This window comes from Lutra lutra, chromosome 4 (genome assembly GCF_902655055.1).
Source record: "Lutra lutra chromosome 4, mLutLut1.2, whole genome shotgun sequence".
Lineage (NCBI taxonomy): Eukaryota > Metazoa > Chordata > Mammalia > Carnivora > Mustelidae > Lutra > Lutra lutra.
In genome coordinates, this window is record NC_062281.1 from 110,786,442 (window position 1) to 110,847,760 (window position 61,319).

At 38.0% G+C, this 61,319-nt stretch overlaps 1 protein-coding gene across 1 annotated transcript; it reads left to right on the top strand.

Annotated features, from left to right (window-relative positions):
• The first annotated feature begins 22,330 nt into the window (after nucleotides 1–22,330).
• DPH5 (diphthamide biosynthesis 5) lies at nucleotides 22,331–60,190 on the top strand. Its single transcript, XM_047727253.1, has 8 exons — nucleotides 22,331–22,471; nucleotides 22,704–22,861; nucleotides 30,259–30,383; nucleotides 38,782–38,890; nucleotides 51,495–51,615; nucleotides 54,386–54,425; nucleotides 56,873–56,976; nucleotides 59,837–60,190. The coding sequence occupies exons 2-8, from the start codon at nucleotides 22,727–22,729 to the stop codon at nucleotides 60,043–60,045; spliced, it is 843 nt and encodes a 280-aa protein (XP_047583209.1). The 5' UTR covers nucleotides 22,331–22,471; nucleotides 22,704–22,726; the 3' UTR covers nucleotides 60,046–60,190.
• Nucleotides 60,191–61,319: the final 1,129 nt, after the last annotated feature.

Consider the following 61,319-nt stretch of genomic DNA (forward strand, 5'->3'; position numbering starts at 1 on the left):
GGCAGAGGCTTTAACCCACTGAGCCACCCAGGTGCCCCTAGACTGAAAATCTTAACCATGCTGCTCACCACCCCTTTCTCGCTGACCTCTGAAGCAGTGGGTGCTATGGAAGAAGCTTAGATCTTGGAGTCTGTTGAACTAATTTCAATTTTGGTTTCCACTACTTTCTAGCTTTGTGCCTTTGATTAAGGTCCCTGACCTTATTAAATATTAAGACGCTCATCTATAAAATGGGCCTTATCCCTATCAGTGGGATTGTGGCCAGAGGTAGCTGATACAATGAACATAAAACACAACTCACAGCAAGTTCCTAGCAAGATTTTGATTAGACAGTTAGATGCTGATCTTTTTTTCTATCTGATCTGCTATTCTTTCTTTTTTATTACACATTAAAGAAAGGTATTTTATTTATGATGTAGGTATATTGGACAGACTATGACTAGGTTACTGATAAGTTATTTTTAGATAAGTGCCTTTCCATTAAGAAAAGAAATTATTTTAGGTTCCACCACAAAACATAAAATGTCACTTTGAAAGGGGCGCCTGGGTGGTTCAGTAGGTTAAAGCCTCTGCCTTCGGCTTGGGTCATGATCCCAGGGTCCTGGGATCAAGCCCCACATTGGGCTCTCTGCTCAGCAGGGATCCTGCTTCCTCCTCTCTCTCTCTGCCTACTTCTCTGCCTTCTTGTGATCTCCGTCTGTCAAATAAATAAATAAAATCTTTTTTAAAAAAGTCACTTTGAAAAATAATGCATAATGTATATACAGAGGTATTAGTAATTGAAGTGTTAAATAAAAAAATTGCTTGGGTTAGTTCTAGGGATGTTTTCATTGTAAATTATGGGTATGTAAGGTTTTTGTTTTGCTTAGTAAATTTATATACAGTGAAATACTCAGATTTTACATGTCAAATTAGATAGGTTTTGACAAATATATACACCCATGTAACCAACAACCAATTAAGATATCACCCCAGAAGTTTCCCTAGAGCACATTTCCAGTTTAAACCTCATAGGCTCATATCACCTATGACAGTTCCTACAGATTTACTTTGCCTCTTTTAAAATTCCATATAAATGGGATCAAGCGGTATGTATTCCTTTGTGTCTGGCTTCTTTTGGTCAATGTTTCTGATATTCACCTATTCCGCTATATGTACCAGCAGTTCATTTTTGAATTGCTTATAGTGTAGTATACCATTGTATGACTGTAACGCAATTATAAAAATTCATTCTCCTTTTGATGGGCACTTGGGCTGTTTCCAGTGTGAGGCTTTGATAGATAGAACTGCTACAAAAATTCTTGTACGAGTCCTTTCGTGGGCATATGCATTCATTTCTCTTGGATAAATACTAGGAGCCGAATGGGTGGGTCATAGCATATGTGCACATTTAACCACAAACAGGCCTCCAAAGTCCCCTCACCACTTCACACTCTACTGGCAACCTAAGAGAATCCAGACGCTCCCCATTGTTGCCAATATTTGCCAACATTTTTTACTTTTAGCCATTCTAATAGGGATAAAGTGGAATCTCACTATTAACATGAGTTTTCATTTCTCTAATGACATTTTGTAACTTTTCCTGTGTTTACTAGCCATTAATAAATCTTGTGTGAAGAGTCATTCAAGGCATTTTTAATTGAGTTCTCTTATTTTTGAGTAGTAGTGTAAAATAATGAGAAATATATATGTTGGTTACTGGCCCCAATTCCTGACACAGAGCTCCTAAAACTCTTATAAAATAGGGATGCTAGGAGAGTATTTTGTTTTAACATTTAGTTAAATGTTTGACCTGGCTTCCTGGCTTCATCCCAAATGTTTGACCTGCATATATGATCTGGCTTCCTGACACAGACCTCCTAAGACCTTCGTAGTTTCTTGAATGACAGGGGCATCTAACACTGAGATCCTAAATCCCTTGGAATTTCATGAGTGATGGGAACATCTTTTGTTCTAATGAGGTGACACTTGGTGGGCTCCTGGATGGGGGACCAGAAAGATAGCCATGATTAGAAGCTTGGAACATTCAGTCCCATCCCCACCGCCCAGGTCTGGAGAGGAGACAGGGGCTGGAAATGGAGTTAATAATCAATCATGTCTATACAAGGAAGCCTACATAGAAATTCCAACAGTTCAAGCTTTGGGGAGTTTTCAGGTTGGTGAACATATCTATGTGCCAGGAGAGTAGCACACCCTAGTTCCACAGGGACAGATGTTCTTGTGCTTGGGACCTTTCTGGATCTCAACCCACGTATCTCATTATCTAGGTATACATGTGTAAACTTTATCATATCTTTCACTACACAACACACCAGTAAACATAAATGTTCCCCTGGATTCTGTGAGCTGTTCTAGCAGATGACTGAATCCAAGGAAAGAATCATGGAAATCTTCAAGTTGTAGCTAAACTGGGCAGAAGTTGTGAGTTACCTGGTATGATACTATTATTTAACAAGAAATATATTTGGCCTTCATCCACTTTTCCTGGCATATAGCTCCTAAAACCTTGTAACTTCCTATACAGTAGTCCCCTCTCTTCCATGGTTTTACTTTCCATAGTGTCAGTTTTCCGTATCCAGACCTCTCTCTGGAAGCAGATGATCCATCTTCTGACATACTGTCAGGTCAACAGTAGCCCAATGCTACATCACAGGCCTATGTCATTTACCTCACTTCATCTCATAACCCAGGCATTTTATCATTTGATAACACAAGAAGAAGGGTGAGCACAGTACAATAAAACATCTTGAGAGACAGACCACATTCACATAACTTATATTACAGTATATCGTTACAATTGTTCTATTGTTGTTGTTAGTCTCTTACTGTGCCTCATTTATAAATCAAACTTTACCACAGGTATGCATGTATAGGAAAAAACATACTACATATAAGGTTCGGTACTAACTGCAGTTTCAGGCATCCATTGGGGGTATTGGAACATTTCCCCTCCTGATGGGGGGGGGGTGTCAGGGAACTACTGTATAAGACCAAGGGGTCATCTTTTGTTATACGACTTGCCCTTTAGTCATCAGTTCCTGAAATTCACACTCTAAAGCCATAAAGGTAAAAGAATTGTCTTGTCATTCACAAGCCCCTTTCAACCACACCTGAGTTAAGGTTTAAGAGCTAACTTTGTATATCCCAAAGGATGAGGGCCAGGGCCTCTTGCCAGGAGGAACTTCCTATCTCCAGAAGAGCGGCTGGAGGTTGAACCAGTCATAGTGGCCAGTGATTTCATCAATCATGCATATGTAATGGAGCCTCCATAAAAACTCCAAAGTAGATGCTTCAGAGAGTTCCCAGGTTGGTGAATACCTGGAGATAATAAGAGGTAAAAGCCCAGACAGCGTGGAAGCTCTGTGTCCCTACTCTTGGTTGGTGCCCTATGCATCACTTCCATCTGGCCATTCCTGAGCTTTTACCTTTTTTTTTTTTTAAGATTTTATTTTATTTTTTTGACAGACAGAGATCACAAGTAGGCAGAGAAGCAGGCAGAGAGAGAGGGAGGAAGCAGACTTCCTGCTGAGCAGAGAGCCTGAAGTGGGGCTCGATCCCAGGACCCTGGGATCATGACTTGAGCAGAGGCTTAACCCACTGAGCCACCCAGGCGCCCCTGAGCTATTATTACCTTTTATGATAAACAACAATTTAGTAAGTAAAATGTTTCTCTGATTTCTGTAAGCTGCTCTAGCAAAGCAACAGAACCCAAATACAAGGTGCTGGGAACCTACCTACAGTTAGTTGGTCAGAAGCACAGTTAATAACCTGGACTTGCAATTGGCAGGTGAGCTGGGGACAGTCTTTTGAGACTGAGCCCTTAATCTGTAGGATCCGACACCATTTCCAGGTAGATAGTGTCAGAACAGAGTTAAACTATAGGACAGTCGGTGGATACCCACTGAGAACCGGAGAACTGCTTGGTGTGGGGAAAAACATACATCATACCTGGGGACCTACTGCTTGTGAATAGCCTTTAAAATGGGGGGGGGGGCAGTCTTGTGGGACTGAGCCCTTAACCTGTGGAATTAATTTGTGCTAACTCTGGTTAGTGTCAGAATTGAGTTGAATTGTAGGACACGCAGCTGCTATTGGGAGAAATGGTTCATATGGGAAAACCCCACACATCTGATGTCTGAAATAGGGTGAAAGCAGTGCAAGAGTAAAGGAGAAATAAGCAGTTTGCCTTAAAAGAAAGATTTAATTATTTATTCAAATACAAGGCAATTTTGAATATTTTCTCTCAATTCGTAACTTGAGTTTTCTTAATGATGTCTATGACCAGCAGAACTTTAAATTATGATGAAATTTCAATTTATAAATTGCTTTTAAGATATTCTTTATGCCTTTTATAATTATTTTCTTTAAAAATATTTTCTTGATTCTTCAGTTTCAAAAAGTTAACTGTTAATGAACAAGAATATATTTCAATTTTAAAGATAGTAAAGTTCAGTAAAATATTGTCTCTTACAGTTTGCACTGTTCCATTGTTTTAAGATTTAAACACAAATTCATGGGGCTCCTGGGTGGCTCAGTCATTAAGTGTCTGCCTTCGGCTCAGGTCATGATTTCAGAGTCCTGGGATCGAGCCCCTCATAGGGCTCCCTGCTCAGTAGGAAACCTGCTTCTCCCTCTCCTACTCCCCCCATTTGTGTTCCCTCTCTTGCTGTGTCTCTGTCAAATAAATAAATAAAAACACACACACACATTCAGAGTGGTCACATAGATTGTCAGAACTGAAGGAATTTAAGTTCTATTTTTTGGCCTTTATTTTACTTATTTTAAAATACTTATTCATTTAAATAATCTCTACACCCAGCATGGGGCGCAAAATCACAACCCTGAGATCAAGAGTCGCACACTCCTCTGAGTGAGCCAGCCACAGGCTCCTTCTTTTGCCTTTAAATTACTGTCTTGTCAATTATTTCAAACCTACCATTCTAACAAAAGACTGTGCTGTCCCACATGGTTTTGAGATATGAGGTACACGTGAAGAAAACTCAAATGATTTCTAGCCATTATGAATCCTGAAATTTTTTCCATAAGGAGCCAGATAGTAAATACGTGATGTTTCACAGGCCATGCATGGTCTCTATCGCAATGACTCGATTCAGCCATGCTCATGTGAAAACCACAGACTAACTGTAAACGAATAAGCATGGTCATATGCCAATAAAACTTCGCTTTGGGACGCTAAAAGTTGAATTTCACATATCCTCTTCACGCCATATAAAATTGTCCTTCTCTTGACTTTTTTCAACCATTTAAAAATGTGAAAACCATTCTTAGCTCACAGGCTGTACCAAACAGGTAGCAGGCAGATTTAGGTATGTAATTTATTGACCCCTAGTCAAGGGAATGTCTAATTGTTAATATTCCTTGCTGTCCCCCTTTGTAGAACAGGTTTGCATGTAGTTCACCTTTCGAGCAGAGATGTCTCTACAACAGAGTCTCTTAGGCTGGCCAACTTTGGTAGGCTAAGTTTGTCTCCCACCCTTGGTACCCTGCATTGTGGAAATGGGGCTCAGGGTCCGAATGCTTTCACACAAATCCCTAGGGCAAAAGGCAGCTTGAGTGCTACTGTATCTCTCTGGATCTGGATCTGCATTACTTTTGGCCTCTGAATTTTTAAAATTTCTTGCCAGCTCAGTTAAACATGTTACCCATCATTGATTGCAGTTTTGAATAGGAGGGATAGAGGATTTTGCTTCTGCAGAAACAGAGATCCTCTAATCACAAATCATTTTTATTCACACTGGCTAAAAGCACTGTGTCATTTTACCCTCTTTCCTTACTTTATAATTTTTTTAAAGTTTTGGAGGCTAAAGTCCTAGGGAGACTTTTAGATTTCTTCCTAGGAGTTATACTTCACTCCAGGCTAACATCTCTTAATAAGAGTGTCAATATTGGTACAATAAATGTAATATTGTTTGACAATATTTGGTACCTGCAAATGTAGGTAGAAACTTTAACCAAAATTTAATTACAGTTTATAAACAAATCCTGGATCTATTCTTAAGTGGCAAATAGAATTTTAAGTTAAATCAGTAAGGCATACCAACCAAATGGAAAAATAACATTTCTAAGTAATGTAGATTACTTTGTCTAGTCAATCTAACTTAAAAGGTGTAAGACCCTCGTGAGACTTCAGGGGCCATCAGTTTTATAAGGATTACTCAAGTTTCATTGTTTATATGCTCTGAACTGTCCACATTAGTGCAATTGCTGAAACATATTCTCTAAATGAAGTTGGTGTAACCTAATTCAGAAGTATATCCAGATTCTCATAAAGTAACAGATCTTGACAAATGAAAATTTATGCTGCCAATTCAGTTTTTAACTGTCATTCAATCTGTATGTGAATTCCAAATTCCTTGCCCCCCTCCTTCTTTGGTGAGAACATTAAAGTTTATTGTCTCAGCAAATTTCAATTATACAATTCAATATTATTAACTATGGTCACCATGCTGTATGTTAGATCCCTAGACTCAATCTTATACCTGAAAGTTTGTACCCTTTTATGGACTCTCTATTAGCCACCTCAATCCCCTGTCAGCCCCTGGCAACCACTATTTTAGTGTTTCTATGAGCTTTCTTCTTTTCTATTGAACACATGCAGTATTTGTCTTTCTGTCTAGCTTCTTTCACTTAATACAATGTCCTCAAGCTCTACCCATGTTGTTGCAAATGGTAGAATTTCCTTCCTTCCTGTGGCTGAATAACATTCCACTACATACGTGTGTGTATATATCACATCTTCTTTACCCATTTATCTATTGATGGACTCTTGGGTTGTTTCCATATCTTGGCTTCTGGAAATAAAGCTGCAATGACATAGAAGGACAAATACCTCTTCAATATCCTGCTTTCATTTCCTTTGGACCATGGCCCTTTCTTGATATGATTAAAACAAATTCTGGACTAACAACATAATTCAGGTTGTATACACACGTCAGTTTTGGTAGCCAGGCTTATTTTATTTTAGATGGCCTAAGGTTGTTGGATTAAGAATGTGGCTGACATTTGTCTCTGTACTGTGAGCTACCCTTTAAATCCCTGGAATTTCCCCAGTGATAGAAGTGTCTTTGTTAGTCATGGTGGGCTCCAAGAGAGTTTCTGTTAATGAGATGAATCAGGATAAGGGCTGGACAAGCCAGAAAGACCAATCATGTGATTAGAGGGTTGGGACTTTTGAGCCACATAATATCAGCTCAACCACGTGGAAGGAGAGTAAGGACAGAGAATGAATTGAACCTTGTGAACAATGATTCAATCATGCTTATGGAGTGACTCCCCAGTGAAAATTCTGGACACTGAAGCACAGATGATCTCCCCTGGTTAGCAATATTCTATATGCACAGTCATATATCAAAGTATGGGGGATTGGGGGGGAATATTCTGACTACATGGGGAGAGGACACGGAAACTTCTTATTTTGGGGGCCTTCCCAGACTTCACTCTAAGTGTATCTTCTTTTGGAAGATACATGTATCTTTTTAGATAAAATAAAACTATAATCTAAATATAGTGCTTTCCTGAAGTCTGTGAGTTGTTCTAGTGGATGATCAAGTCCTAGGGAGTCATGAGAACCTCCCAAATTTGTAACCAGCTGATCAAAAGTGAGGGTAGCCATAGGAATTCTCAAGTTTGCTGCTGGTATCTGAAATGAGGGTAGTCTTGTGAAGCACTGTACCCTTAACCCATGAAGTCTGGCCTAATTCTATCTAGATAGTTAGTATCAGAAGTTAGTTGCACTACAAAGGCTGGCTTTTCTATATTTACTGGCACATATATTCCTGAGCTACTTTCTGTCTTTAAGTTTTTTGGTTCACACAGGAGTTGTGATCATTTTTAAAGAGTAAGCCTATTTTGGATTATACAATTTCTTTAAAAGCATTGTAATGGTAGTGAATATTTCTTTTTTAAAAAATTTTATTTATTTATTTGACAGAAAGAGACACAGTGAGAGAGGGAAGTGGGGGAGTGGGAGAGGGAGAAGCAGGCTTCCTTCTGAGGAGGGAACCTGATGTGGGGCTCAATCCCAGGACCCTGGATTCATGACCGGAGATCATGACCTGTGATCATGACTGAGCCACCCAGGCGCCCCAATAGTGAATATTCTGAATATTCTGAAGTAATCAGAAATCAGACATATTTTTATCCAACAAATTTTTATTAAATATATTCCATAGGTACATTCTAGTTAGGAGGATATGAAGATAAAATATATAATTTCTGCTGCCAGGGAGCTTACAGTCTAGGGATGACTCAGATAAACCACTATAGTAGAATTAATCAGTGCTATAAAAGAAACATGAAATAATAAATACAGCATGTCAAATGAGTAGATTAAAAAGAGAAGCAAGAAGCTTGGAAGAAGTGACCTCAAGACTTAAGTATGAAAGCTGAGCAGGGACTAGTTAGGAGAAAGAAATTGGAAGGGGAAAAGAGGGTAGCATGGAAGGTGGAGAGCGGAGTGCTCCCTGGGGCTGAGACAAAGTCAAACTGTGTATAGGCAGTAAGAGTTGTGGTTAGAGAGAAACACAGGGCCAGTACCTAAGATGCTCATGTACACTGTGCAAAGAAGTTTGGATTTTATCTTGAATTTGGAGGGGAAGCATATAAGAATTTTAAGCAGGAGGATAAATTCATAAGAGATGTGTTTCAGAAAAAAAATTTTGGAGCAGTGTTATGAATGGATTATATGTCAGATGAGACTGGAATCAGTCTTGGGAAGTGATGAAGTAATTCTGGAGGAAAACAGTAAGGCCTTGGAATTAGGATAGAAAAAAGGAATTAGAACTAAGAGACATAAGAAGATAAAATTGTATTGGATTCAAATGAATTTGAAGGGATAAGCACTAGGGAGACATCAGGGTTTGGTTTTAACGGTGCTTCTTTTCACTAAAGGGAATTCTGGAAGAAAATGCATCTATGGTGGGAAAGAGTAGAGTTCAATTTTGTGCATTTTGAGAGTCTGTAGATCAACTAAGTATAGCAGACATGCAGCTGAATGGAGGAGAAGGTAGCTCGGAAGAGAAATTGCAAGTAAATATACAGATATGAGAGTCATAACTTTAAAAGTGATTTTGGAGCCACAGGAGAAAATAAGATCATTAAGTAGGAGTCTGTAAAGAAAGAGTTAAGATTAAGAAAGGAATCCCGAGAATACCAATATCTGAGGAGTAGACGGAATTAGAATACAGAGAATTCAAGAGAAAATCGTTTCTGCATCTAGTAGCAGATTGTTCTCCAGCTTAGTAACATGCAGGTCGTTAGCGACCATGGCAAGAGTAGTTTCACTGAAACAGGGATGGAAGTCAGGCAAAATGGATTAAGAAAATAGAGGGGACAAGGAATCTGAGATGCCCTCTGATAATATTTTCAATACGCCTGTGTGTGAAAGGAAGGAAAAGTATAGGGAAATAGCAAGATGGAGGCAACAATCGGAGGAAAGCTGTTCTGATTATCCTTAAGATGTATACATTCTCATACGCTAAAGGGAAAAAGCAAGCAGGGAGAGAAAAGCTGAAATTATGAGAAAGGATAACAGATGAAGCAAGGTCTCTGTGAACGTGGGAGAAGAGATTCAAAGCAATTCAGACAAAGGGTAGAGGAATATATGTTTATCAAACAAGATGAGGAATACTTTATTCTGAGTAGGGGGGAAAGAAACAATGGTAGGGAAAGCACTACAAAGAGAAAATTTAAGTTACACTCAAAGATAAATTATTTATAGGACAGAGAATTCAGGGACTATAGAATTCCAACTAATTAACCTGATAATCTTTGAAAATGATACACAAGTAACAATTTATGTACATTCTCTACAGAGGAATACCACACAAAATATCAGGGCCAAAGAATAAGAAGTATTTCCATGCCATGTTTCCTTTTCCTCAGGATGCCAGGAATTAGCTATGGAAATGAATACCTAAGTGGAGATTCCTGTTTCTGCTGAGTACCCAGAAAGCAAGACCATACTGAAGAGGGGTATTTACAACATTTTAAACTAGTAATTACTGTTCATTTTTCTATGAAAACAGTTTCATAAAAACTACCCACAAAAATTGACTGAATTCATTCTCTAACTAAAATTTTACAATAGAACTTTGGCAGTTTGCATAAAGAGAAAAAAAAAAAAGCCACACTGAAGTGATAATGTTAAGTACTGTGCTAGAATCCTCACAAGTTGAGTGACTCATTCCTGCATACCAACCTCACTGGGCACCTGATTCACATTTATGCCTCTGCAAAGTAAAATTACTTCATGTGATGGACCTTCAAGATTGCTTGCAAATTAGAAAATCAAATCCAGAATATCAAGTATCTATTTCATTCATTTAATCAAAAAAAAATAATTATGTCCCAGTTGCAAAAATGAAGAGAACACGGCCTCTGCCTTCCAGGAGTACAGACTCTATCGGTGGACCTAAAAACAATGAACTACTGGAAGAAGGTATATGCTACTACGTGTAGGAATGAGATCACGAAAAAGGCAGTGCTTCAGGTCTGAGGATCTAAGAAAGGTTTCCTGGAACACAGAATATATAAACTGACTCTTGACAATGAAGAGGAGTCTACCTGGAGGATGGCCATAGGGGTTCTCAAGAGAGTGGGAACAGCAGCAAAATGGCAACAGCAAGAAAAACCTGAGTTCTAGAAAGTGGGTTTAGCATGGCTACAGTAAAGGTATAGAATAGGAGAATGGAACAAGGATTGCTAAAATAGGAAAAATCTAAATTAGAAAGTCTGTGACTTATTCTAAGGAATTTGGACTTTTATATGTAGATATGGCAGAAGGACTGAGGAATTTTAAGGAGATTACTATGAAATTTCTTGTTAGAGAGCACACCATTGCAGTGTAAAAAATGGGTCGGAACAGTACTTGAGACAGGGAGACCAGTCAGGAGGCTACTCCATGTGCCTGTGACAAGGGACAAAAGCTAGGATTAAAGCTTGAGCAGGGGACTTGGAGAGTACTGGAAAGATTTACAAATTACTTAGGAGCCAAAACTAACAAGACATGAAGAATAATTAATTAGGGGATAAGAGAGAGCACTCTTACTGTTAGTAAGTTGCTAAGAAGCTGGCATTGTGGGTAACCTGGAAACTCTAGTCTGTAAGGACTGAAGTCCACAGCAGGGCTGTTCCACTGCAACAAGCTAGGATCCCTGGACAATACCCCATCGAAACAACCACCCCGGACTGTGACATAAATAAACTGTGGTTATCTGGTCAGCAGTCAAACATCCAGAAAGAGCTTCCATGGGTTACCTAAATATGTAAAAAGAACAGCATTAGACCAAGCTATTAGAGCAGTAACCAGTATAATTACTCTCCCCACCCCGTTCTCCCTCTGCACTACTCTTGCCTGTGATAGTATGTATCACTGTGTATTATCAACTTGTCCCTATGGAGCACAGCTGTTTACCCTGTTTTCCCCAACTTGAGTATAACCTCTAGAGGGTCAAGATAGTAACTTTCACTCCTCTGTATCCCTGAGAGTACAGAACACAGAGCCTTATGCACGAGAGGCACATCAATATTTTTTGCATCGAAGCAGGCACAATTACGGCCAATTATAGGGCTTCAAATTAGTTGTGGAAGGACTTAAGCTAAATCTTTGCATGTGATGAACACTAATGAGTGTGCAGGAATCTGTTGAAAAATGTGATCCTCCAGCAGTCAGTCAGTCTAGCTCTCAGGAGGCTTTCTGGGGGAGGGGTATAAAAATTTTGCCCAAAGATCTGCAGAAATGTGTAACAATCTCAGCTCCCTCCATGCTTATTCATTCCTGTGTCCCGCTGGTTACAAGAAGGGAGAAAAATCCCCAACTCATTCTAGTTCTGTTGAAATCTCACCATAAAATGGGGTTTTTGTTATTAATTTTGTAATAATCCAATGTGATGACAGCCGAGAAAGGCCAGATGAGAGCTCTCCTAGGACCTATTTCTTCATGGTTTTAAACATCAAACTGAATGTACAGTGTTATAAATATATAGCTGAATTTATTTTATTTTTCTGACATTTGACAAAACTTCTAAATGTAAGAAACTGGTTCCAGTTTGGATTGATGTCAGGTTCTAATCAATCCCTGCTCTCCTCTTTCCCATTTAATTGTGCTCATGGTCATCCACATTGATTTATATAATCAACACATCTCAACTTACTTTGCCATTGAGTCCATTCAAGACTGATTACCCCTCCGACATATGTCAGTACGCTTCCTTGTTGCCGGCCTCTCTCCTCTTGATTCCAGTAAGCACATCATTACTGGAGTGCTCCTGTTAAGCAGCACTTTCACCAAGACATTCTACATGTACTCAGCTTCTGTTATGAGCGAAGCACTGATACAGATGTTACAGAGAACGTAAAGACAAAACACTGCCCCTTTCCCTTAAATTCTACAGTCTAACGAGAGAAATAACCGAAGATACTAAAAGAAATCAAAGGAGGAAGGAAAAAATTTGCACCTTAGGTGAGGTGTGAAGATACTATAGATGAAGAGCTTCTAAACTACAATTTAAAGAGTGAGATTCCTGAGGGATTAAGTAGGAAAGGAATATTCCAGGTGAACAGTGGGCAGCCACTAATGCTAAGGGATGGTATCAAATAATTCAAGAAGATTATTAAACATCGGGACAGGAATCTCAGCCCATGTTGTCTGCTGAAGACCACTCTTTCAAGTGCTATTTCAGCACATAATGATAGGGCATGTATCATTGAAAACGAACAAACAAAAAGTCAAGTAGCCCCAGGGTATCTATCAAAGCAGAAACACAGCAGGTGAAAAAGTTTAAGAAACAGGCAATTGGTCACTGGGCCACCACAATCAGCTGAGCAGTTGTATGTAAGTCCCTGTGAATGGCACTTCCTAAAGTTGCCCAACCTGTTCAAAAGTACTCATTGATCCTGACAGTTTCAGACAGGTAAGTACTTAGGGTTTTGGGAGGTCTTGCTTCGCAAAAGGAAGTCATTTAAGGTGAGATGGAGCCGAGGGCAAGAAATCAAGTCTCTCTTAGAAGACTGAAATCAGTTGTATGGTTTATCTCCTGAAATAACAAGGCAGAGCTGCATGTAGTGATGAACTAGGTACAAGATAAGGAACTCGATTAATGAGAAACACAGGGAGGCCAGACAAAACAGAGATGAACAGAAAATGAATAAAAATGTTGAGTGATGCCAGTATCAAGATTAGTATGATTCCGAGTATAATTTCTATGGCCCCAGCATATTACGAAGCCATGCCCCCAAAACCGCCAATCTACCAATGGAGTTTAACTGGCCACAAACAAGATTATTAGAAACTGAAAAATGTCATCACATCATTATTCAAGAAAAAAATGTTCAAAACTACATTTTTTAAGTTATTAACACCACTTTCTTCTTTCATTACAAATAACATTTCAGCCACATTATAATTTTTAAGACCTTCAAGCATTATCTTGGAAATCCATGTTATCTGAGTACCAAATATGCTAATTGCAAAATCACTTTTTTTATGGGGAGGGAGAATGGTCCTGAAGTGCAATTTTACCTAAACACATAGAAACTGTGTAAAACCAACTGACCAGAGAAAATCTTTGTTCAGTACTAACATTAACCAATATTAACCGGTTACTAAATTGCAGGCCTTTTGACATACACTTTACTCATGTTATTATATTTAATCCTCACAAAAACCTAAAGACAGTAATATTTATAATGGCAGCTAACATTTACTGACTGATTACTAAGTACAAGACACTGTTAAAAATAGTTAATGTGGACTATTTCCTCATTTAATCCACATGACAGTCCTATGAGATAAGAACCTTTATTATCTACATTTTACACATAATGTAACTGAAAATTTGGGAACTTTCCTAAGTGCTAGTGCTAGTAAGAGAAGCCAGAACTCAAGTCCTATAGTCTGACCCCAAAGCCCAGGCTCTTGACCACAGCTTTTTCCTGCTTCTGCAATTGGTATACTTGGAATAAACAATATTTTTGACACTACTGTTAGAATCCCATCAAATATTATTTAATGAATACCACAAGAGGAATAATAGCCAGAAGCAAAGATATGATTAAAATTGATTCTATATGAGCCTGGATTCCTATAAACCATTATTTTCAGAAAATTTTTTTGAATTTTTTTAAAGGATTTTGTTTATTTGAGAGAGAGGGAGAGGGAGGAGGACCTGGGAGAGGGACAGAGGGAGAAGCAGACTCCCTGCTGAGCTGGGAGCCTGATGTGAGGCTGGAGCCAAAGGCAGTCACTTAACCAACTGACCACCCAGGCACCCCTATTTCCAGAAAATGTAATGAGTTCTGGCAGTGAGTTTAAAAAAATGCTAAAAAGACACAATGATATTCAAAGGAAAAACAGAAAATATTTATTACAAACAAACCAAAAACCAAATAAAATCAAGTAAAAATCCAAAGAAATAAGTTTAGGGTAAATCATATCCTATGCCTGCCTAGGATTTCGAAAATGCAAACCAAATCCACTCCAAGAAAATTAAATTTGTGGAAATTCTACAATTTCACATAGACAGGGGTTTAATTTTGGTTGAAAATATTTCTAGATTTATTGTGGGGAAAAAAAATCACTCTCTGTAAGTATGATAAGTGACCATACTGCTAAATTTGAATAACTCAAGGTCTATACAGTTTATTAGTATACAAATTTAATCACAACTTATATGGTTTAAAAATTATATTCTGGTTATGTTAATTTCCAGGCTTAAAGAATTATTATATTGCTCCCTCTCATATCAGATCTTTTAAAAGAAGGAAAGTAGGGAAGGAGAAGGAAGAGGAAGAGACTTACCGTTGGGGTTTAGAACAAGCAAAGCAAATGCCACAAAGTGCAAAGAGCCCAGGTTGATTCCTGAGCTAGAAGGCTTTCCATTCTAACCCACTGCTTCCACAGAAGGAAGTTCTGAATCCCTTAAGATGTGTTAGAAACCATTGTGCTTAAAGCATTCATTTTACTGATAGCAAAACCAGTTCTATTTACAGTTACTGGTAACAGACCAGAAGAAGTGGGCATCCTGACCATAGGCATTCTCTTTGTGGGTAACTATATTCTTTAAGCACATGGTCATTGTTGCACGCATATTAAGGCCCATTTAGAAAATGGGTTTAAATTAAGGTACAGATTCAGCAGTTAAGTAACACTGTGGTGCAGGACATAAATACTTCTCCTTTTAAAAAATAAATTTACTTAGGGGCACCTGGGCGGCTCAGTGGGTTAAGCCTCTGCCTTCGGCTCAGGTCATGATCTCAGGGTACTGGGATCGAGCCCCACATCGGGCTCTCTGCTCAGAGGGGAGCCTGCTTCCCTCCCTCTCTCTGCCTGTCTCTCTGCCTACTTGTGATCTCTCTCTCTGTCAAATAAATAAATAAAATCTTTAAAAAATAATAAATTTACTTAGAAATGTTTTCAATTAATACTAACTTTTTTCATCAGAACTGCAAATTAAAACCATGAGATATCACTACACACCCACCAAAATTAAAAAAACTCACAATACCAAGTGTTGGCAAGGACATGGAGAAATGAGAATCGTCAACAGTTGGCAGAAACATAAATTATACGAGTACTCTGGAAACTTGTCTGGCATTATCTACTAAAGTAAAAACACATATCCTATAACCTAGCAATTCCAATTCCTGCATAATGTCTGAAGAGAAATGAGTGTTTGTAAAGTCCAACAAAAGACAGATACGATATTCATGGATTTATTCATATTGGCCCCAAACTAAAACAGCTTAAATGTCCATCAACAATACAAATAGATAGTGATATATTCATAAATCTATTCAGCAAAGAAAAAGGATGAACTATGCAACACCAAACAACATGGATCTCACAGAAATAAAGGTGAGCTAAAGAAGCCAGACACAAAAGACGACATAAAAGATGATTCCATTCATAAGAAGAGACAAACTGATTTATGCAATTAGAAACCAACTAGTGGTTACCTTAGCAGGGGGAAGCATTTCCTGGGAGGGGACAAAGGGAACCTTCTGGGATGCTGAAAATGTTCCCTATCTTGAACTGGGTGATGGGTACATGCTTGTACACAAATGTAAGAATTCATCCAATTTTACACTTAAAATTTTGAGGACTTTACTAAATATAAGGTATATCCCATCTCCACAGCACTCTTTTGCTCAACTTTCTATGAGATTTATCCATGTTGTTTTGTACATTCTTTCTCTTTATTGCAGAGTACTGTATGAATAAACTAATTTACCACAACTATCCTTTTTATTTTTGTTGGGCATCTAAAAGTTTTTATAAAAAGACTAAATTTAGTTTTTAGATCCCAAATGAACATCTTCTTCACCCACTACATTTCATGTACTAAAATACTATTTGCATATTAGCCTTCTTACACTGTAAGTATTAACAAATTGCCAGGCAATACTTATTTGGCGCTGACCAGGTCTACAGTGCTGAACTCTGTAACAGAATGATAAAACCAAAGACAGGTTTTCTCAGAAAGAGCACTTCAGAGTATAACAATGTTTAAGATGACCTTTTGTGAATCAATAAAATATGGTATATAATGGATTGATCTTAAAAGTAATGAACTCATGTAATTATTTCATAGAACTATTGTGAATAGGGAAAAAAGAATAAGAACCAGTCCAAGTGGGATGGAGAAGGCTAATTCTCATAGTCTGATGGACTCTGTAGATAATAATAAAATAAATTTCAAGCTCTATTATTAGTCAACATTTATTGAGTCTTTACCAATTGCCAGGCACTATGCTAAGCCCTTTATATGTATTCTTTCATTTAATCCTCACAACAATCCTATGAGAGGTGGTACTATTATGTCTATTTCATAGATGAAGCAACTTGAGATTTAGAAAGGCAATAAGGAAACTACTGAGTGGAAACTCCTGGACTTAAGCCAAGGTCTTAATGACACTAAAATCTTAATTTTTTTTTTTTTTTGAGAGGGAGGGAGGAGGATGGGACAGAGGAAAAGGGAGAGAATCTCAAGCAGACTTCCCATTAAGCCTGGAGCTCTATGTGGGGCTTGATCACAACCCTGAAATCATGACCTGAGCTGAAATCAAGAGTAGGATGCTTAACTAAGCCACCCAGGCACCCCTAAAATCTTAATTTTTAACCATTAAGCAAACTTTCCCCTGCAGAGCCATTCCCTTATAAATAAAAAATTTATTTGTAATTTGTTTACATATGTACGCTGAGCATATGCCAAAACACTGTTCACATTAGTAAACCAAATGGATAAAAAAAAAAATCCTGCCTTTATGGTGTTTATATTCTAGTAGAAGTACACTGACAATAAAAATGGACACAATAAGTAGATCACCCAGCTATATTTGAAGGTGAACAGTGCTATGGGGGAAAAGAACAGATGAAGTAACTGGAAGTGCATAGTTCTTTGTTTCTTTATTTTTTCCCTGAACCCCAGCAAAACTCAACTCTGGATATGTACAGTTTTGTAGCAGGAGGTGAGTTCAGAGAAGCAGGACAGAGGTACAGTGAGTGGGGGCATGTGGCTAATATACAGCCTGGTAGGTCCTTTTTAAAAATTTTGCCTTTGAGTAAAGAGGAAACCACCCTCCTTCTCCAACTAAATCTTGGCTAGTTGCCATATGCTTCCCTGAATATATCTTAAAAGAGCACAATGTAATTGTTTAAACTTAAGAAGAGTGAAACTATGTACCCCCAATTCTACCTTTTTATCAACAGACTTTGGAGGAAGGAATCACCAAATATAACTTCTCCTAAAGCAATGCTATCTTTAATTATCACTATTTGTGAACTGATATAAAATAATGACTATCAATCAATTGAGGTCTCTAAGCTCCAAGAATATTAATCAAGATTTCCTCTAACAATGAGGCAATCTCTGGGAACATGTAGGTTAAAAGGCCAGCTTCAGAGTAAAATAATATTCTCTATTCACAATGAGGTCAGATGGAGTTTACTCAGTAGCCCTGATGTCTTCTTTTCAATAGACAAACAATGAACTGAAATAAGAAAATTGAAGGATGACTTCTTTCAGATGTAAGTTAATTATAATTTGTTCATAATATAAGGCAGTATCTCAACTGTTATCACTTTAAAATATAACTACTATATGATGTGTTTATGACAATGGAATGGAAAAGCCATCAGTATTAACTTTTTATGACTATCTACATCTTTCACATTTTATGACTATTGCCTGAAGGTCATAGATTAGATATAAGGAAGAATTTCTGACAGTGTGGGTACTAAAAGTGAGCTACTGACAAAAGTTATGAAAACATCTTAAAGATCTTTCAGGAAAAGCATAAATATTCACCCTCAGGGACAATTTGGTACTCTCCTATCTGCAAGCAGGAATATAAAGAAGAAAACTCTTTAGGCCTCATTTCTATTTGTTATTCTTTAAAATAAAAAGGCTTTCACTTCATCCTTTTTTTTTTTTTTTTGGCTCTAGAATTGCATTTCTTTATAATCATCCCCCTCTCTTCTGCTAGATGTGAGATTCAAATTTGCTATGACATTATAAATATGTATTCTAACTGCTTTCATTATCATCAAAATAATGCTACCATATTGATTAAAAACTGAAACTGTTTTAAGGAGAATTCTCAAAGCTCTGCCTAAATTAGGTGAAGAAATGATATCATTTAATCAGCTACATACTTAGCTATGTTTTGTTAATCTGTTACGTAGATGAGGGGTTTATCTTTCATGCAAAATGCAATCAATATGTCTATGTATGTCTGCAACTCTCTTGGAAATGCATCAAAAAATAAGATGGGTTGATGGCTGGGTGAATGGATAAACATGTGGTAAAGCAAATACAGCACAATGTTAACAACTACAGAACTTAAGAGGTGACTAGATGAATGTTTACTGTAAAACTGTTTCAACTTTTCTACATGTGTTTGAAATTTTTAATAATAAATGATTGCGGAAAATGCAATTATATTTGAAACTGTTTTAAATGGTAATGGAGAAATGTCCATATCACAAAGAATAATTCTGCAAAAAAGACTATGCAAGATTTTGCTGATTATATTTAATGAATTGCGGGGGATTGAGGAGGAAGATTTCCATAACACCTTTCTCTATCTCCAGAAAAGTCCCCCAAATTTACACTTCTATTGAGAAATGGAGGCAGGCAAAAAGGTTTGAGAACTCTATAGGGAAAGTAGTTTCTTTGACTGAATTCTGAAGAGCAAAAACTGAAATCCCTTCAGTATCTAAAAAAGAATATTACCTTACCTACCCAGGATAACTTTGTTTTCAATACAGATTTCCTGAAAGAACATAAACTACACCTTCTTTTCAATTAATTACTCCTTTTGGCACTGTCCTTTCCCTGTAAATCTACCTGAAATTACTCAAAGCAAATCTGACAAAAACACATAAAAAAGGAACAGTGTGTTGGAAAATTTACCTGCTTGACAGAATGCATATGAGGTATATGTGAACTGTGTCATAAATCTTTTAACATAAATAACTTTCTGAAGTGGCATGAACAAGGCATGTTTTTGTTTGACATTCTGTCAATGACTTTTGGTACTCATCTAAAACACACCACACCCTGCATCTCATAAAAATAGAAAAAAGTACATCGTAACTCAAAGAAATTGCTAAGCTACCAGTGTATATACATAATGATCTGTTTAACAAATATTTACTCAATACTATGTGCCAGACACTGTGCTAAACCTTAGGGATGAGAATATAAGATACAGGACCTAACTATGAAATTGATGGTTTGGTAAGGAAGATACACAAACAGACAATTACAAAGCACTTAAGTGATTGATAAGTATATGCACAGTATTACCCTAATTGAAAGCAGATACCTAACCTAGCACATGGATCTCTGGAAAGGCTTCCTAAACTTAGTTTTGTTTTGTTTTGTTTTTTAAGATTTTATTTGAGAGAGAGCTCACCTGTGTGCATGAGCGGGGTTGGGGCAAGTGAAGGGCAGAGGGAGAGGGGAAAAAGAGAAGCAGCCTCCCCGCTGAGCACAGAGTCCATGGGGCTCAGACATGGGGCTCGATCCCAGGACCCCAAGATCATAACCTGAGCCAGAATCAGAGGCTTAACTGACTTAAGCCATCCAGGCACCCCTAACCTTAGTCTTACAGAATGAGTAGCAGTGATCTAGGTAGGAGAGAATGGGAGAGAGTGAGTATTCTCTGCTGATATGGCAGCCTGACTAAAGTCATCACAAAGGAGAATGTTGTGAGCACAGAAGAGTACTGCTAGGGAAGAAGCTCATGATTCAGAGTGGAGAGACATGAGGCTGGAGAGAGGTAGGCAGTGGTCACTCCAGGGATGATCCTGTGGGATACGTTAAAGAACCTGGACTTTCTCTTGGCTTCAGAAAGACTTTTTTAGAAGGGAATGACATTTTCAGACTGCATCTTAGTGAGGTCTTTCTGGACTGTGAAAGAAGTATGAATGTGAAGGAGACATGGTGACCAGCTGTGGGAGTGACATGAGGACCTAAGGAAACACTGTGATAGTAGGCATGGTTTCTATTAAGAGAGGCAGATATGTCAGATTTGATGCGGGGTAACTTCCAAGTGTCTGGCTAAAGATGATAATGCCTTCCATCCGAAGCAGGTAATATAGAAGGAAAAGCCAAGCTGAAAGGGAAGATGATGGGTTCGGCTTTGGATGTGTTGAATGTGATATGCCTCTGGGTTATCTAGGTGGTTTCCAGCAGAAAGTTAAATATAGGAGGCTGAAGGGGAGGTCTGAATGGGAGGCTAAAATGTGAGTCAGCAAAATACTAGAGATAGCCAAAATTACATATTCAGAGTTTTATTTTGTTATTGCTTTCAATTTCTAACAGGTATGTACTAGTTTCTCAATATGGTTTTATTCCTTATTTCCCTAATGTCTAATGATGTTTAGCATCTTTTCAAAGCTTCTTTAGGTTAGTGTAACTCCTTTGGGGATTTATTTATCTTACTCTTTGTGAGATTCTTGTTCAAATTCTTTGCCTCTTTAAAAAGTTAAGGTGTTTTCTTATTTTTGCCTTTTGAGTGTTATTTATGTATTCTTGATACAAGTCCTTTACCAAATATATGCTTTGCAAATATTTTCTTCCCTTGTGTGTCTTCAACAATGCCTTTTGAAGGACATACGTTTAATCTCACTGAACTTCAATTTCTCAATTGTTTCTTTCCTACATCATGCTTTTGGTGTTGCACCTGAAAAGTCTTTGCCCAAGTAAAATCACATGTATTTTTTCTCTACGAAGTTTTATGGTTTTATGTTTTCCATTTACAGCCATGATCCATTTTGAATTATTTTTTGTTTTTGGTATGAAGGATGGATGGATGTAATGATACTGGATAGGCTTAGCCATGAAAACTGTATTAAATGAGAAGTGCAAAGGGTAGATGGAAACTAGGAAAAAACAAAATAAAGGCTTAAGAAACAGGCGCTGGGCAAAAAAAAGACTCAAGGCATTGTCTGAAAAGTAGCAGGAAAATTCTGAATAATCAACACTGCCTACTAAGATAAACAATGGAAATTGTCTTTTTAACTTGGATGAGGTCACTAGTGACCTTACCAAGAGCATTTACAGTCAAAACAAACCATTCCGATATCGGAACTACATCTAACCAACCACTTGATAGGAATTCCCCCTGTGGAAGCAATTGAAGTTTGAAATTCCTGAGCACTCTTAAATGTCACTTTTCTAGGCACAGGAGCATGGCGGGGGCGGGGGGAATGTCTGGGCTTCCCGACAATGTGGATGACTGAGGCATATCCCAGTCACACCCCTTGGGGCCCTCCGGAATGAGGTCTTGGGGTTGGGGGCAAACCCCAAGCATCATCGCCCCGCTGGGAAATCAGGATCACACTGATGGCCAGATTTGCTCAACTGACACCTCACCAGGGAGGCAGCTGGTTAAACAACAGCAGAATGCAAAGGCGAGGTTGGAAATATCTGCACTCGGGCAAACCCGGGCAAATTAGAAAAGTCCCTCCCACCCGCCACCCATTCGTGCGCCTGGAAGAGGAAAGGCGTACGGCGAGGGACAGCGCGGCCAACCTCGGGGCCAGCTCCTCCCGGGCGAAGAGCTCCTGCACTTACCCTGTCCTAGGATGGGGGTGTGTAAAGCCACGGGCTAAGGGGATCTCGCGTACTCCTCGTCCTTTGCCAGAGGTCATGCTGGGGGGCTCTGGATGGACTCCCTTGGCCAACTCACCTCTCCCTCCCTGCCCCAGCAGCCGGCGGGTCACGTCAGGTCCAGTTCTCCCTAATCCCCGCCCCCCACCCCCAGAGGCCGGCTTGCCCGCCCCACCAGCTAGTCGTAAAGTGCAGTAAAGGCGCATTTTGCGGCACCGTAGGTGAGGCCGGTGGCGTGCGTATTCGCTCTGCGCGAATCCGCCCGTTCGGTAGCTGGTTTTTCGGAAAGGCTGCAGTTAGCAGTTTGGGGACCCAACTACAGTTTTTAGAGGGTAACTGACTGCTCTTAGTTTGGTGTAACGAGAAAAAAGGGGGATGGGGTTCTTTAAAAACACTCATTCCAGAATCCTTATTTAAGAGGCGTGAAGTAAGGTTCTCAGACCTCGCTTGTGACTTGCCGTTCCTTCTTGTGCTATCTTGGTTTTCATTTTCATGTTCATCGCCAGATTTTACGTATCTTCCGTGTAGCTGACGCTTGTTTTTCTTGTTCACTTCGTCCTGCAGTCTTCCTCCCCCTGGACTTTGAAATGCTTTATTTGATCGGCTTGGGCCTGGGCGATGCCAAGGACATCACAGTCAAGGGCCTGGAAGTTGTAAGACGCTGCAGTCGAGTGTATCTAGAAGCCTATACTTCAATCCTGACTGTAGGGAAGGAAGCCCTGGTAGGTGGTTAAGGTTCTTCAGTTCCTCGGAAGAAAGCTAACAGCTGATTTTCATTACGCTAAGCTGAACCCAATTTTCAGGTCTACTTGTTTAAATCCTTTAAAATACATCCCTGCTCATTAAGGATCGCAGGAATGGGAATAATACAACGAAGTGACTTGGAAAATGAAAGGGTGCTTTGTCTTACTTTACAAGTCTAATTTTGTGGCTTTCTCTAATAAATAAGAAAGTTATTTTACACTCCTGGGGATAGTTATCAAAATCCCTTATTTCATGAGATAGTCAAATTTTTTTCTGAGTTGAGTGCTAATGAGGTACTAACATAGCCTTAATGAGTTGGTTATATATTCAGAAACCAAGCTGAAAGCTTCTGCCTTTGAAGTATTTCCATAGGGAATGGTAATCGCCTTTCTGTCAGTACCCTATTCAGAGAGGTCTTAACTTTAAGAAGACTGCCGGTAAGGCTAATATACATAGTCTCCTATGAGACTCTCTCTCTATATATATAGAGAGAGAGAAAGAGTGAGCCTGGAACTTAATAAATACCTTAGGATTTGTTAATGTATCATACATTTAGCTTGCTCTTGTTAAGGGCTCTACACTTTGAAGGAGGAGTTAAGTAGTTCAGGTTCATTGTCAAACTCCAAATAGAATGTAAATTAAGATGAAGAGAATGATGGATATGTTATAGGAGGAGGGAGAGGATTTTAGCTGGTCTATCAAGGCTTCTGAACAAAAAGGTGACCTGGAGAATTTCAGGTCTTCCGTTCTCTCAGATTCACAAGCCCAGAGAATTCTCGTCTCCCAAGTTACTTCAAAAATCTTAAGGAATATTAAAAAAAAAAAAAAAAAAAAAAAAAAAAAAACCTTAAGGAATTAAAGACTGCTACTTGAATTGGCCATGCACTCATGTGGAAGTTGTGTCTAATGGCCAGCTTTGATTTGTTGATTCTGATTTGTTGGGTTGGAACCAAAGTATCTCAGTTCAAGATAATAAATATTCCTCTCTTACCAGTGATCAAGGAGAACTAGAATGAACTAAAATTCATCCAAGAGAATAGAAACAGATAATAAGTTAGCATTTCTATAGAATAAGGTGTCACGGCATAGCATAGAGGAAAGTTGGACCTGACTTTGTCTTCTCTGTTACATGTTACCATGTCACCTTGGACAAGTCCTTTAGCTTTAGTTTTTTTACTTTGTGAAATGGGGATAATAATGCCTACCTCATAGGTTCTTAATGTAGTACCTGTAGCAGAAATGTTGAGAAATGGTAGTTGTTAATGGACATTTCCAGATTTCTTTAAACCTCCGTAGCTTCATTTGTGAAAATGGAGACAATAACCAATTGGAGGGTTATATAGGATTTTATTAAGATGATGTATTTGAAAGTGCTTTATAAACTTTAAGTGCTAGCTAAATGGTAATTTTGGTTGCTACAATTTTTACAAGATTTTTTTTTTTCCCCCAAAACGTATTGTTGGGGGTGGGCCCAGCCTCACATACAGGTAACTTATGTGTACTTTGTTAAGGTGCTGGACTATCTGTTCCTCCACAGTAATAAGTGCTAATATTTATAGGAGGCTTACTATGCACTGTTCTAAGTGTTTTATATGTAGAACAGGATTACCACTCTGTAACTACTGCTCACATTTTATAGGCACAGAGAAACTTGCCCAAGGTCATACAATAAGTGATAGAGACAGAATATAAGCCAAGACAGTCCTGAGTTGAGAAGCACCACTTTTAACATTTATACCATAGAATGTCTGTCTATACTCCAGGATGGATAATAGCTTTACAAAATAATGATTTCAGAGAATGTCCCGAGAGAAGGTAGGATTCAAGCAAAATGCTTTGTGTATCACAAAGTTCCATTGGTCTGCTCTTCGTAACTTCCTCCAGGTCCTTAGTTCATGTTTTTCCCTGAGCAACTGGCTGTGCAACATCAGCCACCTTTAATGACTCTTATCTGGAATAAAGTAAGGTATAAATAAATTCATGCCTTTTATTGCCTAGTAAAATCTCAGAGCCACTTTCTCTTCAGTGACTTTATTTCCTTTCATGTCTACCTTTTTTTAAAAAGAAATTGATTTTTAAAAATTGTTATGTGTTCATACCTATATTTACAATCTGGTCTCAATAACTAGATAATTATTGTGTAGCAGATAAAAAAGATTGGAAAAGTCTGTTTTCTTCATGAATATGTGCTTGCTTTTATCAATAATCACACAAAATAGTATTTTATAAATGGCATACATGGATGTTGCTGAAGAAATCTTGAATTTTGGGCACCTGGGTGGCTCAGTTGGTTAAGCGTCAGACTCTTGGTTTTAGCTCAGGTCATGATCTCGTAGGTCCTGAGATGGAACCCCAGTCATGCTTTGCACTCCATGGAGAGTCTGCTTGAAGATTCTCTCCCTCTGCCCCCTCCTAACCCTCCTGTGCTATATCTCTTTTTCTCTCTCAAATAAATAAATAAATATTTATTTTTTATGGGGTTTTTTTTGAAGATTTTATTTATTTGAGAGAGAGACTGAGCAAGAGAGAGCACAACCAGGGGAGGGGCAGAGGAAGAAGGAGGAGCAGACTCCCTGCTGAGCAGGGAGCCCCATGATGTGGGACTTAATCCCAGAACCCTGGGATCATGACCCAAGCCAAAGACAGATGCTTAACTGACTGAGCCACCTAGGCTCCCTCAAATAATTAAGTAAATCTTTAAAAAAAAGTCTGTAATTTATCTTTTCTTAAATTGAAAGCTGTTGTTTTCAAATTGCCAAATAGGTAGTATTATTTATATGTTCTGTATTATTCAAAAGTTTATTAAACTAGAGATTGTGAATCCAGGAAAGAGGTTTAGTGTATACACTTTGAATTTTGAGGCACTTTCTGTGAATGAATTATAATTTTATGTGCCATTTGGTGTAATATACCTGTAGTGCCTTATACAAAGAGGCATAAGCTATGGTCTTTGTTCTCAAGTAGTTCATGATTCATCTGTATTATACTCAGGAAAACTTAATAATGGGAGATTTAAATACAATTCATGACAACAATGGGAAGAAGAAACTGTAAAATTATATTGCTGGGAAGAACTTAGATGATCTTATTTAAGCCAGTGTTGTTTTCATGAATTACATAGAAGCTGTCTCAGATATTAAGTAATTACTGGTTATTAATTCCAATTGAAATACATATAAGAAGATCACTTTAGGTCATGGTGGTCAGAGAATACTATGGAATAGATGGTATTTGAGCTGTCTCTTAAAATAATGCATCCCAGTCTTTTTGTTTCGTTTCTTTCGTTTTCATGTCTAGATAGAAAATGCTAATATTTATACAGCTCGGTAGGGTAAATAGATGAAGCTGCTTTGGCCGAAGAGGGCTAACCTTGGGGCTGTAGCTATCATGCAGAAAGCAGAGGCGATCACTAAGCTCTGCCTGTCAGTTCCTCATTTGGTTTTTTGGTCTTTTGCCTTTTTTTTTTTTTTTAAGATTTTATTTATTTATTTGACAGAGATCATAAGTAGGCAGAGAGGCAGGCAGGGGGTGCGGGGAAGCAGTCTCTTTGCTGAGCAGAGAGCCTGATGCGGGGCTCGGTCCCAGAACCCTCAGATCATGACCTGAGCTAAAGGCAGAGGCTTAACCCACTGAGCCACCCAGGCACCCCTGTCTTTTGTTTTTTTTTTTAAGTAGGCTCTACATCCAGTGTGGGGCTTGAACTCACAAGCCCCATGACTCTGAGATCAAGAGTTGCATGCTCTACCAATTGAGCCAGCCAGCCACCCCTGTGCCTAATCTGTAGTACATGTAAAGTTTTGCAGTCAACCAAGGTTCTGTGACCTTGGGCAATCACTTAACTTTGTGTTCTTTTTCTTATTTCTTAAACAGAGATAAAAATAGGGACTGTCTCATAGATTGTTGTGAAGATTAGATGAATTCATATGCATAAGTTCTTAGAACTATGCCTGACCGAGAGTGATCTAATGTAGATGTATTAAAATTTTGTCAGTATATATAAGATTTGGTAAAGGGAAGAAAAAGAGTATTCCTTACTAAAGAAAAAAATAATTGTGAGCAAAAGCATGGAGGAGATAAGCACAATAATTCGCTATACTTGTTCTTGGGCATCACGAAAATAATTTCCTTTTCTTCCAGTATATCATTTCCCTCTCTTTTCTTCCTAATCTACTTCATCTGGATACCAGCTCACTCTGCTTCCTTGTCCTCCTATCCACCTGCTGTGGCTTGATAGTGGAGAGATAGACTTGCCACTGAGAAAACTGAGGCAATCATCTGTGACCTTTATTAACTTCCCATTTGTCCTTCCCTTAAATCTGAATCTGTCTTACCCCAAGTCTTAGAAAATGACTTGTTAGATGAGGTTCTCAGTGTGTTGAAGACAACTCTACTAGGTGTGTTTTTTCCAAACCTCTTCCTCCCTCTGAAACCTTATTCCCATCAATTATTCTTTCTTTGTTATGTTTGATATATATTAACATCCTTCTCCCCTCAGCTTGAAACCATATTCAGATTTTGTTCATTCTGAAATCTCTCCCCTTTTCAACATCTCTTCTCCATAGTTATTATTGTTTCTGTCTCTTTATCCAAAGCCCTTTGAAGAAGCAGTATACTTTTCTTGTCCCTACTTCACTCATGTCTCAGACTCCTGCAAGTTTACTTCCATTCCTCTGAAATATTTCTGTTTGTTGAACAATTCTTTAGTAGCTGAGAATGCCACAGGATAGTTTTCACTTCTTGTTTTACTTCTGACATAGTTGATCACTATTTGAAACTGGCTTTCATGACATTACTTTCTCTTGGTTTTACTTGTACTTTTCCAATTTTTTTCAGTCCCTTTCGTAAGCCCTTATTTCTCTGTTCCTTCTTTCAGTGTTAGAGTGTTTGGGGTTTTCTTTGGGTTTTGTTTTCTTGTTTAGGTATCCTACTTCTAGCCTCTACTTTTCTAGCTTATTTTCAAACTAGTTAATACCTTAAATGGCATAAAATTTAAAAGATTCAAAATGGTATATACATTGAAAGATTTCGATCCTGGTTCTCCTTCCTGGAGGCAGTTATTGCTAATTGCTTATGTATCCTTCCAGAAATACCCAAAAGCAATTTTAATTTTGAATTTTTACCCTGTCCTCCTCATAAAACCTGTCACCTTAAAGCAGGAATGAATTTTGAGTTTTGCCTTGATTTTCATGAGTGGAGAAGATTAAGGGTGATACTGTACAAAAACTGTCTAATCAGTCATTGAATAATATATAAATGTAAAATTATTTGTTAAATAATACTGCCCTTTTTTTAACGCCCCCCCCTTCCCTGACTCTTACTAGGTTCCATGCTCTTATAGCACTTAATGATGTGGTAGGTAACTCCCCACTAGACATTATAAGCCACAGGACAGGGGACACATATGTCTTATTCACCACTGTTTCCCAACATCAGGCCTAGAATTTGGTGTGGAGGTTGTGCACAAGAAATGTTCTTCGATGCGGCGCCTGGGTGGCTCAGTGGGTTAAAGCCTCTGCCTTCGACTCAGGTCATGATCTCAGGGTCCTGCGGTTGAGCCCTGCCTCAGGCTCTCTGCTCGGCTGAGAGCCTGATTCCCCGCCTCTCTCTGCCTGCCTCTCTGCCTGCTTGTGATCTCTGTCTGTCAAATAAATAAAATCTTAAAAAAAAAAAAGAAATGTTCTTCGAGTGAGTGAATGAATAAATAACCAGGTAGATAAATTAAAAAGAATGTAATACCAGGTTTCTTACTGGTTGTGCTCTTTCTTTTCTTTTTAACCTACCCCCTCCCCAGGAGGATCAGCCATTTGGTTATACTGGAGTGTTTGGGTGTGTGTGCACAGGTGTGCATATGTGGATAATTTTTTTTTAAATAAATGTGTTTCAATTAAATGATGAAATGTTTCTTAGGTAGGATAAGTGATAAATATGGAGAGATATATGATAGAAGTCTTGAGAGTGGGGTTTTTTTGTTAAATCATTTATAAAATATTGGATAGGATTTAGGATTACTGCTAGCATTAAGCTAATAGCATGTGCCTTTTGATCTTAAATGTTTGTTCAGGAAAAAATAATCATTTCCTTCAATTTTCAGTAATCATATGTGTCTTCTTAGATATATGTGAATATAAATGTTCTACCACTAATAAGTTTTCTGGGCTCAGGAAATTGAAGTAAGTTATATACAAATTCATGATTAAGAAAAGATAACATGGTAAAAGTGAAAATAAGGAGAATATTTTTCATCAAACATTATTGTCATTGGGAACTTCTAGAGCATTATCTCTGAGAAGATATGCAGAAAAAGGGAAGGGATCTTTTTTCACATTTTAGGGACCGATTCTAGTGAAGTATTAGGCAATAATTATCAGAGTTTGTACTATGACCTTTATCTTCAAATGCTTAGACATTTGTTTATTTACTCTTTTGCTTGACAGGTATTATTGAGTATAGCAATCCTTGTAATGTTTGACATCTGATATAATCCTTATAACTCAAACAGACTTCTCAGTATGTAAGAAATAGTATTTGTCTATGCATTCACTTTTACTATATTTGAATTACATAATACTCCACAGGAAATCAGTTAATAAGATTCATGACCTTGCATAATCATTTGTAACCACTACCACATGACCATTAGCACACTAGTTCACTCTCTCTACTTACATGCTGCCACTCCAGTTAAGGTCAGCCTCCTGGGTTTATTTTCTAGAGTTGAACTTAAGGGGATTGGTTCACAAAGCACTTTATCCTAGAGCCTTCCTTTATAATTAGAATTTTTTTTCTTTCCTCTGCAAGTCTGTCTTTTTAGCAGGATCTGACAGTTTTAAATTAATCTTTCCTGCAATTATATAGCAATGTTTGCTGCTTTTGTAGGTAACTAAATCTTAATTTTCTGTTTTTTCTTATTGAATTTACCTTTTATTTTAGCCAGGGTCCTGTAGGTTTTCCTATGGAAAATTTAATAAAACCTAAATTACCATGTATGTTTATAATATTTAACATATTCTGTATTATTCTGTTTCTGAAATAAAGCTCATGCATGCTTGTTCTCTGTTCATTCTACAATGTTCTGCCTGATCTATTAGACTCAAATTTAGAGGTAAATTTAAAATGCAGAAAGCCTCAGATGTTAGGTCTACCTCCTCTTGGGATATTAAGATAGCCCCAAAGACAGAGTTTAATTGCAACATGATATAGAGTGCTAGCTCACTGAGGAGTCCTATTCAATGATCTGTGTTTGGATGGTTGCCAAGATTTGCACCAGCCCCAGACAAAGATTGATAGTGTGCGTGCGTGCGTGCGTGTGTGTGTACGTACATGTGTTGAAATGGTCACCTGCTGTCTCATTTTGATATTGAACTTAAATCTGTAGGAAGAGTTTTATGGAAGAAAATTGATTCTTGCTGATAGAGAAGAAGTGGAACAAGAAGCTGATAATATTTTAAAGGATGCCGATATCAGTGATGTTGCATTCCTTGTGGTTGGTGATCCATTTGGGTAAGTCAAAGCAGGTATTTTGAGTTTTAATTTATTTGCTTTTTTAAAAAAAAATCAGTAAGAATTACTCTGTTATATTTAAAACTTTTTACTTGCCAGGTCCTAATAAAGGACTATGTTTATCTAGGTTCTAAAATTTCATTAACTTTAATTATCTTTGAGCTTAATGAAAAAAATCTGCTTGATAAGGATGTCATCATATGTATCACTTACATTGGTTAGTTAGTGTCATTTCTTTAAAGTTTGTATCATTGTTCCTGCTGTTCTTTTAGAAGATAACCTTAGGGCATCAAATAACTTTACTATATCATTATTAATAAGTGTATTATATTATCAAGAGTCATACGTACCATTTATTTTGCAGGTAAATCACAAACATCTTCTACTTTTTTCTTAGGCTTTTTCCCCCCCTTTTTTTTAATCACCTCATATTTAGCAGTATTGTCACACTTGCCTTGAATTTAAAATCTGTCCAGCTTCAAATTTCAATTTCTTATATCCGTTGGGAGCTCTTTTCTTCCCTGTTACTAAAAAGATGGGTTTCTACTTGTCTAGTTAAGCATCATCAATCTCTAATGTCAAGCCAAACATAGGAGTTCTTTGTTTCCAGCTGGTGACCCAAGATTTATGTCACAGATTTAAGGAACATAAGGACAATTAAATCACTATGAATTCGCCACCAAGGATGTTTTTCAAAAGAATGGAATTACATGTGCATGTGTCTGTCAAAAAAAAGTAATTTACATCTATGTGGTGTGCCAGAAATTGTGTTACATTATTTTTTAAATTTTTTTATTTTTTATAAACATATAATGTATTTTTAGCCCCAGGGGTAAAGGTCTGTGAATCGCCAGGTTTACACACTTCACAGCACTCGCCACAGCACACACACACCCCCACCAATGTCCATAACCCCACCACCCTCTCCCTGTGTTTCATTATTATACTTGGTTGCAAATGACATTGTGCAATCACATATTTTAAAACGTCCAAATAGTTTTAGCCTCTGACATTGTTTTCTGTAAAAGTAAGTCTTCCTCCAAATTAGCAGTACCTATTTTCCTTTTTTTTTTTTCCCCAAGATTTTTATTTATTTATTTGACAGAGAGGAAGAAAGAGAGAGCACAAGCAGAGGGAGAAGGAGAAGCAGGCTCCCCGCCGAGCAGACAGCCCAGTGTGGGGCTCCATCCTAGAACCCTGGGATCATGACCTGAGTTGAAGTCAGATGCTTAACCCACTGAGCCACCCAGGAGTGCTTTTTTTCTTTTCTTTTTTAAGCCACAAAATAGTAAAAGGTAATGAAAAAAACCTATATATTAAACGTCTTGAAACTCTTTTAGGATTTTCTTATTGCACTGGATTCTGGCCAAAGTCCCTTTTTTTTTTTTTTTTCCAAAGATTTTCTATTTACTTATTTGACAGAGAGAGAGATCACAAGTAGGCACAGAGGCAGGCAGAGAGAGAGGGGGAAGCAGGCTCCCTGCTGAGCAGAGAGCCCAATGTGGGGCTTGATCCCAGGACTCTGAGATCATGACCTGAGCTGAAGGCAAAGGCTTTAATCCACTGAGCCACCCAGGTGCCCCATATTTTATTTTTCTAATCGCTAATTTTGATTGCATTTTACAGAACTATTTTTCCATGACAATTTAGAACTTAGAAAGTATTAGCTTTTCACTAGTATGAGAAGCACTGCTTTTGAGTTTCCTTTTTTTTTTCCTTACAATTATTGGTTTGTTATATAATAAGGGATATGATAAAGGCTATAGAGGAACAACCAGATGAAGTGGTACATGAAGAGAGAAGAGTCCCAAGCATGGGAGCTTCTGTCCTAGAGTTGAAATGGGCCATCCTCCCGGCACATAGATGTGTTCACCAACCCAGATGCTCTTTGAATGCCATAGTTCAAGGATTTTTATGGAGGCTTCATCATGTAGACATGACTAATTATTAACTCAGTTTCCAGCCCCAATATTTATATCGTTTTATTCCCAGTTCAATACAGTAGCATATTGCCTGGTCCCAATGTAGACCCATGTTGTGGTTAAATTTGTATTTTGAAACTACAATTTGGAAATCTTATTTGAGCTCAAAATGAGAGTTACTAACTCCATCCATTGGCCAGATATGAAAAATACTGTCCAACCTTCCCTTCTGCCTGTCCTTCTTGTCCTAAAGCCCACACTCATGCCAACCAGCTTCCTTCCCTGATCATCTGCTTTCTCATTCTATACATCTGTTCAAACTCTTTCCTTCATCTGTAGTGCCCTTTGCTCTATATCTGATTGTCAGAAGTCCAGCCATCTTTTGAAGCCTAACTCAAATACCACATTCTCAGTGATGCAGTCATTTATTACCCGGATCAGAAGTTATATCTCTTCCTAACTGCTGACACTTCATTCATGTGTTTTCATACATTGCATCACAATGTATTTTTTTTTTATAAATGTGTACATCTACTCTAGGTTTGTAGGCTGTCCTTCACACTTGTATCTCTAGCTTACTTTACAATATAGTAGATATCAATTAAATAATAAGGGAAAGAGTTGTTTAATATTTTGCTTGGGGGTCACAAGAGAAGACCAGGCATATCTTGGACTGACATTGTCCATTCAACAAATATCTTTGAAACATCTATCTCACAACAGGAACTCTGACGTGCTGGATGTATGTTAGATGATGAAACATGGGGTTTATAGTTTAGTAGAGGAAGTCCACATCAATCAAAGAGGAAATAACAAATTTAAAATTTTGGGAGGCCTGTAAGGGAAAAAATAAGGACTAACAGGAATAGGCTAATTTCTATGGGGTCATATGGGAAATCCTTTTTGTTGGGGTAGTTTAAGTAGGTATCTGAAAAATAAAAAGCATAGCAGAAGGGAAGAGCACTGTAAGCAGAGGGAACTACAAGACTGTATTCGAGGATCTGGAAGAGCACAGGGAGAGGGGCTGGGAGAGGGAGTGAGGAGTTCAAGAGGTAGGTGGGGACCAGATCATGTAAGACCTTGGAGGGTGTAGGAATTTTGTTTGAAGTACTCTGGTAGGGACACTTAGGTGGCTCTTGTCGGTTAAGTGTCTGCCTTTGGCTCTGGTCATGACCCCAGGGTCTTGAGATCAAGTCCTGCATCAGGCTCCTTGCTCAGGGAGAAGCCTGCTTCTCCCTCTGCCTGCCCCTCTTTCTGCTTATGTGTGTGTACTCTGCAAATAAATAAAATCTTAAAAAAAGAAAAAAAAGGATGAAGTACTCTGGTCAATCTTTGAAGGATTTTAAGCAGGAAAAAAATCACAATCTGATTGACATTCTTAAATGATCACTCTGACTGCTTTCACTGAGTGCATTTTAGGGAGGCAGGGTGGCTTTGGTAGAGGAGAGAAAAAGGCTAACTGGAAAAGTTGAGAAGGAAGAATGCCAGTGTGAATGTAATAGGTGAGGAAGAGGAAAGAAGCAAGTTTTCCAGAATTCCAGCTTTAGGAACTGAGTAGTTAGTTGTTGGTGCCAGTTCTTGAAATGGTGAAAACTTGTAGGGAAAATAATTGCAGAAGACAAGAATTGGTTCTGGAAATGTTTTAAATTTGAGATGTCTTGCAGACAATTTGATATCTGCTGCTAGAGCTCAAGGGAGGCGTTACCCGGGATATGTGGTTTTTGAAGTTATGAGTATATATCAGGGGAGAGGGAGAGATAGGGTGTTTAAAGCCAGAGAAATGAATGAAATCAGTAGGAAAGAACAAAGGGAAGAGAAGGTGATCAATCCTTAGGAGACTTGCATTTTGTAGTCTGTCAAGAGCCAGAGGAGGAAGAAAATCAAGAGAATGTGTTATCATAGAAGTCAAGAAAAGAGAAGACTTTAGAGAGGAAGGAATGGTTAACTCTGATACACTGCTGAAAGGTTGGGTCAAGGATGAGGATAGAAAAGTGTAAATTTAAAGGCATAGAGTTTGGAGTTTTTCATTGGTGGCTTTATGGGGGAGTTGGTGCTTGAGCTGGGTATGGGTAGAATTCTGTAGGTGGAAATTGTAGAGGAGGTCAACGGGGTGGGAGGGGGAAGGGGAGAATTCCACATAAATGAAGAATTGAGGCCTACCAGAAGTGCCTCAGTGATGTTACTACCCTGCTCCAAAACCTTAAGTGACTTTCCATGGTCTAAATCTTTTAACAGTCTATCTCCTTTCTCCTTTGGCTACTGTTCTTTTAAAATATGTTAGAGCCCAGATTACTTCTTTGTCCTTTCATAAATGTTTTTGCAATATTCATCCTCCATGTCTTTGCTCTACTTTTTTCTTAAAATAGACTTTTCTTACCAGTTTGTTTATTTTATTCCCAATTTCATTGAGATTTAATTGACATACAGCACTGTGTAAGTTTAAGGTACACAACAAAATGATTTGACTTACGTCAAATCATTGATTACCTCAGTAAGTTTATGACTTATAACATCCATCAAAAAAAAAAAAAAAAGAAAGAGGGTTGCCTGGGTGGCTCAGTGGGTTAAAGCCTCTGCCTTCGGCTCAGGTCATGATCCCAGGGTCCTGGGATGGAGCCCCACATTGGGCTCTCTGCTCAGCGGGGAGCCTGCTTCCCCCCCTCTCTCTCTGCCTGACTCTCTGCCTACTTGTGATCTGTCAAATAAATAAAATTAAAAAAGAAAGAAAAAAACTATTTTTTTTCTTGTCATGAGCAATCTTAGGATCTACTCTCTTAACAACTTTCAAGTATACCATACAACATGTTAACTCTAATCCTCCCCAGTTTCTACTCAGTAAAATAGATTAAGACCCTGTTCAGATACTACCTCTTCCATGAATCTTCCATTATTTATTCAGAAGCGAGTACCTTTTCTTTCTTTTCTTTTTTTTTTTTTAAACTCCTAGACAATTAATTTGCTCTATGTCATTGATTAATCATGTAAAATCTTATATTCAGAGTTGGGTAGTAATTATTGTCCTACAATTATTTTTCATTTACTCACTGGATTACTATTGAGAAACAGTTGTTGGAGACTTGGGAGACGGTATGGTAGGGAATATGTACATTTTAATTGAGGTCGGAATTATGATTTGTATGCATGTCTTAAATGGATTAACCAGGAAGAGAATACAGAATGCAGCAAAGCATTGAAATTCTTCCTTATATATAACAATAAAAAATTATTTGTTTACTTTTAAGCCCCTTTCCATGTATCCAAATAAAAACTTTAAAAAGAAGAGAAAATTACTTAAATTCCTTATCTCATATTTCTTAAATTGTAGTTTATATAGCATAATATTTACCATTTTAGTCCTTTTTAAGTGTGCGATTCAGTGGCATTAAGTAGTGTAACCATCATCATTATCCACTCTTAAATTCCTGAAGAAGGTAATTGAAAGTCAGTTAAGTCAGTTGATGTAGTTCTTTTTCCCTTTTGTCCAGGTTATTGATAGAAATGTGGACATTAATCACATAAAGAATATAAATGACTTTTAAAAAAAACAGTACATCGATAGATCCAACCCAGTCATGTGAGAGATGACAGTCTTAAGCTTACTATCCCCATAAAGAATAGTTGAACAGGATCATCATGAAACAAATTTTAATGATGGTTCCATTTTGTTAATTCCATTCCTTATTTTAAAATGCTCTGTAACAGGGCACCTGGGTGGCTCAGTCGTTAAGCATCTGCCTTCAGCTCAGGTCCGGGGATCAAGCCCCACACTGGGCTCCCTGCTCAGCAGGAAGCCTGCTTCTCCCTCTCCCACTCCCCCTGCTTGTGTTCCCTCTCTTGCTGTGTCTCTTTCTGTCAAATAATAAATAATTTTTTTTAAATGCTCTGTAACTATATGTGTTTTATAATCACTGAACACATAATTTTTTATCCATAATGCTGTGTACCTTTTCCTTCATGGCATACACATTCGCAAAAACATCTTTATTCACTTGTCTTCTTTGTGCTTTTACGTAGGTGATTTGATTGTTTCCATCCCATGTAATGCATTTGAACACTATTTGGCATCTAGTAATTAATCCAGTAAATGTCAACATTATTACTTATTAGTCCATTTATTTCTCCAATATATGTAAAGCTTCCATGTTTGGATTAATATATATGATCCTTTCCCCCTCCTTCCATTCTCCCTTCCCCACATTTTAGATTTTTTTTTTTCTCCAAAATCCGTTTATAATACCCAGAAAATCAGAAGTTTTGAATTTGGGTATTTTCAAGCATATATTGTTTAATTACTTTTCAAAAGGACTGTACCAGGGTGCCTGGGTTAAGCATCTGACTTCAGCTCAGGTCATGATCTCAGGGTCCCAGGATCAAGCCCTGCATTGGGCTGCATGCTCAGCAGGGACTCTGTCCCTCTCCCTCTGCTCTGTCTCTCAAATAAATAAATTTTTTTAAATAAAATAATAGGGGCGCCTGGGTGGCTCAGTGGGTTAAGCTGCTGCCTTCGGCTCAGGTCATGATCTCAGAGTCCTGGGATCGAGCCCCGCATCGGGCTCTCTGCTCAGCGGGGAGCCTGCTTCCTCCTCTCTCTCTGCCTGCCTCTCTGCCTGCTTGTGATCTCTCTGTCAAATAAGTAAAAATAAAATCTTAAAAATAAATAAATAAATAAATAAATAAATAAATAAAAAAAATAATATTTGTCTCTCAAATAAATGAACAAAATCTTTAAAAAAAAAAAAGGACTGTACCAATTTTAGTGCTTCTGGTGGTTTGTGAGAACATCACTTTCACCATATTATTGCAAATACTAGTGAATTTTCAGATCATAAGCTGTAGCACTGTCAAATAAGGCAATACTTTATCTACAAACTAATGTTATTAGTAGATAAAGTTTGTTTAGTTTTAAGTGAGCTCCACTCTGGGCCTGTATACACACACACATACAGAAATACACACGATTTTGACTAGAGCCATGTGCCCAGAAATAGTAGTAAGTCTGTCTTTACACACATGTACTTTTCCAGTCACCATAACTGAAACGATTTCATGAAGCCGGACTAGAAGGAATACCCAGTATAATGGTGTAAGCCTGTGTTTCAAACCAATTTTTTCTTTTCATGAAGCAATATAATTTGGGTAATCATGGTAATAAAATACCAGTTTTTCATAGCAGAAATCTGAGGGGCTTACTTAATCACATTTATGGCAGCTTCACAAAATCAAATCACTTCACCAGGTCATTAAATCTCCATAGTACACCAACCACATCTGGTCATTTTAAATGAAGTTGTGATAAAGAGAGATACAATTTTAAACCAGGTTTTCTTTCTGCTCATCTATTCAGATAACTCAGCAAGTAACTAATTCAGTTTTCCTTAATCTTAATGTTAAATAGTAAAAGTCTGAAGATGATATTAAAAACATTTTTTATAACTGGCATTTATATTATTTTTTAAAAGCTTACTCTAAATCAAATTAATGATTGTTTTTCATACTAGTTTTTATTTTATGTGTGATTAAAAACAGACTTCCCTGGTGGGCGTTTGCTAATCTGTTCCTGACTGCCTCATGGGGTGAGAGCCCTTGATCTTCCTACTTGGTATGCATTGACCAGTTGACAGATTCTGGTGGTTTGTATGTAGTTTCTCAAACATGCTAATGTTGTTTTCCCCAGCAGGGCCTGGAGTTTTCATCAAGGTTTGGAAAAGCCTTTAATAATGCAGTTCTAAATTGATGTGCGGTTACATTTCACAGTATCCATATTTATATTAATGTATATTCTCTCTCCTCACAGTCTATCTAATTATAACCATTAGATTTATCTCAAAAAAGGAAAGGCAACAGCAGGATACGCACACATGTACACATGCGCACACACTAATTATATATACAGTAACCAGACTGAAAACAGTTATAAATAAAATCACTGGTAGACAGATGTAAAGTCCAACTATGATTATATCAGATGGAACCCTAATATAAAGGCAAAGAATGACAGGCTACAGAAATGTTCTGTACCATCTGCCTTGTTTATTTCAAAACACAAAAGAGAAAACTTCAAAATAGAGTAGAAATCAAAGAGTAGGTCTAATTGTGCCATAATTTAGAACTCAGAGCAGTCATTTTAAGAGTTTAAAGGGGACCTAAAACTAAGAAGTTTGAGAATTGCTGCTCAGTTCAGTTGCTGAGCTTACATTCCACAGATGTCTTTGCAGGTATTAATGGGACAAAACAGCAAGTGAAACTTCCCTTTCTCTATAGCTGCCCAGGCTGCTTTAGGAGTGTAACAAGTGCAGTTCAGCTTTATGATGGGCATGTGGTGACTTAACGCTTTTCTTGTCAGAAAGCCCAAAAATTGAGGAAAAGCAGCCCCCATAACCCTTTGATCAACTACAACTCATGAAATACTACACTTTTACCATCTTAAAAAGTCAGTGTTGGTTACTTTCATCCAACTTGATCTTTTCTCACTACAGGGCTACCACACACAGTGATCTTATTCTGAGAGCAACAAAACTGGGAATCTCCTACCGAGTTATTCACAATGCTTCCATAATGAATGCTGTAGGCTGCTGTGGTTTACAGGTAATACTACAAAGAAGGTGTTTTTTTTAATAGTAGTTAGCAAAAATGTTTTGGAAAACTATAAACTGCAGATAGATTTTGTTACATATCATGAATTTTAAGGTGTTATTATTTTATATAATACATTAGTGGGTACAAAATTTTTTAATACTGAATTTTTTATACTATTTTCCTGTAACTTAGATCTTTTTTCTCCTCATTGGAATGGACCACTGAAATTTAGCTGCAGAAAAATTTTAATCTTATATCCAACTTCTGCATACAAAAACAGGGAAATTTAATTAAATTGGCTAAGTTTTCCTAAAACCTTTTCATTTCTTCCAAATAACTTATTCTGCATTTCTGAAGCATGTATTATAATATTTTCTGTGCCGGCTACAGCTTTGTGACACAGCATTTCTTAAAAGAATTTGTAGGAGAACCAAAAGCCAGTCATATTAGGCTTTTAAACCACCTGTGTGAAGTTGGTTAATTTTAATCCAACAGTCTTGATTCCAGGGGGCTGAAAGAGTTTCCAGGGTTTTCTTCCAAGCTGCTGATACTCGTTTTCCAAGTTTGATATTTGTGTTCTGATGTTCGTCTATATATGATCTGTGACAACTCTGACTGCTCATGGCCAACACTGGTTTTAACTGCTTGTTGGACACCTTCCTATTTCAGATATATCATAATACAAAAAAATGTGCATCCTAGAATCTATGAAATGAGGTATTCCTCAATATGTCTTCCTGGAATGCATAATTTAAAATAGATATTTACAGCAAGAAGGTACATTAGCATCGGACACCAGTGCTGTCTCTATAGCTTTAGAGGTTTCTGTATTTTCTGCATTACCTAGGAACAGTATCTCAATTTAATTGACATCCTGGCCAGTCATCTCAGAAATACTGCCTTTGGTTCTGAAGAATCAGAGAAAAGGTATAAATGATTCACCTTTTAGTATTCATCACTTGCTCTTAGTTATTACATTGAAATTGGCAAAAATTTTTGCTGTCTCTTTTGTCTTCTGATAAAATGCATACTTTAAAAAACCTTGCCAATCCAAGTCTGCTTTACACTTTAAAGCCCTTCTGAACATTTCTGTATTGGAGAAAGTAAATGGAGTTTCTTGATTCTCAGTCTAGTATTCTTTTCTGTAGACAGTGTACTTTTCAAGAACTGATGGTTGCCATGGAAAAGGAAAAAAAGGAATGAATTAATCTTGTGATAGACAAAGGTGTATAATAATCCTTAAGCTAATGGGTTATATATATTTTTTCATATTGGTTTTATTTTTATTTCTGGTAGGGAAAGTTAACCTAGCCCGTTTCCATCATATTTTGGTCTAAATTATCATAACTTATCATTTAGAGGCATTTGCTTCTTTTTAAGCATAACATTTTTTAAAAGATCCTTGTCTTCATCGTGTGTATATCTATCATTCAGACTGACAAGAACTAAACTAGGGTGAACCTGTCCTGATTCTCTAGACTGGTAGAGGGGTGCATTGTTATTGTTCTCATGTTTAAAATAGATGAAGGTATTTGAGAGGAAGTATACTGTGAGAATTGGCAGTCTCCATATAAGCCCTTAAGATCCTATCCACATGGTACATTTTTTTTTTTTTTTTTTTAAATTTAGCTTTCTGGGCATCTGGGTGGCTTAACCCACTGAGCCTTCAGCTCAGTTCATGATCTCAGGGTCCTGGGATTGAGCCCCGCATCGGGCTCTCTGCTCAGCAGGGAGCCTGCTCCCACCCCACCCTATCCCACCCCCCGCCTGCTGCTCTGCCTATTTGCAATCTCTCTCTCTGTCAAATTAATAAATAAAATCTTCAAAAAAAAAAATTTAGCTTTCTGTCCGTCTCATATAGGATTTTTCTAGGCAGCCACAAAGCATTGTTTCCCCATCTGGGTTCTATTCTCTAATCTGGGTATGAAAATGACTTACTACTTATGTGAAAAACAGGAAGTACCTTTTTAGGTTCTTTCTTATGTATCTGATGAAATTGCTATGAAGGTATATTTTTTGTGCCACCCAAGTTATTTATATTCCAGGAGAAAGAGGTAATTATTGATACCTTTTACACAGTCTTCTAAGATAAAAGGCATTAAAATACAATCACGATATTCATGGCACTTTTAAATTTTTAAAACAAATGTATAGATACCCAGCATAATACATAAACTTTGGCAAAGTCCCCTTCCTTATAATGGCTGCTCTTTTTCTCTTCAGTATTTGGATCAGCATTCATGGGAAAAACAAGAACCTAGGGACGCCTGGGTGGCTCAGTGGTTAAAGCCTCTGCCTTCGGCTCAGGTCATGATCTCAGGGTCCTGGGATCGAGTCCCGCGTCGGGCTCTCTGCTCAGCAGGGAGCCTGCCTCCTTCTGTCTCTCTCTGCCTGCCTCTGCCTACTTGTGATCTGTCAAATTAAAAAAAAAAAAAAAATTCTTAAAAAAAAAAAAAACAAGAACCTACATCAGTGGTTCTCAGATTTTAGTATTCATTAGAATTACTTAGAGAGTTTATAAAAGAGATGGCTGGCCTTCCCCTCAAATTTTCAGATATAGTAGATCTGGGATGGTAGCTTGAGAATTTGCATTGCTAGCAAATTCTCGGGTGATGCTGAAGCTGCTAGTATAGGTACCCACTTTGAGAACCACCAACCTAGCCAGATAAAAAATTTCTTAGAAAGTTAAATAACCGTATTTTTTTTTTAGCATGGCAGAACTGGAAAAGTAGACTGTAGTTCCCAGAAATACACTTGCTAAATGTAGAATATATTACCTTGCCATGTTCTCTTTCTCAATTTTTTAAAAGGGAAGTGGGCACCACTTTCGAAAGACATTCTGTCATCTCTGTGAACACTTTCCCATGAGTTATTGGGAAAACAGCCATCAAGTTATTGAACAGAAGTGCTATTTTGGGTGCTCTGACAGACCTAAACAGTACATGCTTTGCAACATTTTTTTATTTTTATTTTTTATTTATTTATTTTTTTAAATTTTATTTATTTATTTGACAGACAGAGATCACAAGTAGGCAGAGGCAGGCAGAGAGAGAGAGGAGGAAGCAGGCTCCTGGCCAAGCAGAGAGCCCGATGCGGGGCTCGATCCCAGGACCCTGGGATCATGACCTGAGCCAAAGGCAGAGAGGCTTTAACCCACTGAGCCACCCAGGCGCCCCTGCAACCTTTTTTTTTTTAAAGATTTTATTTATTTATTTGAGACGGAGAGAGAGTGAGCATGAACAGGGGTGAGGGGGTGCAGAGGAAGAGGGAGAAGCAGACTCCCCACTGAGCAGGGATCCCAATGCAGGGCTCGATTCCAGGACTCTTGAGATCATGACTTGAACTGAAGCCAGATGCCTAACCGGCTGAGGCATCCAGGCGCCCTGCAATATTTTTATATTAGGTTAAAGAGTAGTAGTTTTGAAATTCCTAACCTGGAAATTGATACAGCTTTTTAAAAAAACTTATCAATTTGTTAGCCTTTCTGAATTAAATTTATCAATTTGTTAGCCCTTCTGAATTCTTACTGTTGTTTTCTAAAGCAGCATAGAGAGCTCAGAATTTACTGTTGAGTATTTTTCATTCATTTTATAGTTTATTAAACTAGCAAAAGATGCCTTATAATCAGTATTAATGAAGGTAAGTAGTTGCATAAACTAACACTTCTAAACACACAAAACCAATTGATACGCATTGTTATAGGCATGCCGTAAAATAGAATTTTTTATTGCAAACCCCATATTCCTATGAAAATTTTCCTTGTTAAATGGAATGTATATTAGTGACTACCAAGTTAGACATCATTAAGAGGAATAGTGATCCATATATTCAACAATATTGTTTGCCTACTGAGAAGCCTGTCCAAGAAGGTCCCTGCTCTCAAAGAGCTTATATTCTAGTAGGAAGGAAAGGCAATAACAGCAACAACAAATAAATGTCAGGTAGTGGGAAGTATAAGAAATTCACATACACTGATAGATGTTAGAGAGTTGGCTTCACTGTTGTAGTTGGGTGGTCAAGGGAGGTCTCACTAAGGTGGTGTTATTTAAGATTAGATAAGAATCAAGAAAAAACTAGCATATTCTAGTCACATGGAATGGTTTATGCAAAGACTCTAAAGATGGAAATGGCCTTGGCTCCTCCAAGGAACCAAAGAAAGGCTTGTTAGAGGCTAGTATGCAGGAAAAAAGCAATCTGAGGTCAGATGGATAGGTAGATGGGCTCTCTAATTCAATGTCAAGCATTTGAATTTTATTCTTAACTGAATTGATCATGTAGAAAAGTATGATTAGGTTTAATTTACTTCCAGACACTGAAGTCTCTCCTTTTGTCTTATGAAGAATTAGTAGTTCTATCACAGATATTAAGTACATGTATGTTAAGTGAAAGAAGCGTGACACAGGAGACCATATGTTGTAGGACTTTGTTTATATGAAATGTCCAGAGAAAGCAAATTTATGAGGACAGTGATTAGTTGTTGGCTGGGGCTGGAGGTGAGAACAGATATTACTTATTAATTGGAAATAAGGGATCTGATTGGAGTGATAAAAATTTTCTAAAACTATGTGTGGTAGTGGTCGCACAATTTGGTAAATATAATAAATATCATTGGATGTGCACTTAAAATGGGTGAATGTTGAGGTATGTAAATTATATCAATAAAGTGGTTTAAAAAATGAATTACAAGAGATTTGCTAGATGAACAATAAGGGAAATGCATTCCCAGCAGATAGAAATGTTCAGTTAAAGAAGAGAGTCATGGGATCACTTTGGGGAATCTGCAAAGTATTACAGAAACACACACACACACACTTTGGGGAATCTGCAAAGTATTACAGAAACACACACACACACACATACCAGGGAATACATACATATGTACCACAGACCCTTGGCTCCCTAGAGATTAGTTAACGCAAGATTGCAAATATATATGTTGGATAAAAACTGACTATATATAGGATAGAAATGGATAGAAAAGGAAAAGTAATAATGGGAAAGGTTTAGAGTTTAACTGCAAATTAAAAGGTCTTAGTTTTGCTCAGGCCAAAAAAAGAAGGGGGGTCTTGATTTTGCTCAAGCGGTAACTCAGGAGTCTTCTAACTTTTCTGGATCTGGATAGTCAGGTTTCCTAACTGTAAGATAGTGAGATGGGGATGGGGAGGAATGCCAGACAAGATCAGTGGTTTTTATAGTGTACCACTATCCATGAAGATGCTTCAGCAGTTCTGCAGAAAATGAAGTACTTGTGACCAAATAGCAAAAAATAAATCCCCAGGAGCCCAATCTTTATCTTTACCCCTATTGATGTTCTGTTTAAGAATTGATTTGGGGGCGCCTGGGTGGCTCAGTGGGTTAAGCCGCTGCCTTCGGCTCAGGTCATGATCTCAGGGTCCTGGGATCGAGTCCCGCATGGGGCTCTCTGCTCAGCAGGGAGCCTGCTTCCTCCTCTCTCTCTCTGCTTGCCTGTCTACTTGTGATCTCTCTCTGTCAAATAAATAAATAAAAAATCTTTAAGAATTGATTTGGAAGAAAGATTTGGCACTAAAAAGTATGAAGAATACTAAACTGCATAAACTTTAATGTCCTCTAGATTTAGAAACCAAAAGCTGGCCTGTTTTCTAACTTGAGGCAAAAGACCTTGACCAAGATACATTAGATACTCAAATTTTCATTAAGTATATCTTTGGATTTTTTACAATTTAAATATTAGTTTTAAACACGTGTAATTTAAAATCATGTTTTTTGAAATTCCTAAATAACAGATATTTCTAACACTTGTGTAATTTGTATTTTGAGGATTTCTCTAGTCAAAAAAAAATTCCATCTATTTGTGAAGAGCCAGGCAAGTTGGTTGTATTTAGGCATTCCCAATAATGAAAAATTGGGGGTTTTTGTCAGTATACAAAAGGCGAGAACAAAGTTCTTTTCTCAAATTCTTCAAATTAAGCATTTAGCACCCTAATCATGTAGAATCAGAATTGTTTTCTTTTACCATTATTTCCTCTTTAGAAGAATTGTTTCAAAAAGTAACTTTGTTTTCCTTGATAATGAGTGTCATATATACTCCTAGAAAATTGGGGAGTAAGTATAAAGACGAACATGCAAGCATCTGTAGTCCTACTACCTGGAAGTAACCAAAGTTAGTTCCTAGTTTGGTATGTTATTTTTTAGTCTTCAACTCTTACCGGTATACATTGGCCTAAAGGTGACAAGCCGAATAAAGCAGAAATGACAAATTCTAGCATATTTTCATTGTGCAGTATTTATCATTTCTTGTTATCATTTGTGTGATAGAACAGATTCTTTTTATACAATGTGGTGACTAAAAATGTGGAGACTAAAATGTGGTCACTAAAATTGTGTTTGAGACCTTTTAAAGAATAGATAAATGATACAGTTCAGTGAAACCAGGTAGCAATGATTTCTTCATAAAAACTGCATTATCAGGGCGCCTGGGTGGCTCAGTGGGTTAAGCCTCTGCCTTCAGCTCAGGTCATGATCCCGGGGTCCTGGGATCGAGCCCCGCATCGGGCTCTCTGCTCGGCAGGAAGCCTGCTTCCTCCTCTCTCTGCCTGCCTCTCTGCCTACTGTGATCACTCTCTGTCTGTCAAATAAATAAATAAAATCTTTAAAAAAAAAACAAAACTGCATTATCAGTTGCAGCTGACTTCAGGGAAAGGTTGTATAATTTTCTCATTATGAAATGCTTCCACTTTCTCTGTTGCGTGAGTGACCTTAATTATTGCCATATGTTCCTCTGTTTATATAATACATTTTTACTTTGGGAAAAATGTATATTACTTTTAAAAAGTAACAACTCATTTCCTTCCTTTTTTTCATAATACAACACTCACTGTGATAAACAGCATTGTTTTGGCCTTGTAGTAGTTCTTGCTGGTAGTTTTCAAAAGCATTGACTTGATTTCATTGTCCAGGAACTGATGTAGAAATGATAAAGTCTAACCTAGTCCAGAGAACATTAAACTAGGTAATGAGGAGATATATGCTCTACATTGCTAAATAACCTTAGAAGAACTCATCTCAGTAAGCTCCCTGTTCTTTTAGTCACCTCGGAAATATTTTGACCACCTGCTGAATCATGGGCATATTAAAAATGTTTTTTCTGGGGCGCCTGGGTGGCTCGGTGGGTTAAAAACCTCTGCCTTCGGCTCAGGTCATGATCCCAGGGTCCTGAGATCGAGCCCCGCATCAGGCTCTCTGCTCCTCAGGGAGCCTGCTTCCTCCTCTCTCTGCCTGCCTCTCTGCCTACTTGTGATCTTTGTCTGTCAAATAAATAAGTAAAATCTTAAAAAAAAAAAAATGTTTTTTCTTTCCATTTCCACTCTGTTTTGTTTTTTGTTTTTTAGATTTTATTCATTTGAGAGAGAATGTGTGTGCATGAGTTGGGGAGGGGCTTAGGGAATGGGGGAAGCTGACTGGCTGCTGAGCAGGGAGCATGCTCTGCTAAGCAGGGCCCGATCCCAGGACCCTGAGATCATGACCTGAGCCAAGGTCAGGTGCTTAACCAGTGGAGCCACCAGAAGCCCCTCAACTACCATTACCATCATTCTGTTCCACTTAATAGTTTTTTTTTTTTAAATCACAGGTGTGATTGTACCATTCTTCTACTCCCGCAATTCTTCTCCTGTGCACAGTATTCAGTTACTTTCTATGTTAATGTGCTGGGCATACTATACACTTCTTGGTTTACTCATCTTCCTATCTTCCATTGTACCCACCCCACCCCAAGTGGATTCATCTTTAGAATTACATGCTTTAAATGAAAATTCTTTTATTTAATTCATGTGTGAATTCTCTCATATGTGATAATATAAATTTTGTGGCTCTTTATCTTCAGCTTTATCTGTGTACATACTATGTGGCCATGTGCATAATCTTTCTTAGTGTCAGTAAAATCATTGTTACATCAGTGTTAAGAATTCTCTCATATGTGATAATATAAATTTTGTGGCTCTTTATCTTCAGCTTTATCTGTGTACATACTATGTGGCCATGAGCATAATCTTTCTAAGTGTCAGTAAAATCATTATTACATCAGTGTTAAGAAAAATGCATGTGCAAATTTAAAAAAAAAAAGCAACTCCAAGACCAATATTTTGTATAGGAAACCAGTAACTCTTGAACATGTGGTTTTGTGGCACATTTTTTGACAACTCTCTGGGTCAGCTTACCTTTACTTCACAGATTTAACTGATCTGATTTAGGATTTATGTTTATATGTAAAAGGTAACATGTAAGGCTTCACAGAGTTCTTATTAGCAAGTTAAATTTTCTGACTTTCCTGTACATAAAGATTTTTTTTTTTAAAGATTTTATTTATTTATTTGACAGAGAGAGATCACAAGCAGGCAGAGAGGCAGGCAGAGAGAGAGGAGGAAGCAGGCTCCCCGCTGAGCAGAGAGCCCGACGCGGGGCTCGATCCCAGGACCCTGAGATTATGACCTGAGCCGAAGGCAGCGGCTTAACCCACTGAGCCACCCAGGCGCCCCTAAAGATTTTTTTTTTAAAGATTTTATTTATTTGACAGAGATCACAAGTTGGCAGAGAGGCAGGCAGAGAGAGAGGGGGAAGCAGAGAGCCCGATGCGGGGCTCGATCCCAGGACCCTGAGATCATGACCTGAGCTGAAGGCAGAGGCTTAACCCACTGAGCCATCCAGGTGCCCCAGAAGATTTTTTTTTTTTTTTTAAGATTTATTTTATATTAGAGAATGCACAAGTGGTGGGGAGGAGCAGAGGAACAGGGAGAGAATCCTCAAGCAGACTTCCTACTGAGCACAGAGTCTGAAGCAAGGCTCAATCCCAGGACCCTGAGATCATGACCTAAACCAAAATCAAGAGTTGGATGCTTAACCAACTGAGCCACCCAGGTGCCCCAAGATGTTTTTTAACTTAAAAATTGTAAATTATTTTTATTTGAATATAAATGACGAAAGCATTAAAATCTAATTACAAAATGAATTTTACAAAGCTTCTGTGCTTTTGAAAGGAAGAATTGGTGGCAGTGAGATAAATTAGAAGATTATTAAGGTTTAGGCAAGTGGCAATGAGGACTCAAGCTATAAAGTAGAGGTAAAAGAAATGAAGTCAGTTCTAGGTAAGTTATAAAGCTGGAATTGACAGGAATTGTCACATGGTAAACTGTCAGGAATTAGATACTTGCTAAAAGCAAGTCAGGCAATGGCTATTTCTAGATAATTGCTCAATGCCATGCTAAATATTGCCTAAGGGTTCCCACCTCTGGTAGGTTGTTCATACCATCTTGCTCTTTCCCCATGATTAACTTCCCCCATCTTATTCACCCTTAAGTTCGAGCTTATATCCAGTCTTTAGAAGTCATCTTCAGGTGCTTTCCAAGTGGGAGTAATGCTCAACTCTTTCAATACAGTCTACATCTCATTTTTTATAATTATTATTTACTACCTAATATTTGTCTTCTTGTGCATCTTCTCACTTTAGCGATTGCCTTATCTGTAATTAAATGGGTCATTTTGAGTTTTTAGCTTCAATAGATGAAAACATAATCCAATATCAAGTTAGATAAACTACTTTCTTTATAACTTCAGATTAAAACCAAAAAGACCCCGTGTTTATCTACTGTTCTTAAAAAACAGCTCTTTTTGTGGTCTCTAAATTTAGATTTGCATCAGTAATGTTTTGGGGGAAAACGATCACAGCACAAAGGCTGATACTTATGAGACAGTGCCAAGACTTCTGCAGCCTAATTCTCATCACTGTATGATTTTACTTCAGTTTCTTTTATGGTTTACTGGTAAGTCCTTGGATTGTGAAACACAAAGGACTGATCTTTCTGTTCTTTGAGGGACTGACATCTTAAATTGTGAAACCGTTTGCATAATGTTTCAGAATTCACTGAAGAAGTTTGCAGCCCAGCTATGAGAATGGTTACAGTCTATAAATCAGGGTCCTAGAAAGCAGTGCTTATGTGAGGCTTCTTTAATCCCCAAATTAGTCAATTCCAAGCAGCTTTTCCACTGCATCTGCAGCTACTGTTTATATGTGACTAGCATCCCAATTCTCTCTTAAATCATCTATCCCTTTCTCTCTGAATGAAGAATTTGCCTTCATGAGTATATTTCTATGGCATTTAAAATATTGGAGATCATTTAAAGGGTTTATATATGGTTGCATATAATATTTTCTTTAACCTCAGTAGTTTTCTTTTTTCCAGAGTAATAATAATATTTCAAAATCTAATCAGAGATGCCAAAAGTCCTTTTTAGAATGCAAACAGTTGAACTTGTCAGAATCAAATCATACAACAACAATAAACATCAGCAACAACTATGTCATTTCAAATATTTGGTAATATTTTTGAGCTCACTCCAGTAAGGAAAGCAGTTGGATTATGGCAAGACACAACATTTTAGAAAATTTTCATATCATCATTATGAACATCATGGTTATTATATCATCAAATCCCTAACGTTTATTGTTTTTACTGTGTGCAATGTATTAGGTACTCTACACACTTTATGTCATTTAATCCTTTTTTAAAAAGCACATTATTAGGTTTGTAGTTACACACATTTCACAGGGGAGTGTCTCTTGGAAGTCAGTAAGGTTCCTTGTCAATGATCACCTGGCTGATAAGAACCAGAGCCATGACTCCAGGTTTTTGCTTGCTCTGTGAGGAATAAGCAAGACTACATTCTCCACGAAGGCCAGAGCTTTGATTTGCTTCTCACTTTTATACCTATGCATAGCATAATGCCTGGCACATAGTGGATGATCTGTAATAAATATTTTTAGATAAATTTGCCTCTCGTAGAACAGTAATAATAGCGGAACCCTCCAGTAAGACTAGGTCTAGTCCTTGTAGCTTGGGTGAATGTATTCCAGGAATCCCACATTGGAACACGTTGGAACTCATCAGTTGGATGCATTTTTCACAGAGAAACATTATATGTGGCAAGAAGATTCAAGACTTGACATTCTTGCAGTTACATGGGTCTTTCCACACTGTTCTGAGAATTCAACTGCCACTGGATGGCATGGATTCCATAGACTTTTTAGACAGTTTTCAAGTGGACTTTGGGAATAAAGCTCATTGGTAGGTAAGTTGGAAGTTGTGGCTATGTAAGGGACATGATGAGCTTTCCCTTGGGAACTCAAAGTCACCATTAAGAGTATTGATTATAGGGGCGCCTGGGTGGCTCAGTGGGTTGAGCCTCTGCCTTCGGCTCAGGTCATGATCTCGGGGTCCTGGGATCGAGCCCCACATTGGGCTCTCTGCTCAGCAGGGAGCCTGCTTCTCCCCCTCTCTCTGCCTGCCTCTCTGCCTACTTGTGATCTCTGTCAAATAAATAAATAAAATCTTTAAAAAAAAAAAAGTATTGATTATAGTTTGTAGGACCTCAGTGTACAAAAAATGAGAAAAGTTGAGCTTTTCTAGGGATGGAAAATGGAGGACCCTGAATGCCCCAGCTTTTCTGTTTCCTTTCTTTCTGCCTTCCCCTTACCTCTTACAACAGCTTCTTAAAATTATTTGAGAAGCCTTAGGATGATAATCCCTTCTTCAGGCTTAGAAAAGTTCAGTGACGTCCTGCAGTCACACAGCTATTCCAATCACAGTTTGTGGCAGAGGACTAGATTTGATTTCCCATGTCTAGTGCTTTCCAGCTCAGTTATAAATTCTTTCAAGCACTGTTTAAATTGGATAATTAAATCTTTATGTAACAGCTTCAGTGGCATATTACTTCTGAATAACTTTTTACATGTTCACAACCTCAGGCATAGGAAAGACAGTGTGTTTTTACTATTCCTGTTTTGTAGATCAAGACTTAGAGCCATGTCACACACCTAACAAGTTGCAGAACCAGAATGCAAGACTGAATTTTCTTAGCATAAGATTTAGAGTTGCAATCACTTAAGTGAATTGTGCAGCCAGACTGGAAGCCAGCTGGAACCAAGCAAACCTCTTGGTTGTGGGATGGTCAAGTGGGATGGGTGGGCCACTTGGGAAAGGGGCAAAGGCCCCTTTCATTGAGCTTTCTATGGAGGAAACAAATAGTGGGTAAAGTAAGGGGGTAGATTTTGAGAACTAGCTGCAATGAGTATCCAGTGTGTGAATTTAACTGAGCTGGCAAGGTAGAAAGGAGAACTTCTCAGTCCTGGGTTTGAGTCTTTTCCATTATTCACTAGCTGTGCGACCCTAGACAAATCAGCTTGATCTTTCTGAGCCTTGGTGATCTCATCTGTAAAGTGAGCATAATAATCAATAGTAATAATCACCTCACTAGTGAACCCAGCTCTGGCTGCTCAGAAGACTTTGTTTATTTCCTTCTGTGTTCCTTCTATGTCAATATTTTTAGCAGCTACATAGTTGAATCATAAACTGGTTACAAACGTTGCTATACTGAATGGAGAAACACTGGAAGCACTACTGGAAGGGCACCAAAGAGACAGATACCACCTGCCAGAGACAGAAGAGAACATTTATTACCTTTGTGACAGATTTGATCCCCAGCCCATCTCAAGTCTGGTTCTCAATTTTTGTTTTGGTGGTTATCTTTGAAATAGTAAGTAGTGAATTGTTCCATCATTAATTCATGTTTTTATCTTTTCTAGTTGTATAAGTTTGGAGAGACGGTTTCTATTGTTTTTTGGACCGATACTTGGAGACCAGAAAGCTTCTTTGACAAAGTAAAGAAGAACAGACAAAACGGCATGCACACATTATGCTTACTAGGTAAGGGTTCGGGAGTTCCCTTAAAGTCACAATATGGAGTTGTCATTTTCTCATTTTGTTCTGCTGTTGACTCTGGAGCTAAGAAAGGACCCAGCCTAGCCACTCTGCACACTATACACTTTCCCATACTCTCTGGGAGATAATGCATTTTCTGCTCCAGACACCACATGGCTATATCTGCATGCATGTGTACCATACCGTAATTCATGCTTCTCTCCTCTAATGTCCTAATGGACCCTCTCTAGCATTCTATATCTCCCCCATTTATCCATCAGGACCCTGTTGTCAGTTTACTGCAGTTCGACAGACCTATAGTAAGCATTTATTCTTACCAAGTGCCATCCTGTATCTTCCTAGACATGTTCTTTGAATACTCTAGTATTGATGCTATCAGAATTACAGACGTAAAAGAGACGCTGGAGATCATCTTACTGAAGCCCATTTTATAGATGCAGTTGAGGCCCAGAGATATTAAATTGTTTTCCCACTGTGTTACCCTGTTTTATTGGTGGCAGAATTGGTAGAATCAAGATAGCCTATCATTCATAGTTGTTTACTGTATCTTGCTGTACTTTATGTCCTTTGGAGAGTTAGGTTTTTTTTGGAATACTAAGGAAGTATTAGACATGGGTCCTGCCCTTAGGGTTGTGAAATCTTGTTGCTAAGTCCATGAAAGTTTAAAGAACAATTAAGTTCTGTTATATGGACAGGCAGGAAGGACAAACCAGAACTTTGGCTCTTGAATTCTCTTTCTAAGAGCTGCCCCTTTTCTCAGCTTTCCTGGGAAAAGGCAAACAAGGTTAAACAATATATCTTCCTTGCTCCATGAACAAAAGCAGGAACAAGGTGTGAAGTATAAGATACCATGATTCCAGATCCTCAAACCATAGATCTCATCATTTAATCATCTGGAATTCTCATCATTTAAATTAGTATATATTATTGGATGCCTATATGGTCCAGAACCTGTAGAGTTTAGTGAGAATATACCATGTTAGGAAACTACAGGGAATTTAAATGTACTTGGAAAGACAAGATATATATGATATAGTTAGAGATTAACAAAATATAGTAATAACTATGTAGGTATTTCAGAGAACAAAGAGCTTTTGAGGGGAAGTTAACATAGGTTTTATGAAGGAGTTAGGATGTATGCTACTTAAGGGGTAGCTTAAGATGGGCTTGTGGGTGGGTTGTAGTAGAGCCACATGAATAAATTTATTTAGTAGACCTTTATAGAGTGTCTGCTGGGTATTTTGCATTATTCTGGGTGCTCCTAAGATGAATAGGAGATGCTTACCTTCCAGCAAGTAGAAGTAGAAAGGAATAATTGTGACCTGTGTGAAGACAAGGGAAAAATATTAAGACTGGTCTGGCTTAAGATTAAATATTCAATAATGCAGTCTTTAAATGCAGTTCAATCAAAAAGCCATTTGCCTATAAAAATTGTCTCCAACACTCTTCGTTTTTAAAACCAGGTTCCATAGATCATGTTACTTAAAAAGTTAAAATATTAAACTAAAAACTTTACTATCACAACATTTCAGAACCTCAAGATGAATAAACTAATAAATGTATTAAATTTTAAAAAATCAAAACAGATACCATGTAAAGGAAGTCTAAGGTTGACATGCACTGTTAATTGTACTGTAGGCCATTTTCAGTAACCAATATGCATTTTTTTCTTCTATGTGCTAGACAAGTGGAAGTATTAAATAATTAATGACATTTTGAACCTGAAAAGTACATTGACTGCTGGTTCCAAGAACATTTACGGATACTTCTAAGGGATTAACCTCTGCTGTATTTTCCTAGGAAGCTCTTTTAGTCTCCTTTATAAGAACAACTTTGATAGTTACTTAGGAAAGCTATAGACGTCTATCAAAGAGACCCTTCAGTTGCACCGTATTTATTTTTGCAAAAGCAAACTTTGGCTGAACCGTTTGTTTTTAGCATGTAGAACAGGAAGCAGCTGTTGCTCTTGCTGTTGTATACTGAGTTCCTGTGAGGATGTAGAGTGCTTGTGCTTTTTTACCTTCTACCAGATTGTTAGGCTGAGCATCAATGATTAACAAGTGTAAAGAATCAAATATTTGTGATACTTGCATTTCAAGCTTTAGGGGAGCAGAGATTATGTGTGTTCTGGCCCCTGTGGTGGCCCTGTCCCTGACAGTCAGTGCTTAGGAAAGCCCTGCTGAAAGTATGAATGATATTAAAGTGCTTATTTATAAGTTATTAGTCCTGTCTTACCTGTTCACAGGAAAGCAAAGGTTTCTTTTCAAAATGTGGTGAGAATTTTCTTCTATTATGTTACATATATTAAAGCTTACATCCTATGCCTGAAAAATAGGTAAAGAATAGGAATATAACAAGACTTCTCAGTTGAGTCTCTGTAGTTACCAGCTAGTAGAAATGAACACAGTGATTTTGATTAGCTGTTAGGTAGTGCATATGCCAATATTTATCTAACTCTTTCCTGTGTCTTCTTTTCCAACAGGAAATTGGGTCCTTTCAGGATGGTCTGAGGGCCAACCTCATGTTTGTTTTCTAACTAATGATCTTTACACACCACAAGCTTCCATTCTTCTCTTCACTTTTTCCATAAAAAAGTGGCTAGATACAAGTGGGAGGGATGATTGTCATAGGCTCTCGAATGAGCATTTGGGAGACTTGAGAGGAATGTTTCCCAAAAATTTAGGTGACGCAACTGAAGTTTACATATAGGGTTTTGATAGTTAATTAAAAGAGAACTGTTTTTCACTTCCTACAGACATCAAAGTAAAGGAGCAATCTTTGGAAAATCTAATCAAGTAAGTTCTTATTCTGAGAATGTTTACATCTATATTTAATTCCTTGGACTATAAATTCTACTTCAACAACAGGAGTTCTAAAGATTGTTGAAAATCAGCTTTCAGGGATACCTGGATGGCTTAGTCAGTTAAGTGTTTGCCTTTGGCTCAGTCAGTTAAAGCGTCTGCCTTCAGCTCAGCTCAAATAAATAAATAAAATCTTAAAAAAAAAAACAAAAACAACTTTCATTAACAGTTAAAAATTAAATACTTAATCTTATGAAATGAGACAGCAGTGGGATAGGGTAGAAACAGCAGTAGACCTCACAGATTCAGTACTGAGAATGGTGGTTGGCACCTAATAGGCACTCGTATTTATGGAATGAATTAATGAGTTGGAAGTCAGAGACATGGATTTGAGTTCTGAGTCTCTCTGGTTATGTGCCCTTAGGCAAGTTACTTTGGTTTCCGAGCATATTTTTCTCATATGTATATAATGAGAATTATAATCCTTTTTTTTTGGCTTTAGGGGCAATGTGCAATAATACAGTAGCTACCACCCACATTTGACTGATTAGCACTTGAAATATGGCTAATGTAACTGAGGAACTGAATTTATAATTTAACTTATTTTTTTTTAAAGATTTTATTTATTTGTCAGAAAGAGAGAGCACAAGCAGGGGGAGTAGCAGGCAGTGGGAGAAGCAAGCTCCCCACTGAGCAGGGAGCCCGATGCAGGACTCCATTCCAGGACCCTGGGATCATGACCTGAGCTGAAGGCAGATGTTTTAACTGACTAGGTCACCCAGGTGTCCCTATAATTTAATTTTAATTAATAAAAATAATATTCAACAGAGTTACTGGAAAAGTGTATTTAGAATAACTTCAATATGTAAATCTACTTTTATAACCATGAATTTTGTGAAATTTATATGCAGATTAGGTATTTCTTTCTTTCTTTTTTTTTTAAAGATTTTATTTATTTATTTGACAGAGCGAGATCACAAGTAGGCAGAGAGGCAGGCAGAGAGAGAGAGAGGAGGAAGCAGGCTTCCTGCCAAGCAGAGATCCTGATGCGGGACTCTATCCCAGGACCCTGAGATCATGACCTGAGCCAAAGGCAGAGGCTTAACCCACTGAGCCACCCAGGCGCCCAGATTAGGTATTTCTTTCTTTTTTTTTTTTTTTTTTTTTAAAGATTTTATTTATTTTATTTGACAGACAGAGACCACAAGTAGGCAGAGAGGCAGGCAGAGAGAGAGAGAAGAGGAAGCAGGCTCCATGCCAAGCAGAGAGCCCGATGCGGGGCTCGATCCCAGGACCCTGGGATCATGACCCGAGCCGAAGGCAGAGGCCTTAACCCACTGAGCCACCCAGGCGCCCCAGATTAGGTATTTCTTTTTTTTTTTTTTTTTTTAAAGATTTTATTTATTTATTTGACAGAGATCACAAGTAGGCAGAGAGGCAGGCAGAGAGAGAGAGAGAGAGAAAGCAGGCTCCCTGCCAAGCAGAGAGCCCGATGTGGGGCCCAATCCCAGGACCCCGGGATCATGATCCGAGCCGAAGGCAGAGGCTTTAACCCTCTGAGCCACCCAGGCGCCCCAGATTAGGTATTTCTAATGAAAATTTAATACTTGAATTATGTGCTATCAGTATGAAATAGCAGATGTCAAAAACTTAGTACAGAAACAATCTCTTTAATAATTCTTATAGGAAAAAAAATTTTATAGGAGTAAATGTTGAAATAAATAATATTTTGGATATATTGGGTAAATAATATTAAAGTTAATTTTGCCTTTTTTCACTTTTTAAAATATGGCTACTAGAAAATTTAAAATTATGTTTGTGGTCTGCATTATATTTCTCATCAATAATGCTGACTTAGAGAACTGTTTTGAGAGTCAGTAAAATATATGAACTGTTTTGTAAGTTTACAAAAGCAGTATTTTTATTATGCTTATTGGACAGTCATGGTAGGCTTCAAGCCATCAGAAATAAACACATCCAACCCCTCAAGATTTTCAGATATTTATCACTTTAGTTTACTTTTCTTAGAGGAAGAAGTGAAAAGAGGAATATGTGGTTTAAACATGGTAATAAAAGTGAACACCATAGAACCTGATTAAGCAAGGATCTAGAACAAAATGCCACTTAAACTATCTTTGCCTAGGGTTTCACTTTAAATAAAAGTAACTTTGATTTGAACATTTGTCATTAAGTTGTTGGACTTTTACTTATGCCAACATTTCAGTGAGATCAGAGGACAGTAGAAGTAGAACAATGAAAAAAGCTTAAACTTAAAAAATTATGGTATTCATGCTTTAGTATGCTTAAAGTGAGTAATGTGCGAATGCTTTAAACAGAATATGGACTGTGGTACTTGACTCTACCTGGGGGGATAATTGCATTAAAAATGTATTATGTGATTTCATGGCTAAGAACAGTGGCATCTAGTTTTATACTTACAGAGGAAGGAAGATCTATGAACCTCCTCGGTATATGAGCGTAAACCAAGCAGCCCAGCAACTCTTGGAGATTGTTCAGAATCAGCAAATACGAGGAGAAGAACCAGGTACTCAAGGCCCTAAAAGGGTTCTTTTATTCCTCTACTGCTGCACTGAGATATGTACATGATAGAACTTCACATACACACTCACCCCCCACCACCTCTGCTACCATCACTGAAGCAAGGGTCAGTGTGTTTGCACTGTACTTTTTCTTGTCTTTTTTTTTTTTAAGATTTATTTATTTATTTATTTATTTATTTGATGGAGAGAGAGAGAGATCACAAGTAGGCAGGGGGGTGCGGGGTGGGAAGCAGGCTCCCTGCCAAGCAGAGAGCCTGATGAGGGACTTGATCCCAGGACCCTGAGATCATGACCTGAGCCTAAGGCAGAGGCTTAACCCACTGAGCCACCCAGGTGCTCCTTTCTTGTCATTTTTTTTTTTAAGATTTTCTTTATTTATTTGACAGACAGAGATCACAAGTAGGCGGAGAGGCAGGCAGAGAGAGAGAAAGGAGGAAGCAGGCTCCCTGCTGAGCAGAGAGCCCGACGTGGGGCTCGATCCCAGGACCCTGGGATCATGACCTGAGCCGAAGGCAGAGGCTTAACCCACTGAGCCACCCAGGTGCTCCTTTCTTGTCATTTTTAAAATCAATTCTAACTTGTATTTCATAGGCTGAAAGGTGTACTGAAGGAAAAATAATGGAGTTCATCCTAGGAAAATTACTACCATTCCAGAAAGTGAGGATTTTTCACAAATTAAATCAGATTTTATGTGAATATGTTAATATATAAATATTTAGGTAAAATGCAGAACTCCCTTTTTAGCTTAAATCTATGTATGGTGAGATCTTTCCTGCAAAAAATACACTTATTCTGCTTTTTCTCTTTAACAACACTGAGCCCAGGGATAGTTTTCTTCAGGATAAAAAGAAGAGAATTTATCCTTACATTCTTAAACACTTTGTCGCACATGTATACTGTGGACTTGGGAGAACCATTGCACTCCTTAATTATCACAGGAGACTGCATGCATGCATGCACTGGAGATGGAGATGCTACGTCTGTTTCCCATACTGGACTGTGTGTGGTGTATAATGAAGTGGTGGTTATCAGTACATCTTCATTGAGAGGCTCTTTAATGAGACCGTCATTATATGCTGGTTTTTTTTTTTTTTTTTTAAGATTTTATTTATTTGACAGAGATCACAAGTGGGCAGAGAGGCAAGCAGAGACAGAGAGAGAGGAGGAAGCAGGCTCCCTGCAGAGCAGAGAGCCTGATGTGGAACTCGATCCCAGGACCCTGAGATCATGACCTGAGCTGAAGGCAGAGGCTTAACCACTGAGCCACCCAGGTGCCCCAGTATATGCTGTTTTAAGGTGCTGACTGCCTTTGAGTACCTGTCTCTTGATGGCATGAGATACGTGAAGAGATTCTTGAATGACTGTTGCTTACTTTTTTTTCATTAATAGGCCTTGTTAAAGTCATAAAACAAATAATTTGCAAGGGTTTTCCATATCCATAATTTTGTACACCTAAGCCTAAATGTGCATGCCTGCTTGCCCTTGTAGATATCATTTGCCCCATTTTGATCATATTCAACTGGGACAGCTTTCCCAAGTAAAGAAAAGGTCAGCACTTAAAAGTGAAGGTCAGGGGGGCCTGGGTGGCTCAGTGGATTAAGCCTCTGCCTTTGGCTCAGGTCATGATCTCAGGGTCCTGGGATCAAGCCCCACATTGGGCTCTTTTCTCAGCAGGGAGCCTGCTTCCCCTCTCTCTCTCTGCCTGCCTCTCTGCCTACTTGTGATCTCTCTCTCTCTCTCTCTGTGTCAAATGAATAAAGTCTTTAAAAAAAAAAGAAGTGGGAGCGCCTGGGCGGCTCAGTGGGTTAAGCCACTGCCTTCGGCTCAGGTCATGATCTCAGGGTCCTGGGATCGAGTGCCGCATCGGGCTCTCTGCTCAGTGGGGAGCCTGCTTCCCTCTCTCTCTCTGCCTGCCTCTCCGTCTACTTGTGATCTCTCTCTCTGTCAAATAAATAAATTTTAAAAAACTTAAAAAAAAAGAAGTGAAGGTCAGCACTTAAAAGCCTAAGTAATGTCATAATGCTTGTTACTTGTTCAGGGCTCCGTAGTTTACTAAATACTTAATGTCTGTTATCTTATCCCTTAAAACCACTATTTAAGAAAAGTAGTATTTTGCTTTTTAAAAATGAAAAAACTGAAGTTTGACATAGCTGATTAGGTGGCCAAGCAAAAAATCAAATCTGTGGATTTATCTCATAATCCCCTTGTTTTTCTTGTAATCCCCTTGTATATCTTGGTCAGTGTGAACATATCTCAAGCAACTTACTAAAAATATAGGCAAGTAGTAAACATTGTTCACTCGGAAACTATTGGAAGACAAATGCTATGCAATTGTAAAAAATATGGATATACATAATTGTTTATTGAGTCCTAAAAACTTAAACTAGGGCAAGCCTTTGGAATTCTGAAAGAGTAGAGTTAGGAAATATCACTTTATATGTCAGGTAGTTCATATATTTTGGAAAAGCATTAGATAAATCAGTAGATAATTGATCTGTAATGAGTGAGGAGATTTAGGCTATTTAGGGCTTCTTTAAGAAATGTACTTTTGGGGGCGCTTGGGTGGCTCAGCGAGTTAAAGCCTCTGCCTTCGCCTCAGGTCATGATCCCAGGGTCCTGGGATTGAGCCCCACATCAGGCTCTCTGCTCAGCAGGGAGCCTGCTTCCCTTCCTCTCTCTGCCTGCCTCTCTGCCTGCCTGTGATCTCTGTCTGTCAAATAAATAAATAAAATCTTAAAAAAAAAAAAAAAGAAATGTACTTTTGGTACTAATGTTAGTTTAAGTGTTGGACAGGATAATGCATTTATTGAATTGAATGGCAATATTTTTTTCTTCTCTTAATAGCAATCACCGAGAAGACACTCTGTGTTGGCTTAGCCAGGGTTGGAGCTGAAGACCAGAAAGTTGCAGCAGGCACTTTGCAGCAAATGTGTACTGTGGACTTGGGAGGACCATTACACTCCTTAATTATCACAGGAGACAACATGCATCCACTGGAGATGGAGATGCTCAGTCTGTTTTCCATACCAGAAAATAGCTCAGAATCCTGTTGATGAACTTCATGAACATTTTCTATTGTTAGATACTAATTTCATTCATATATGCATATACACATATTTGTATAATGAACAGTTCTTTTGGATTACCTAATAATTGTAAAGCAAATGACCAAGAAAAAAAGATACTGATTCAACAATACTTGGTTTCCTGTGGCAATGAGTTTTTTTTTCCCTATGACATCATCAGTTGTTGCTATTTTGGCAATTTTTCAGTATGTACACACCTGGAGCAGACCAAGCCTGAAAACCTGCAGAGACATTCATAAACAGAGTTGTTTAAAAGCCGTTTTGGGGCGCCTGGGTGGCTCAGTGGATTAAAGCCTCTACCTTCGCCTCAGGTCATGATCCCAGAGTCCTGGGATTGAACCCTGCATCGGGCTCTCTGCTCAGCAGGGAGCCTGCTTCCTCCCCTCTCTCTCTGCCTGCCTCTCTGCCTACTTGTGATCTCTGTCTGTCAAATAAATAAAATCTTTAAAAAAATAAAAATAAAATAAAAAAGCAGTTTTTACTTATGAAATGAGTTTATACAACATGGAACTTTCTTGTTTCTTAAAAAGTCAGCTGTTAAGACCATAAGATGAGTTGTTCTGATAACAGGTGGTATTAGAGCATATAAGCAGAGGTGGGAAAAATAAGTCCCACCCAATAGTCCTACTTACTTAAAGCTCAGCAGAGCACATGCCACAAAATGACATCCTTCTGAATTGCCTTGTCTTGTTTAGCTGACATCCTAATTATGTGGTTCATATTCTGCAGTATTTTGGAGGTTTTGTAATTGCTGAATTATAAATGTTCAGCCAGCCATGTACAGATGCTGTTTGGTTTTAAATAGCATCTTTCACATTCAAGTTGACAAATGGAAAACTTACCGACTACAAAATACAGTTTTAAAAAATTGAAGTTTGGAAGCAGTGGATTAGTTAAGATTTGTCGTATCACTTACCTCAGTTGACGCGCCACTGTATGTATGCGGGTAGTCATATTCTTTCTCCCAGTTGGAAATAGCACCCATTTATCATATTTCCTGACTGTAGAGTCTTGTACTTTTTGTTACTTCATAACAGAAAGAGCTTTGCTATATGCTAGTTTAGTTGGTCTAACTTTAAATATTTCCATGGCTTAATCAACCATAGCTTAAATTTCATTAAGTTCATTGGAAGTTGAATATACACTTTTCCTACTTCTTGGGAGCATTGATTAACAAGACATTTTGGCTTTTTTCTTTTCTTTCTTTTTTTAAGTGTTCTCCATGCCCAGCATGAAGCCCA

Excerpts from the sequence above, each read along its gene's own strand:
- DPH5 (XM_047727253.1), top strand. The coding sequence starts at position 22,727 with ATGCTTTATTTGATCGGCTTGGGCCTGGGCGATGCCAAGGACATCACA. Across the intron at positions 30,384-38,781 it reads GTGGTTGGTGATCCATTTGG|GGCTACCACACACAGTGATC; the intron begins GTAAGTCAAAGC and ends TTCTCACTACAG. Across the intron at positions 56,977-59,836 it reads AATACGAGGAGAAGAACCAG|CAATCACCGAGAAGACACTC; the intron begins GTACTCAAGGCC and ends TTCTCTTAATAG.